The sequence below is a fragment of the Microtus oregoni genome, unplaced genomic scaffold (genome assembly GCF_018167655.1).
Source record: "Microtus oregoni isolate MIOR12 unplaced genomic scaffold, Mior012 000020F_ref0000438, whole genome shotgun sequence".
NCBI lineage: Eukaryota > Metazoa > Chordata > Mammalia > Rodentia > Cricetidae > Microtus > Microtus oregoni.
This window is the reverse complement of record NW_024543079.1, coordinates 11,520,352-11,591,297: the sequence shown is the minus strand read 5'-3', so window position 1 is coordinate 11,591,297 and position 70,946 is coordinate 11,520,352. Positions and strand designations below refer to the sequence as shown.

The window sequence follows — 70,946 nt, the reverse complement described above, 5'->3', positions numbered from 1 at the left end:
ACAGGGCAGAAGCGGACTTGAGAACCCCGCCCCCTGAGGGGAATCCAAGTCTATGAGAGATGGTGGAGGACTGTGTGAGATGAGCCTGGTTCACAGCCTGCTTCTGCCACCTGTGGGCTGTGTGAGCTCAAGCATGTTACTTAACCTCTCTGACCCTTGCTTTCCCCATTCATAAAATTACCACAGGACAGAAGTAGCCGCTATGAGATGGGATAATATAAATAAATTGACCACAGTCGCATGTACTAAGTAAATAAGAAGCCATTGCTATTTTGTGAGAATTTAAGATTATTGATTGGTGTATCCTAAGAAAATGGAACATTAAAATTTCAGCTACAGCACTGACCTTGACTTAGGCACAGAACCGTGGGAATGAAGGCCAGGTGAAGGAAGTTGGAGAGCTGGGCATAAAGGACAGAGGCTTACACACTATGGGTCCAGAGTGGACTTTCCCATGGGGCAAGGACATCAGGGTGGGATTCCAGAAGAAGGCAGCCTCTGGGCAGGGACTCAGTCAGGCCTCTTTGGAATGTTAAGCCATATGTCAGGAGGGTCACCCGTCATAATCCACAGAAGGAAAACCCGCTGCATTCTGCTTCTTGTTGAGACAAAGGCTTGCTCTGCAACCCAGGCTGGCTTTGAACTCCTGCCACAGCCTCCAGAGTGCTTGGATTACTGGCCAGCACCACCATGCTCTGCTGAAGTTCTGCTTTTTATCCCCATGTAAAACCTTAGTGCTGGGTCTGAAGAGATGGCTCAGCCGTTAAGAGTACTTGGTGCTCTTGCAGAGAGAGTACCAAGGTTAGATTCCCAGAACCTACACAAGGGCTCACAACTGCCTGTAATTCCAGGTCCAGGGGTTATAACGCCCTCTTCTGGTCTCTCTGGTCATTGCATACACACAGGCATTTAATACCAGTGGCCTTGGCCTTAGCTCCCAACCTGGCTTCATTCCTCAGGAATGAGAATGGCACCAGGCTATGCTGACAAAACACTCATAATAAAATACAAACCAATAAGTCTTAAAAGAAATGCTCTTTTTGAGATGTCACATGTCATTCTTCCCTCCCCCCCATTAGTTTTTCTTGGGGTCCTTGGGATCATATTTCATCTGCACCCTATTTAGTCCAGGTTTGAAAAGAATAGAGGGAGTTCAGAGCAGAGTGGGGATTGGTAGAGCCTGGGGTCTGGAGGGGCAGTATTCTGCCTCCAGGCCTCTCAAATCTACCTCTAAGCCTGTCAGGTTGTTTGTTTGTTTGTTTTTTCTGTTTTTTTTTTTTTAATTTTTTTCAAGACATGCTTTCCAAGTGTAGTCCTGGCCATCCTGGAACTCACTCTGTAGACCAGGCTGGCCTCACACTCACAGAGATCCGCCTGCCTCTGCCTCCCAAGTGCTGGGATTAAAGGCGTGCACCACCACCACCTGGCCCAGTCTGTCTGTCCATTTTAGTCTCTCCTCAGTGAAGCCTGCTGTGGTTTCTATGAACACATGGCCCTCTGTCTACATGCTTGGTTCAACAATCACTGAACATCTTTGACCAGTTAAAATCCCGAGAAAGGAGTCTTTCTGGCTTCTCGACCCCGCCCCCGCCTCTCTCTCTCTTCAGGTACCAGTCTCTGATGAAGAGGTAGAGGCAAAGGCTAAGCAGAGGACTATGAAAAGAATTCAGTAAGAAAGAAGTCTATGATCAATTAACGGTGTCTGGCTGGGTATAGGAAACACATGTGTTGCAAAGCTGAGAACACAGAAGTAGATAGGGCCATGATGAATGGACCCAGTGGCAGACTCTATTGTGACAAGAGACAGTGATACCTCTGGAGCGCACAGCCTCAGCACAGGGTTAGAAGTGGGTATCAACCGGCCTCAGTGTACAGCATGCTGGGTGGCTCAGCCCTTTTGTGGCTGCTTCAAGGGCAGCTCCCTCAACCACATCCCTATCCCTGTCCCTGGTGTCACAGCCCCAGCCTGAGGAAGTCACAAGTCAATCTGCAGCTGAGCCCATACTCAAACCCTGTTTCCTTCTCCAGCCCAGCCTGTGTGTTATGGCAGAGGAGGGGGTAGAGGCAGGGGAGCGGGGAGAATGAAATCAAGAAATAACAGGCTTCATAGGAGGAGTAATGACATTTTAACTTGAAAATTGCAAGAAGACGGGGCTGTGGAGGCATATGCAAATTTCACACAAACGAGATGCAAATGAACCTGTCTCTGCCTGCCTCTTGCACCTGGACGTGGCTCAATGACAAACCCTAATGGGCACAGCGTGGCTGTGTGATTGATCACCAAGGCCAGCTGGGATGACAACTGTGCTCTTTTTCTGGGAGCTGGGGGAGAGATGTAACTGCTCCTAGGAGGCCCTGAGCACTGTCTGGAAGGAGACCCCAAGTCACGGCCTTATCAAGCCCAAGGTTAGAGAATTTAGGGCCCACCTACTACCTATATTCCTGCCAGAACCCATGGCAGACATCATTAATCAATCATAGAGTTCTTACTGAGCTCTGGGCAGCCCTAACTAATAGAAGAGAGTTGTTGTTAATTCATCTGTTCATTCATGCACCTGACGGCCGTGAATTCCAAAGGTCACAGAACAGGTAGGTTCAGTTCTTGCTCTCACAAAACAGTCTAGGACAGGACATTAGCATTAATAAAATATTGCAAAATGGCAATTTGGATACATGATCTCAGGGAAAAGTTCAGGTTCATTGTAAGGGGTGTGAGCGTGTAAATGTGCACGTTATTTTAAGGATCGAATTCAGGGCCTCTCTCTGCTGCTGAGCTACACCCCCAGCCCTAAAAAAAGTTTACACCTACAAGGTGTCCAGGAAAGGCTGACCCTGTCAATCAGAAGGCTAAGGAAGTCTTACTAGCTAAAAGGAGGTGGGAAGAAGTCTCTAAGTTCTGGGGGGAAAAAGAGCCTGTGTTGGATACTGTCAGTATTTATCTAGATTCCCATGGTCACTTTTTTTTTTGCTTTCATATTTTTGTTGTTGTTGATATTTTTTTGTTCATTTGTTTGTTTCTGTCCTTCCCTCTGGTTTTTTTTTTTTTTTTTTTGCTTCTGTCTGTGTTTTGTGCGTATGTTTTAAATAACTTTATAGCGCTAAGGCTCACATGCTACAAAATCCACCCACTTAAAGCATACAACACAAAGTCTTTTTAATATATTCACAGGTATATCCTGCTATTACCACAGTTAATTATAGAACGGTTTCACCTCAAGAAGAGGAAGATGATGATGATGATGATGATGATGATGATGATGATGATATCTGGTATGCCGGAGAGATTGATCAGGGATTAAGAGCATTTGCCCTCGAGCAGAACCCAGGTTTGAATCCCAGCACCTATGGGGGTTCACAACCATCCATAATTGCAGTTCCAGGGGATCTGATGCCCCTTTCTGACCCCCCACAAGCACCAAGCACTCAAATGGTGGGTGCACAGACATCCATGCAGGCAAAATACTCACCCATAAAATAAATTTAACAAACGATTCACTGGTTGTAGTGGGGGCAAACGCTGGGTTCTGTAGGCATCACCGCTAGGCCTGATGCTTCCTCTGCGGTCTTAGGCACTACCAACTCTTCATTGTATTCGGCATGAATGCAGTCACTGTAACCGCAGCCTCCTGTGACTAATTTCTTTCACATAGCATGAAGTCTGTAAGACCATCCATGTTGCTACATGAATCACTATTTCTCTCCAAAACTTTCACTGTGGGAAAATGCACAGCATAACACGGGCCGTTTTAACTATTTTCAGATGCACACTTCGCTGATCCTCTCTGAAATGTGTGGGCACCAGCACTATTTCCAAACATTTTTCATGTGTCCAAACGAAAATTCTCCCACCCACTAACAATTCCCATCCCCTCTGCCTCCCAGCCCCCCGACTCTTCACCCACTGTCGTCCCTGTGAACCTTTGGCCGTTTCCCCTGATGGAACCGCAGACAGTGTCTGCCGTGTCCATTCCGTTTCGCCTAGCGTAAGGTTTGCCCCAGGTACAGCCTGCACCAGAACTTTGCTCCTCTTTCAGCTCGGTAGGTAGAATGCTGGTCTAGCCCGCACTTAGGAAGTTCTGGGAATGGTGACACACTCCTGTAATTCCGGGGAGGCAAGGAGATCAGAAATGCAAAGTCATCCTCGGCCACACAGTAAGTTCAAGGCTAGCTTGGGATCCAGTTTCAAAACAAACAAGGACATAATTCCTTTCACTAAAAATGGATGTGTGTGTGATTTATCCACTCATATTTTTTGGACATTTGTGTTGTTTTTGCTTTTAGCTATTGTGAATAATGCTGCCGAGTTTGTATACAATGTTTCTTTCATTCCCATTTGTTTTCAGTTCCTGGGGTTTTTATCCAGGAATGTATCCCTTGGGCTAATGTAAGGCAAGGCAGCTGCTCCATCATGTGTGTGAGGGTTCTGCTTCATGACCTCCCACACCAGGCTTCTTCTGCACTGTTGCTGTCGGGGTGAGTCTCCCCACACCAGGAGTCTTCTGCACTGTTGCTGTCGGGGTGAGACTCCCCACACCAGGAGTCTTCTGCACTGTTGCTGTCGGGGTGAGACTCCCCACACCAGGAGTCCTCTGCACTGTTGCTCTCCGGTGAGAGGTAGCTCGCGGTGTTTTTCATCTGGATTCCCCCATGGCAAAGGGTGCATCTTTCCATGTGCTTCTCGGCTATTTATGTGTCCTCTCTGAAGATGCCTGTTTGGGTTCTCTCTCTCTGTGTTATGTGTTGTGACACTCGTGAGTAGAAGTCAGAATATAGCTTCATAGCGTTGGTTCTCTCCTTCTACCTTTACATGAATTCCAGAAATTGAGCCTAGGCTGCCAGACTTGTGCACTAGGCACCTATCAGAGTGGGCCCCAGCTAGATGACATATAACATATATGATCAAATATTGTTTCCTATTCTACACGCTGTCTTTTCACTCTCCTTTATTTTTTAGATTTTTTTTGTTTTTGTTTTTGTTTTTCGAGACAGGGTTTCTCTGTAGCTTTGGTGCCTGTCCCGGAACTAGCTCTTGTAGACCAGGCTGGCCTCGAACTCCCAGAGATCCGCCTGCCTCTGCCTCCCGAGTGCTGGGATTAAAGGTGTGCGCCACCACCGCCCGGCTATATTTTAGATTTTTTAACATGTATATGTTTTGTGGGCATGTGTGTGTGTGTGTGTGTGTGTGTGTGTGTGTGCATCTGGTACCCATGGAGAGCAGAAGTGAACATCAAATGGAGTTATTGATAGTAGTGAACCACCATGTGGGTGCTGGGAACCGAACCTGGGTCCTCTGCGAGAGCAATAGATGTGGGTGCTCTTAACCTCCCAGCCATCTCTCTAATCCCACTTTTTACTTTCTTAATAAGTCCTTTGATGCGCACAAGTTTTAAACTGGGGAGAAAGTGTCTCATTTCACAGCCTAAGCTGACCTTGAATGTCCATGCCTCCTGCCTTCATTTTCTGACAGCTAGGATGGAGGTGTGTGTTACTACACCAGCCTACCAATTTTTAATTTTGGTAAAGTCTAATTTACGTATTTTTGCATTTTTTTTACTTGTGATGTAAGAGTCTGAGAATCCACTGTCAAATCCAGGCTCAGACTTTCTTCTAAGGGTTTCTTAGGTTTATTTCTTTCCTTTAGGTCTGTGATCCACACCCTCCAGAACATGGAATGAAAGGGTCCGACTTCATTCTTTATGTGTGAAAACCAGATAGTATCAGAGCCATTTGCTGAAGAGACAATTCTATTTTTAAACTTTTGTATTATTTAGTATTGTTATGTGTATATTATATATGCACTTGGGTACACATGTGTCATAACAAACTCATGAAGGTCAGAGGACAACTTCACAGAGTCAATTCTCTCCTGGGATAGAACTCAGGTCATTGGGCTTGAGAGGCAAGCCCTTTTACCCGCTGAGCCATCTTGTTGGCCCTGAAAAGACAACTCTTTTTCCATTGATAGACTTGGCATTTTGGTCAAATCAGGTCATAGACATATGATTTCCCTTCTGCCTCTCCACTCTGTTCCACATGTCTATGTGTCTGGCAATACAGCACTGTTTTGGTCTTTACAGTAAGCCTTTAAGTTTATAGTAAGATTTATAGTAAGCCTTTAAACTGCAAGTTGGAGTTCTCAGCTTTTTTTCCCTAGGTTGCTTGCCTGTCTGGGGCTTTTTGAAGTTTGATGTAAATTTGAAGATTGGCTTTATTATTTGTGCAGTAGAGCCTGCAGGAGTTGTGCGAGGCTTACCCTGCATCTGCAGATTCCTTTTGCAAGGCCTATGCTCTTAGCAGTGTAGAGTGTTCCTGCTGCCAGAGATTTCAGGCTCAAACTTGGACCCTGGAAGCTCTACCAAGCTAGACTCAGCCATCCATCCTCAAGGGGCCAATTGAGGAGACAAGTGAAAAGCTGAGAAGGGAGATTTATTCAATGTGGCCTCTTTGGAGAGAAGAGCAAACAAAGGACCGATGCCACCCAAGTCTATTTGGGGGGTTCTGATGGGAGGTGTTTGGGTTTCAGTGGAGGATGAGGGCCATGCATAAGTAAGTAGTCCTGGTCCAGGTGTGGCCCTGCCTGTCAGTGACTCATCATTGTCTCTGTCCCAATCTGTCCCACAAGATGGCCTGGGGAAATTATCTGAACTGTGTGGAATCTCTTCCTGGGGGACAAGCTCCTCATCTCTGACTGCACCGGGCCTTTAATTCTTTGGGGCCAATGACTTCAGTATCTGGCACACGTGCAAGTGCCCTTTAGGATGCTGTCTCTCCTGCCAGGACCAATGAATGTAGCGCCTTTCTCCGTGTTTGTAGATTTCAGCCTTGAGGGACTTCGTGCGATATGCTGCAGTTGATATGAACATTTCTGAAACCTGCCTGTGTCGGGAACAAACATCAGAAACAGACTACGAGCAGCCACCCAGGCTAGAAGATGTCAGTTAGTGTCAGCTCACCGTGGGTGAAAACAGTTCTCTTCCTCTCTGCTCTGTAACTAGGAAGGGCAGGCCCAGGTGGTTTCTGTTTGCGGCCTGCCCACGTGGTCAGCTTGTCATCTGAACAGCACTGATTTAATAATGGCAGAAACACCAGGAGAATTTTCTTGGCCATTTTATGTGTTAAAAATCCAGATATAACACATCGTATAAAAGAGAGCACTTACTGGTCGTTTTGCACACATCATATTTACATGCTTTTAGCTCTGTAAGTTTTGTGTAATATAGAGAAAAAGGGCTGCCAACAGGCCTCAGAAATAAGGTACTTGCCGCCAAGCCTGATGACCGGACTTTGATTCCTGGAGCCCGCGTGGCAAAAGGAGAGAAGCGACCCCTGTAAGCTGTCATCTGACGTCCATACATGAGCCGTGACATGTCACATGCACAAGACCACACGCCTGCACAAGCACACGTAATAAACCAATGTCATTAAGTTTAGACACAGCATTCCAAACGCATTTATAATCACAAGTTATACAGGAATAAATGCACTAAAATCACTTTGAAATAGTTGCATTTCAACTATTTCATTTTATGTGTTATTCAAAAGCAGTGATTCAAAGGATTTTTAACACAACAGGTACTTAAATGAACCTTGACTTTGTTGAGACTCCGTTTCCCGAGTGATGAAAAACCTGGCAAAATCAGGAGAAAACATGAGCAACCCTAACAAAATGTAAGATCTTGGTGGTTTTATAGTGTACGCACACCCTGAGTTAGATATTAAAATATCCAGTTTCATAACATTATTTATAACAAAATATATCATCTACTCACAACCAATTAATGCTGAGCAGCGACCTTATTATTCCAACTGCAAAATTAGCCCATATTTCAATACTAACAAAATATATGTCCGATCCACATGGAACAAAACCCAGAAACCTTGCAGAAGCTGTCTCTAAATATGGGTCAATACAAAAATTTGTCTTTTAAATTTACAGCTTTAACTTTGCCTGGCAAAAACTGGCTTAGAGAACTTTGAGCACTTAGCCGAAGCACACTTTAACACTTGAATCACCCTCAAATACAAGACTTTAGCCTGGTAGGACTTAATAATAAGCCCCTTTCCCATCACCTTCAGGGTAAGCTTACCAAGTCTTGAAAGCTACTGTTTGTAGGGACTGAATTCTCCTGGAAATTCCATTATGGAAAGATTTAACATAAAAATATACATATATATTTCCATATATGTGTAATAGCCTTAATAAAAACTTACACTGGATTTCTAGAGAATTTACATATCAATCACATATTAAGAATATCTAAGCCGGACGGTGATGGTGCACACCTTTAATCCCAGCACTCAGGAGGCAGAGGCAGGCAGATCTCTGTGAGTTTGAGGCCAGCCTGGTCTACATGAGCTAGTTCCAGGACAGGCTCCAAAGAAACCCTGTCTCGAAAAGCCAAAACCACAAAAAAAAAAAAAAAAAAAAAAAAAGATTATCTGGCCGATGCCCCTCTTGTCTGCCATGTGGTAGTGAGGGCAAGGGAAAGATGCCCTCTCCCCCTCATCCCTGCCATCTGTGGTGGCATGGGAGGGAGCTGGCCCTTCCCCTTACCAGCTGCAGCACTCAGGAAAGTGGGCACTTCACCCTGGCCCGGGCCACAGAGTAGAGCTGATCCCGTTGACAGGGGAGCTGGTGGAGGAACCACTGCCGGGAATGTGAGCTTGGGAGATCTGGCCCCGCCCCCATCTGCTATAGGATGGTATGGGTGAGGGAGAAATACCTTTCCCGCCCAAGCCTTCAGTCCGTGGCAGTTGGGAGAGTTGTCCCTGAGGTCATAAGATCGGGAGAGCTGTCCCTGCCCCTCACCAGCTGCAGAACTCGGGGAGAGTGGCCCTTGTATCTTGCCTGGGCAACACAGTCCATCTGGCCTTGACGAGGGTGGGAAAGCAGGAGAACTGGTCCCACCCCTTGCTCCTTGCTACGTGGGGCGAACTGGCTGGGGCAGTGCTGGAGAGCGCACCCTGGTGGTGAGGATGGGGAAGAGCTGGCGGGCTGACCAACCCTGCGACTACTCGGCTCAGAACCAGAGCTGGCCCACCCCAACATCCATCCCATCTATCAGCTGCTGAGCATGCAGGTCCAAAGCTGCAGGATCTCCACGACACAGGGCAACAACAGGATGTCCAAGAGTCCCAGTGAGGGCCCAGGACCAACGGTGTAGTAGAAAACAGAGGCCTGGAACAAGACCATCGACTCTCTGCAATGGACACTTAAGTCACTGTGTAACCCGCAGTGTTATATTGCGGCCTCCATGAAGAGATTTTTCTTTTCTTTTTTACTTTCTCTTAAATTTTATTTTATTGTATATTGCGGGGAAGGGTGCAAGGATGGAGGGCGGATATGAAGGGACAGAGATGAATGGGCTTGAGCTACATGCTGTGAAAGACACAAAGAATAAGTAAAAGGAAGTTAAAAGAAATATCTGGCCAGCAAGATGGCTCGGCGGGTAAAAGCACTTGCCCCACAAGTCTGGCAACTGAGTTTGACCCCAGGAACCCTCAGTGGAAGGAGACGACCAGCCCCCAAAAGTTGTCCTCTAACCACCACCTGGGCACATCATACGCACACATATACAACAATAGTAAATTAAATTAATTTAAAAAAGAATATTCCTGGAAACCCAGACGATAATGAAAGAAAAGGAGGGTTTTTCCAGCTTCGGTTTCAATTAATTAATTCGGAATTAACATTTGAAAAGTATATAGGTCTAAACCATTCTACAGGTTAACAAGGGCAGTGGTTCTCAGCCTTCCCAATGCTGCGGCCCTTTAATACAGTTCCTCATTTTGTGGTGACTCCCGAGCACAAAATTATTTTTGTTGCTACTTTATAACTGTAATTTTGCTACTGTTAGGAATCATAATCTGATATGTGGGATATCTGACTCGTAAACCCCAGAGAGGGTTGCGACCCACAGGTTGAGAGCCCCTGCCTTAAGACACAGACACATACTATTTTACAGGTTAAATTCAAAATTAGGCTTTCATTTAACAACATTTTGGTTAGGCCCGAGATCAAGTCTTATGCAACCAGATTTTGCTTCAGTCTCGAACTATCCAGTGAACTGAAGAACCCATGTGTTTTAATTCTTTGGGACGTGTCTGGATGGCCCTGGGTTGGGGTTTCAGAGAAAGCGCTGTGTGACTTATTACAAAGCTGTGGGAAAGCTTCTGTTGGTGCTGAGAACAGGTTCAGGGTCTTGTGACTGGGAGCAGACTAAGTGTGCAGGGCACCGTGACATCCAGCACAGGGCTGGGAACTTCTTGTGGCAGCAGGGGACAGTCACTCTGGAGTCCCCTGAGTAGGGCCTCTCAACGAGGGCTGTGCCATTGGCTCTGGGGGTGTTTAGAGGGCGGGGTTGTCCTAAGTGTGTTAATTGAGGTGGAAGAATCACCCTGACTGAGGAACGCACAAGGTCCTAGAATGGGTCTTGGACTGAGTGGAGAGAGGAGGGAGCCGAGCACTGAAAAATGTACATATATATATATATATATATATATTCATTCTCTCTCTGCCCTCGACTGCTGATGTGACCAACCGCTGTCATCCCTGACAATGGGCTGCCACCTGAAATCCTGAACTAAAACACACCTGCCTTCCCAAGCTGCTTTGTCAAGTGGCTTCCCTCAGGGTATTGTCTGGGCGGGGCAACAACAAGGGACGCCGTGTAAACGGTCCCATAGGCTGGTCGTTTGATGGTTGCTTCCCCAGGTGACAGCACTGTTTTAGAAGGTTCTGGAAAATGTGGATGTAGCCGTAGCTGGAGAAAGAAAGTCACTGGGGTTGTATGCTTGGGGGTCTATCATCCCCAGCCACTTTCACTCTTGTGGTTCTGTTTCCAGGCCCCTGAGATGTCAACGGCTTTGCTCCAACAAACCCTCCCTGCCATGATAGATGGAACCCTCAGACATCCTGAGGCAAGACAACTCCAACTCCCCTGTAATTTTTTCCACAGGTGTTTTACGCACCAAAACCTAGATGGCTGATGCCAGGCTGAGGACGAGGCTCAGCAGGTAGAGTGCTTGCCTAGCGTGTACAAAACCCTGGATGTGATCCCCAGTCCTACATGACACCGGGCGTGGTGGTACACGCCTGTAATCATAGCACTCGGGATGCGGAAGCAGTTAGCTTGGAAGTGTCAGAGGCTGGGCTACATGAGGCCATGTCTGAACAACAGCAGCAAACAAAAATCAAAATAATTAGTATGTGCGCCTCCTGATTCGCACCGGAGTCTCTGGGCGCGGTGCGATGACCTGTCCCTGCAGCCTGCCGCCAGAAGCAGCCAGAAGAAAGCCACACTGCAACAGCTGGCTTGTGCCCAAGTCTCACTTCTGGATGGGTCGGTGCCATTTTTAAAAGGCTCTTTTGAGGTACCTTGTAAGTGTTACTTTTATTTTTACAGTGTGTTTAGAGCTCTGGAGAGGTTCGAAGACATGTTGCTTCTCTCCTTGGTGCCAGGATGGGCTGTTGGTGTGTGGAGAGGGAGGCAGGATGGGGAGGGTAGACAGGAACTTCAGATGACAAACACCCTGCTACCATCCTGTCATCCTGCCTCTCTACGCCCTAACATCAGTCCCTCACCGCAGGCCACTAATAAGATCTCTCTTGAAAACTAACGCCGTGGGATTCTGCCACCAACCACCAGTTCTCTGACGGACCCTGGGTGGGTACCCTTCAACTCAGGTCAGGGTGGCACTACCTCCCTGAGGACAAGCCAGATGGCACAGGTCACCGTCTTGGGCCCACAAGACTGCTCCCTGCTTTGGGTGCCCATCGCATCCCGTGAGCTGTGTTCTGTGTTTCTGAACAAAGAGCTCTAAGTCGGGAGCCCCCCCACCTATCCTCAGGCTCCATCACTTTGTTGAGACAGATCACAGAACTCGGGAACACACTTGCACGATAGGCTCACTGCAAAGATAGAGAGAAATGGCCTGACAGGAGTTATGAGCAAAGCAGACAAATGGAAGGGGCAAAGTTTGTGCCCTGGCTGGGCTCTCCACGCTCCTCTATTTCCCAGTGTCCAGCCTGCGGCAGCTCCCCTAACCCAGGCCTTGGCTTTATATAGAGATCTTATAAGGCAGCCATCACTGGCAAGTCATGGCCGTTGGTAGTCAGTGTGGCTTTTGGCCCCTCAGTCCTCTTTGGGTCCATAGATGAGATGTTGAGGCTTGGTGATGAGTCCTGTCCATCATTCACACTCTAAAGACCCTCCCACCCTTTCTGGAGACTTGTTGGGGTTCAGAAGCTGTGGTCCAGAGGCCAGGTTCTGGGTCTATCACAGCACCACACCCCCATTTCATGGATGGGGACAGTGAGGCCAGAGGATTTCAGTGTTCACCCTCCAGAACCCCAGGGGTGCTGCTGCCCTCAGAGTCCCTCCTCAGGGTCCTGCAGGCTCACATCTACTGTGCTATTTTTCAGCTGGGTAAGGGTGGAGTTCTGGGCTGGACAGTTTGTCCTGGGCAGAGAGCCAGCTTACAGCCCCTGGGAACAGCGCAGCCCTGTTTCTTCAGGGCAGACTGTGCCTTGACCCTGGCCAGCTGTCCCGTCTACATCTGGAGTGAGTAGCTAGCGGGCACAGAGGGTGCGCTGCCTACCTCGGAGCGAAATGGTACTGTCTGATAGAGGCTCCGTGCTGTCCCAGCTCCGCGCTGATGGGACAGATCTGGATCTGACACTCCCCCCCCCCCCCCCCGCCGTCTCCATCCCTTTCCTTGCTGTGTGTCCTTGGCCAGGTTCCCATCTCCAGGCCTTCATCTGCTTGTGCTGGGAATGGAAGTGTCTCGGAGGGTGGCTGTGGCACTGTCTCAGGAGATGGCCGGATGGAGAACCCCACGGAGGGCTTCGACTTTGGCCTCAGCCCTGCCTCTGCCCCCCACCTCCCGCCTCTGATTGACTCACTCTAAAAGCTTTGCCCCTTCACAAGACTTACATCCTCAGAAAGGAAAGGCCTGGTGCAGTGCTTGGGGATCGAGACATCAATTTTCTGACCCATCAAATAGGTTGACAAGCCTGCTGGGCATCAGAGCCAGGAACCACTTGCTGTGTGGGGGGGGTCACCCCAACATCTCAGGCTGAGTTCCTTCAACTGTTCCCAGCCTCCTATTTCCTCGGGTTGGTGGGCAGGGGTTCCTGAGATAACAGGATAATTTAATGGGATAATTGGTCCCTCCCACACAGCAGGTCGCAAGATTTCACCTTATGTCCCATGGAGGGACACCATAGCGCCCATCTCTCAGCAGTCTCTGGGGGTGTGGCTTTGCTTTTCAAAGCTGTGGTCGCTGAGCAATCTCCCGTGCATGGCAGCTCCTTGCCTTGTTCCCACCTTGCCAATAAATTAGGTCCCTGTGGCCTTCAAGACACAACTGAGGATTCAGGAAATGTGGGAAGCCATATGATTTGGAGTGAAGAGTTTGGGAGTCAGCAGGAAACTTTTCTGGGGCTCTGAAGAGATTTCTTCCTGGATAGTCTAAATAACAAAAGCAGGCACTGGCCGGTCTGGTGCCAAAGTCTGAGTCTTGATACTTCAGTCATTTAGAGAGCAGTTACTATGTTCCAGATACTTAGTGAGCAGTTTCTATATGTTCCAGCACCTATCCGAGGAATTCCCACAGGCCAACTTAGGTAACACAACCTCTGAGGCCTTGTGGTTTTCATCATGTAGGTAAGGAAACCAAGAGGCAGAGAGGTACTTTATTTGGCCAAGGACACACAGCTTGTGACTGTCAACTCCAGGTCCTCATCATGAACTAGTCTTTAGCTTTGCTCATGTTCTACCAAAGATCCTGGTTTAAGTGTCACCCACAGGACCAAGCCCAGACCATGCATGGCCCCCAGACACATGCCAATGGCCAGGGACAGCAGAAATACGAAGGACGCAAATCCACAATCACTGAGACCCAGTAGTTAGCCCCAACTCACCCACAGGTGTCCAAGGCAGCGGTGTCACATGCAAGGTCCACCTCAGTCACTTGCTGCATTGGACAAGACAGCCAAGCCACTAGAAGTCTTGGCTTCCTCCTCAGGAAAAGGATGGGAAGTTAATATCAACTCCACGGGGCTGCTGGGATGCGGTCAGCAAGCCTTACAGAGTTGTTGCTATTGTTGCTGTCTTTTAAGGATCTCAGCACAAATTTGGGTGCAATGAAAACACCAGCTGACTCCTCATTATTTACGTTTTGTGTGAATGTGTATGTGCATTTGGGAGCCATCACCTGCACATGTGGAGGCCAGATGTGACAGCCGTGGTCTTCCTCTCCACCTTGCTTTCTGATGCAGAATCTCACTGAACCTGGAGCTCGCCGATTCAGCCAGACTGGCTGAGTGAGCGTGTCTCAACCCCCTTGCTCCAGGGTACAGGCATGTGCTGCCACACCAAGCTTTTTACCCAGGGGCTGGGGATCTGAGCTCATGTCCCCACACTGGCACAGCAAGCACTTTACCCCGAGCCATCTACCGAGCCCCTCCTCATTTTTGAATATGGTCATTCACCAGTATTCCATGTCTGCATCTTTCCTCTGTAGGAGCTGCCTTGAGCAGGTCAGTAGTTGGGGTACAGTTCTTTTTGGAAACAGGAGGGTGTACAAGATCTTGCGGTCCCCTCCTCCTCAAAGTTTCTTGGTTCACTCATCCCTTCTCCCCCTCCTCCTTCCCAGCAGCGGTTGTGGGTCTCGCTAAAGTCAGCTTTCATTCTTGTTCCCCAGGTTTCCTGCTCCTTGCCTATGGTCTCCACTGGATGGATGCTGTTTCTATAGCAACAACAGCTTAAGAGCCTTAGGCCCCCCTCTGAGGTGACAGGCTTGGATGGAGATGGCTGATCAAATTCCTCAAGCATCCTCAGCCTTCTGGATGCAAAGCCTAGGAGAGGAATACAAAGTCTGAGCTGCCTGCGACTTGGAGCCCCAAGAACACCTCAAGGGAACCACCCTAGGTTTCAAGTGTCCCCTGAAATTCACATGTTGGAAACTTGAGAGATGGAAGTAGCAAGGTCATAATGGTGCTCGCCGTCCTCCTGTGAAATTAATGTGGGAACAGCCCTCTCTTAAGAAAGTGTTGACCCCTTCCCCCTCTTCCACACGAGGATGCTTGCAAAAAGGAAGTCCTTACCAGCGGTAGCCCCTGGACCCTGGACTCCCCAGACTCTGGAACTGTAAGTCTAGTAAACTCTCGTTGTTTGTAAGTCACATAGTCTGTGGCAATCTGTGATGGCAGCAGAATGAACCGCAACAGCCTGGGAAACACCTGAGCAGGTGGCCCCAGGGACAGAGCCTGGTTTTCCCTGGGCAGCCTTCCTCACACTCACCTTGACTGGTGGCTCTGCAACAGACAGGCCTCAGGCTGTGCTTGGAGAAATCCCAAGTCTCAGAGAACATTCTTGAAGCTGTTTGGGGCTGAGACATCTCCTGTGGCACCTCATCCTCCTCTGACATGGCCTCACTGGTGGGGGTGGGGCAGGTATGTCACCCTCCTCCTCAGGCAAGGCTGCCAGGAGGCAGTCTTGGTAGGGAGGTTTGATTCGGAGTGTGAATAATGGCAACATGTCAGTGCTCAGAGATGACACTAGGGGGCGCTATACTAACCCTGTAAAAAGCTAGGGGCTGTAGCTCTAATAGTCCTCTTCCCATGGCACCCACCCCACCTGCCTTCAAAGACTACACTACCCCCCTCCACTGCTGCCCCTGGTGACACTGGGCAGTGGACACTGAATGTGGGACATGGGGATGAAGTAACACTCCAAGAGAACTGGGGGTGTCTATGGAGTGTGAGGACAGTATTCTGTGTGCTTCCCTCAGTCTGAGCTGGGAAGCCCAGTCCCCTGGAAGAACTCTGTGCCAAGCAGTTTCTTCCTCTGCCATGCTCCTGCCCTTATCCTCCAGAGCCTGCTCCTGGCAGCAGGAGATGAGCATCTCAGAGGCCTACTGCTGTCCCCTGCCAGGAGACCCTGGCAGACCTAGGCAGGACAGAGCTTGCTTGACAAATACCTTTTATTTCCTCTCCCTGCTTCCCATCCCCCTCCCAGTGGTTCCTGGGGTCACCGCCAAATGCAAAATTGCTGTCTCAGGGTCTGCTACCCTGGGGCTCAAGACAAGAGGCTCCTCCCACTACTTTGTTACCCATGTGAACCTCAAGTCACAGCTTGGGTAAGATTTTAAAAGGTGGCCCCAGACAGCCTTGCCATATGAGACTCTGTATTCCCAGCCCAACGTCCTTTGATTGAGTCTGGATTCTAACTCCCATGGGCGCTGTTCTGCGTGGGTAACAACCTGTCATCTTGGAGTTTTCTGGAGCCAGAAGGTGGTCCTGCTAACACTGCTCCCTGGCTGCGTCTGATAGGGTGGCATGGGCTCAAGAACGCCCTCTAGTGGTCCTATCTCGGTCCCCAGACCCGGTGTGATCATTCAGATCTTATTAGAGGGACGCAGGAGGGCTTGTGTGGGGTGAGTCCTCCAGGGATGTCTGTGAGCCTGTCCCCTCAGAGGAAAAGCTGCCCCCAGTGGGGTGGGAGGCCTTGCTCTGTCTGGGAAGGTGATGCCAGGAAAAGAGAGAGGTGAGGAGCCGCTCCAGCGTGGGCTCAGGGAGCTTGGGGGCACATCTGCCTTCCTCAGGGCCCACAGTCTGGTCGGCTTCCTGGGGTGGCAGACCTGTCCACATGTTTCTGCTCTGCTTTCCTTGGAAGACACGGGGAGACCAGTTTGATCTTGATACATCCACAGCCAGACAGTCCTGTGGGGACCTGCCCCATTTGGAAGCCACTTCTCTAGGCAGACCCTGGCCCTTGGTTGCTGGCCCACTTCGATCTCCGTGCACCGAGTGGGCAGCGGTGACCTCCGGGCACGGGCAGTAGGCCAGTGCCTTCCTCAGCAAGCCCTGGATCTCCCGGTGTCGCTCCTGGGCCTCTTCCCACAACTCCTGGCCCAGGCCAGCCCAGCTCAGGGAGGCCACCTGGAGCTGCATGGCCAGGAGCTTTTCCGTCTGGAACTCAGATGCCAGGCGCTTCAGATAACAGTGGAGGCGGAAGTGGAGCTGGTCCCCGGGGCTGGCCCTCGGAGTCTTGGCCAGCCTGAGCTGGGTCAGCAGGTCCTGACAGTCCACATGGAACCGGGACATCTAAGGACAGAAAGAGGGAGGGAGGTGGGGGTTCCATGAAGACAAGATGAGTCGGTAAGCGGGAGTCAGCGTGGCTGATGGAACTACAGGGTGCACAGCCTGGTGTGCACAGCCAGGTGACAATGATCTCTGGTGAATGTGATGACCGTTATCCCCTTTCTTTTCAGATGTATACCCCTGCCACCTGCAGATAGCCTCTAGCACCCTTGGGCTCTTCAGGCCCCTTCTAACAGTCCCACAGGCAGCAGGGCATGCATAAAACAAGAGCTATGGGAGTGACCTGGAAACCCTCTTCAGAACTGAGAGCGGGGAGGGGGAGAGGGCTCTGGGGATAAAGGGCTTGCAGCACAAGCATGAGGTACCTGAGTTCGGGTCCCCAGCACCCACAAAAAGCTGCGTGGGGGAGCTTACAACTGTGGTCCCAGTGCTCCTGGTGTGGAATGGGAAGCCGAAACAAGGCCATCTCCACAAGCTCTCCAGCCAGCTATCCTGCCATGCTCTCAGTGACAAATGACAGGAGGCTGTCTCAAAGAAGGTAGAAGTGAGAACTGATGCCTGAGGTTGTCCTCTGACCTCCACAGGCATGTGTGTGGCACACGTACACACAGACTGAGTGTATGCAGCTAGGCCTGTTGGTATAAAGCTGTCATTCAGGCTGCTCCACAGGTCAATGCCTTCAAAACCTTCCTGGGCTTACAGAGTGAGTTCCAATCTAGCCTGGGCAATTTCAAGGAGACCCTGTCTCAAAATAAAGTCAAAAGGCTAGGGATATGGCTTGGTGGTAGAGCATTTACCTACCAGGCTTGAGGCCTTAGGTTTAATTTCCAGCCTGGGGTGTTGGGGACTGTGGACCCCCAGACCCTGAATTTCCTGTGATCCCCTGCCTGCTGAGTAAACAACTTATTTTGCAGCTGCTCTGGGCATGAGACCCTCAGGAGTTCCTGATTGGCAGCAGAGTGGTTTCTGCTGGGTTTGCAGCCGAGAGTTCGGACGTGGCCATTAGTCAAGGAGACCCTATAGAAGCTGCCCTGGATCCCAATAAAGGGGGCATTCTTGGCCTTACCGCCCCCCCTCCTCTCCAGGCCTTTGCCTGACTCACAAACAGTGGCGTAGAGCAGCTGTTGTGCTACACTGGGGTGGGGCGATGGGGTTGGGGAGCTGAGACACAGAGAGGAGTGTTGCTAATGCATCCCAGAGTGTTCTTTGTTTGCCTGGTTCCATGAGTGTCCCAGGTCACTACTCTGAGCTGGATTAGTAGCCCATTTCGCAAAGGGAGAAACTGAGGACAAAGCAATGGAATGACTTATCCCAAGTCACACAGTGAGGTAAGTGGGGACTGACTGGACTCCCACCCCAGAGCCAACCTGTCTTCTTGTGCCCAAAGAAAAGCTGGCTCAGGCAGGGGTGGGCAGTCAGTCCAGCAGGCCCCACAGTCCATACACCAGCTGGACCTCTGCCCATCATGTGACTCCGCCTGTCCCCGGCACACACCCCCTCCCCACCCCGTCGCTACAGCCTCTGATGCAAAGGATAATCTCTCTCTCCATTAATTTAGAGCTGAGAGCAAGCCACTGGCTGGGGACAGCAGAGCCATTGGCTGTGAGGAGGCATCTTCCTGTGGATGAGGGGAGCTTGTCTTTAGATAAATGGCTTCATATTCACGGTAGCACTTAGAACTCCCAGCACCGTAAATCTCCCTTAGCAGCCAATGAGTTTAGGGTTATTTAGAGCAGAAGGTACAGCACTCGGGCGCCCCACCTCGGTAGAGTCCTGTCTGAGTCCCTGTCTTCCCAGCCAAGTCTGACACCATCTCCAACTCCTCCTCGCATAGAGTGATGGTCAGGGCAGCACTGGCCAGCCCTGATCAAACTCTCAGAGGTGGCCAAGGGGACGATGGTCAGGCCTGCCCCCTTCCATGGTGATCTTCTTCTTAGGAGAAATGCCACCTTCTCCCAGGCCCAGCCTGCCTGCTTCTCTGTCTCCCTTCTTTCCCAATCTCAGGCTAGGACACCAAGTCTGCTATGCCACCTCGGGAAGTTCATAACCCAGAGAGCACATCAGATACAAGCTGGTGACAAGCAGCGGATCATTTCGGATCCCGAGGGGCACTGGGACACTATGGCACAGTAGGTGTAGTGATTCGAACAAGCCTCCGCTTTTCTGGCCAAAGAACAGCTTTCCAGGTAGTGGGAAAAGCAGGGGCAAGGGCTGCAGTGTTAGGAGTTGGGTTGATTCCAGGAAGACGGCAGGGAGGATGTGGGCAGCAATCACTGGGCAAACAGAAACTTCCAGACGGCCTTGACACCAGGTGCACTGCTCTGGGGGGGTCCTCAAATTTAATCTGCTTTCCTATTTTATTTTCCACACGTGAGGGTTTCGCCTGCATGTATGGCTGTGCACTGCATGTATGCCTGGTGCCTGGGGAAGCCAGAAGTGTGTGCCGGGTTCCCTGGAACGGGAGTTAGGGCCTGTTGGGAGCCACCGTGTGGGTGTTAGGAATCAAACCCGGGTCCTCTGGCAGAGCAGCCAGTGCTCATAACCACTGGGCCATCTCTGCAGCAGGAATCTGCCTCTCCTACCACCTGATTGGGAGGACATTCAAGCCAAAGGACTGGGTTTGGATTGCACACGGCCATCTGGCAGCTCTGTGACTTTGTCCTCGGCACGGGGCTGGCGTGACGGCGAAAGGGTTAGAACAGAGCCCTGGCACTGGAGACCCTACACTAGCACGAGCCATATTTATTATCAACAGAGGCTGAGGTTGAGAGAAGAGGGGACAGCTGTTGAGGTCACACAGGCCACATGAGCACATGCGGCCATGTCTCTGAATCCCGGACTCTGCCCGCCTGTGCTCTCCATGGTGAGGAAGGGGCAGGCTGTCCCTTCACTGCCACTATTGACCTCTGCCTGCCTTGTCCCTGACCCAAGGAGACAGAGAAGCCCTGTCCTCCATGTCCCCAGGCATTTGTGAGTTGTCTGGGTCCCTCCCACTGCCCTCTGGAGCATCCCATGTCCCCTGCTGTCCCTTCCATACTGGGCCGCCCAACAGCTGGGGGGTGGGGTCAAGCTCCGCCCATGCTCTGTCCCTCATGGCAAGTCCAAGGGGCAGCTGAGGGCACAGGGCAGTCATGTGACTTCCTGTCCAGCTGGGACCCAGCTCTTCTAGCTTTCTTTCTTGTCCATAGGCCTCAGTTTTCCCATTAGAAAAATGGGGGGCTGGGTTATGTGAATTTAGGAGGTGAAGCCTTGATGTCAAATCCTACTCAATGACTACCTAATCCTACCTGAGTAGCTTTCTGGCCCTCGGCTTTCTCCTCTGTAAAATGGACATGATGCCGGTGGCCCCGACTCACCCAGAAGCAGGTAAATACGAAGTGCTCACTGGCGGGGTCTGCACTCAGGCCAGCTTCTCTCCTAGCTAGCTTGACCACTTCTGCCTCATCTTCACCCTGCCTACTTGGCCACAGTTGCCTCCCAGCCAGTTCCTCTCCCACGTGAGGCACCTCCCGGACCCTGCATCACCCCAGCGGGAGGATGCTGGTTTGTTCCAGTGAGCCCTGAGTTCCTCTCACCTTCTTTCTGAAGCGGTGGAGGTGGAGCAGGGTCTCCAGGTCAGTGCGCTGCCTCTCAGCTGCCATGTAGAAGTGTGACAGCTTGGCTTGGAAGGCCTGCTGGGTGGAGGTGAAGGCTGCCAGGTCCGGGAGCTCTGTCGCACCTGCCCCTTCCTCTGCAGCCCCCAGCTGCGCAGCCTGCTTGGACAGTTCCAGGCCCTGACGGTACTGGGCCTGCGGGGGAGAAAGAGACCCACTCAAGTTCCTGCCTAAGGATCCGCCCGCAGTCAGGGGCCACCATGGTCTTCTGAGCCCCCTATCTACAAAGCTCAGCCCACGGACAAAGGTTAAGGCATCCAGTAGTCCAGGCCTTTGCCTTGGAAGTTCACTTCTTCTGGAAGGTTCTGTGACTTTGAAGCTTGGGTCGGAGACTTTGGTCCTCCATAGTCCTGTATGCTGTGTTCAGGCCAGTTCCATCCTCTACTGTCTGGGAGTCCCTGTGGGCTGTGACAGCCAAAGCCTCCTGTCTATCACAAATATGGCATCTCTGACTGACCCAGCAGGCCAAGGTCGAGGCCCTGGGACACACATTTTAAGAAACCCACGAGGGTTCTGACTTCTCTGTAGCGGTCTTGGAGGACTTCCTGGAGGAAGCAGAACCTCACTGCCTCCTGGGAAGTTCCCTTGTACTTTGCCACCCCTGCATCCGGGACCTAGTAGACCCCACCTCAGCCCTCTTGGCCACTTGGGCCCTGGAACATACCGCAACCTGCAGGAAGAAGTCCTCAAACTCCGCATGGACTTTCTCGACGGTCTCTGCACATAGATGGACAGGGGCAAGGGCCTGCAGACACTGCCTTCCTTCCTGCTCCATCCAGTCACTGACCTGGGCAGAGGAAGAGGGTTCAGTCGTGATGGGTGACTAAGGAGCCATTCTGGGCCGACTGTCTACTTCCTTGTGCGTGTCCACATGCATAGGGCATGTGCAAGCTTGCATATGTGTGCATGTGTGCAGGGGTGTGTGTATGAGTGTACTTGTGTATGGGGACCGGAGGTCAGCTTGGGTAGGTATTGCTCCTAAGGATCCGCCCACCTTGGTTTGTTGTTGTTGTTGGTTGTTTGTTTGATACAGCGTCTCTCACTGGGGTTCTTGGGCTCACCAATAAGGCAAGGCCTGCTTGGCCTCCTGACTTTGTCTCTTCAGGGTTGAGATTACAGTGTACACCACCACACACAGTGTTTTATGTACATTTTGTGGATCAAACTCAGGTCCATGTACTTGTGTGGTATAAACACTTCACCGACTGAGCAGCCTCCATAGCCCCTCAGCTTCTCGAGGGGCCAAAGCCTTCTCAACCTCAGTTAGCCAGTTGCGGGCCTGGATGGATGAAAACCCTGGACTGGAGATGCTGGGCAGGAGAATCAGGGGAGGGGGAACACGTGGTTGCATTTGCAAAGGTCAGAGGACATTGCCTCCCTCAGCTCAACCCAGAGGGGATCTAGCACTGTGAGTGCGTGCACCAGGGAGACCCTCTGTGTGTATGGTCGCGGGGTGAAGCCAAGGTAGCTTGAGGTCCTGGGAAGGCAAGACTTACGTCAGTCTGGCCACTGAGAGTCATCTGGTCATAAAAGGTTGGTCTCGGAGATGAGCTCCCTGTTTTAGGGGAATGTAACTGGGACTGGAGGGACCCCTGCCGGTGATGAAGGATCTACCAAGAACTCACTGCGGATATGTCTGACCCCTGCTTCAGTTTGTGGGTGATACAGATGGTAAGAAGTGCGTCTGATCCTGTGGTGGTTTGAATGTAATTGGCCTCCTGATCTCATAGAGAGTGGCACTATTAGGGGTGTGGCTTTGTTGGAGTGGGCATGGCCTTGTAGGAGGAAGTGTGTCACTGTGGGGCGAGCTTTGAGGTTTCCTAAGCTCAGGATACCATACCATCTAGTGTGTCAATTGACTTCCTGTTGCCTGCAAGATGTAGCAGTCTCAGCCAGGTGGTGGTGGTGCACACCTTTAATCCTGGCACTCGGGAGGCAGGGACAGGCAGATCTCTGTGAGTCTGAGGCCAGTCTGGTCTACAGAGCGAGTTCTAGGGCAGGCGCCAAAGCAACACAGAGAAACCCTGTCTTGAAAAACCAAAACTAAACAAAAGACGTAGCACTCTCAACTCCAGCACCACGTCTGCCTGCACGCTGCATGCTCCCTGTCATGATAATGGACTGAACCTCTGAAACTGTAAGCGAGCCACTCCAGTTAAATGTTTTCTTTATAAGAGTTGCCGTGGTTGTGGTATCTCTTCACAGCAATAAAAAACCTAACTAAGACAGACCCTGAGAAGGTTAGTGCTAATTCTGAACTTGACAGAATGCAGGATCGCCTAGGAGACTAGCCTCTGGGGCTGATCTTGGTTTTATTATCTGCAGTGGGAGACCTGTCTACTGTGGGTGGCACCATTCCCTGGCTGGGATGCTGGGCTGTATATTCCTGATTGTGGGTGCCCCATGACCCTTCCACTTTGACTCCCCCACTCTGATGGATTGTCCTGACTTTGCACTTTTGAACAAGGTATTCCTACTCTGGGGACACCAACAAAGATACTTTGTCTTTAGAAAACTCAAGGCTAGACATGCAGGCGCAGAGACATGAGCAGCCAGTGGCCCTGAGCAGTCGGTGGCCCCGAGGGTCAAGGCTAAGTCCCCAGCAGGGATGACCCAGCCCAGGGCAGACATGGCTATGTTGGCTTTAAGTACTGAAGCCAGGTGAAGGGGCACCAATAGCTCCAGGCTCAGACTCCAGATGTGCAACCACAGTGGATGACATCTATCTGGCCTCAATTTCCCCATGTTCGGTGGGGAATCCCAAAAGCTCCCATGTCACTGGTAAGAGACCACACTGGAAGACAAGCATATTCACAGACACTCTAGTGCAGGGGATGCTCACAGTCGGTGCTAATAAGTGCAGCCCTTATATTCGACATTTAATCTGTGAAGCACTGATTGGATGGCATGTTTTCTGCCTTCGCCCCAACGCCAAGGGCTGATATTTTAACTCCAGAACAAAGTGACCCCTATAAAGCACCATGTCCCCCAGTAGCAGCCCCCTCACCTGGTGGATGGCAGCTTCCAGGTGGCCCAGGCGGACACGGAGCTCCAGCCTTCGGAGGAGGTGGTTGGACGCAGTGACCAGGACGTGAAGCTGGTCATCCACCAGGTTGTACAGGGCTGCAGCTTCAGCCAGATGGCTCCTGGGAGGGAGAGGAGAATGAGAAGACGCAGAAGCGGTCCCTCCCCTCACCTGCCTCCTTGTGCTCTTGATGGTCGTGGACCTGCCCTCCTAATCTGTGGCCCTAGCTGGACTGCCAGTCACTGACCTGATGTGTGACCTGAAACAGAGCCCTAGCCCCCCTCTGGGCCTCAGCCACAAGCCTGAGGACGCAGTAGGAATGGAAATGATCCTGCGCTTCTTGGCAGAGTATGAAGCCAGCTGGGTAGATCTGAGTCTGAATCCCAGTCCTGCTACCTGCTAGTGAGGGTCCTTGTGCAGCATCACCTCTTTGGAGGGGCTCTGGTTCCCCGGCTTTAAAATGGGAATAGTAATAGAACCCACTGCCCAGAGTGACTGTAAGCAGAAAGTGATCGAAGCAGGGGCTTCCAGAAGTGCAGCACCCATGTTCCACCCCGGGCTTCTGCATGAGGCCCCAGTTGTGGAACTTTCTAGTGCTGCCTAGGGGGTTCTGGGAAGCCAGGGACTTTCCTTCCTTCATGAGAAACTCTCACTGGAGTGCCGGGCACTAGGGATCGTCTGTCATCCACACGTTCGCAACACTCAGCCACTTTCGACAGGACACGGGTACAGAGAGGCAGCTGTAACCCATGACGGTCTTTTGTCTCTGGTAGAGAGTCTCAGTGTCCCAAACTGGCTTCAAACTCCTGTGTGACCAAGGATGACCTTGAATCAGGGGCCCACCTACCCTGCAAAGCATTTTTAAAGTGGCTAACGCCAAAGGATCTAAAGCAGGTTTGTAATGGAACTTCTCGCGTGGCGATGCTCGGTGAAAGGAGAAACCTGGAGTCTCCCCACAACTGCCCTAGGGAGCCTGTTTTCAGACAAAGATGATGGAAGGAAAGGCTGCCTTTTCGAGGGACGCCCGTCCTGGTTCTTACATCAGAAGAAAGCCCCAAAACGCCTGGAGGAGAAGCGAGCACAGAGGGCTGCAGGGACCGGCGCTGTACCGGGAAAGAGCTGCGGCGAGCGTGTGCCCACAGCGCCCCCTGGTGGACTCCAGCTCAAAGGTCTGGAGGGACCTCAGGAAGACAGGAGGGGTAGGGTGTAGCAGGTGAGGCAGGAGCATGGAGACAATGATGCGGCATTCTGAGGGGCAGGAGGTGGCCCACATTAGGCACCAGGGCCCCCCGCTGTTTCGGGTCCACCTGCATGAACCTGCCCCTGGCGTCTAGGGGTGCATCTCAGGGTGATGTGTTCTGTCAGCTCCTATCTGTTTCCTGGCCCCACCACATTCCAGATGTGTGACCCTAGGATACTCAGTTAACCTCTCTGAGTCTCGGGTTCCTCTACTGTAACAAGAGGAGACAACTGGGCTCCACCTCAAAAGTGGGAATTAAATGAATTAACATTTTCATTCTTTAGAACAAAGCGCACACACACATCAAATGTTGGTTCGGTGCACAAGCTGTTCCTAAGTGCGTCCATAAATTTTGCATTTGGCTCTTGAATATACATACCTATGTTTTACTGGAGCAAATATTTCTAATTACTGACCAATTCGGTTACATGCTCAATATCCCTTGGCCCAGAAGCATATCAGATTTTGGAATCTTTCCAATTTTAGGGTATTTGGATACATATAATGAGGCATGTGGGCAATGGGACTTCAGCCTAGACAAGAAGTCCACTTGCATTTCAGAAACACCTTTACATACGGTCTGAAGTAATTTTGCACAATCATTTCAATAACTCTGTGTCTGAAGCAAAGCTCTGGGTGTAATTGCTGCCCTGTGTCCAGACCGTCTGAGTTTAGAACAGTCAGGACGTCTGATCTGAGATTGAGCAGGTTCCACTTCACAGCAGTCAGGGAAGCTGGTGCTGTCCAGTCAGGTCTGCCGCCCACCTGTGGTCCTGAGGTCCCTCCCCTAGGCTGAGCATGGGAAAGGCAGGCCTGTTGGTTAGCCACCCAGCTGTCCCAGCCTTGGGTTCCTATGGGCCATACTGTTTGTTCCCTGGCTCAGTCTCAACGTCTTCCTGCTAATAAGAGTGGCGTGGGCAGCACCAGGCCCTTGCCAGGAACACATGAGACAGGTCTGGAAGGGCTTGGCCCAGAGCCTGGGATGGAAAGGGGCACCGTGTGTGTGTGGGGAGAGGAAACAAGAGGACTGGTCCTCCACCGCCTGTCCATGGCTGAAGATGGCCAAAGATGAAGGAGGATGTGGTGAGTGATCCCCAAGGCTCAGAGGGTGGGGAACCTGTGACCCAGCTGCTCCCCTAGGCCCACCCTATGCATTCTCAGGGTGACCCCACCGCTGAGCTCTGATGGGGCATGAAGGTGGGGATATTAAATGTGCATACCTGACATCAGGGTTGGCATTCAGCCTGCTGGCCTCCTGCTGCAACCTGGCCAGAGTAGCTCCACCTTCCCTCTGGAGAGCCAGCAGGCCCGGGTCCCTCAGCACAGCCTCCATCAGATCCTTGGACTTGCTCAGGCACCTGGTGGCTTCCTGAAACATGGGGGGGGGGGGTGGATCCTTAGGCCCAATCTCCACTCTCCTCTGTAGCTTTCCAGGGCTACCCACGCTGATAGAGCCTGAATCTCCCAACTGGGTGCCTCAAGAAAGTCTGCCCTTTAATCTCTAGCATTGCTCCTAAAGCTATGACCCTATTATCACCATGGTAACCTCACTGGTCCTGGCTCCATCCTCTCTTGGAAATAGCCATCCCAGACTCTTGGTTGACCTCTCTGAAGCCCCCTGGCTTCCCCTGCAGCAAGAAAAAGGGACATCAAAGGGCATTACCCCTGCTTCAAACTCTTCAGGGCCCCTCTGCCCAGCTCCTGGGCCCAGCTCCTTCCTCTGTACTCTACTCCACAGATTCCCAGCTACACCCTGCCTCAAGGCCTTTGTGCATGCTTGCCCTCTGCCTGGAGTTCATTTCCCCTCAAAGACATGTTCTTTCAGCCCTCAGTTAAACACCATCTCTTCAAAGACCACCCACCTTCCTCACTCTTACTACTTTTACGGCATTTGACACAATTTGTAACTCCCCCCCCCCTTTTGTTTCATCTTGGGGTCTCTTGCATCCCTGGCCAGTGTTCTACCACTGATCTGCATCCCCAGTCACCATAGCTACCTTTTAAATAGCCACTCTGCTGCTGACCATGACCCTCACCCAAGCAGAGGCAAGCTGGTTCCTCAGGCTGGGTCCCCACTGCAGGGCACAAGGTGGATGCCCTAGAACTATTTATTATCTGAGTGACAAAGTGAAAGGCAGAGTGACCGCCCTTAGTGTCCCCTTCCCAGTGCTCTCGGTACTTAAGAGTCTGGGTACGCTGGAGGCTTCCCTACCCCGTGATCCAAGCTTACCTGCACCCCACTGGGGGGGTCACCCTTCTCAAACTCTTGGATGGAAGCCTGCAGCAGGGATGAAGCCTGGCGAAGGTCAGCGAGGAACGGGTCCAGCTTCTGCAAGGACAGGCGCCAGGGCACAGGACTCAGCCTGGGAGACCAAGAGGAGAGATATCTTTCCCCAGGAGGATGCGGGGAGGCACCGTACAGGGCTTCTAGAACTCATACTACAGCAGAACCATCAGGAGGGTGACTGAAAGTGGAGCTTGATGAGCCCCACCTCCACCCAAACCCCAGTCTTTCTCCCACCTGTAGCTCACCCCACCGCACAGCTGAGCCCGACCCTGCTCTGGGGCAGACTCTGAGAACGGCTACCAAGTCTCCAAGCCACAGTGCTGCTGCTGCTGCAAGTCTAGTGTGGGGACAAAAGCCAGAGGAGCGAGGAGATGGGGCTTCCTCATAGAGGAGGCAGGATGGGGGCGAGAGGCTGGGCTGGAGAAGCACTCTCGGCCCACCTCAGCTATCAGCTTACTGTGAGACCACAGGTAAGTTACTTAACATCTCTGGGCTTCACATCTGAGAGGTGGACCCCATGGTGTTAGAACGTGCTTTACAGCGGGGCAAGGGTTTGATAGATTAATTTATGCATGGGATTTAGAATAGAGCCAGACTCATGATCACTGTAAGTTTTACACTCTGGATCACCCAGTAAAACGTCACTTAAAGGGACAGCCTGGAAGACGAAGTTCAAAGGTCACTGGGCTAACGTGAGGCTTCTGGAGAGGGAACCAGGAGTCTGGGAGCAGGGCATGCCTGAAATGTGAGTACACACTATCCCTCCACATCTTCCGGTGAGTGAGTCTAGGGACCCCACCACCCAAGACACCAAGACCAGGAGGCCAAGCCCCTTTTGCTAAGTGTCCTGTAGAACCATGTACATCTCCTGGGGACTAGAAACTGCCTGAAAATAACTCAGATAATTGATGCCAGGTAGACACTGCCTCGAAAGTTGTCCTGGTTTGTGTCCAAACAAGCAAGTCTGTAGGTGGTCCGTAGGTGGTCCAATGGCATGCAATGCCTCCCTCCTCTCCCTTCATTTATTATTTATTATTATTATTATTATTATTTTAATTTTGAGACAGGTTTCTCTGTGTAGCCCTGGCTGTCCTGGACTCATTCTGTAGACCCAACTGGCCTCGAACTCGTAGAGATCCACCTGCCTCTGCCTCCCAAGTGCTGGGATTAAAGGCGTGCACCCAGCTCTTTTGTCTGGTTTTTTTTTTTTTTAACTTTTTTATTGGGAGAAAGATGAGCACGCCGTGGCATGTGTAGGAGAGAGGTGTGCACACCACTGTGTGTGTGGAAGTCAGAGGGTGTTCATGGAGTTGATTCTCTCCTCCCACCTTCACGTGGGTCCCACAGATGGAACTCAGGTCACCAGGCTTGCATGACAGGTGCTTTTACCCACTGAGCCATCTCGCTGGCATTTTCTCTGGGTCTATTTGTTTGTTTTAGTTTCTTACAACAGGATCTACTTGTAGCCCAGGATGGCCTTGAGCTGGCTATGTAGCCAAGGATGACCTTAAACTCCTGTCTCAGGTGCTGGGATGGCAAGCCTGAATACTTTCAGCCCAACATAGGTTGATTCCACAGTTACATCTGCACTCAACACCAGACATTAGCAGAACATGGTGGCGCAGGCCTGTTATCCTAGTACTTGGGATGCAAGAGGCAGTAGGCTCATAAGTTTAAGGCCACCTGGACTACAAAGAAAGTCGAGAATATATAGCTATGTGACTTGAGCCATGCGTGCAAATCCTGTCTTGGATACCCCACTTGCCCTTCTCACACAGGGCCCTGGGTTCTGTGTCTCAGAGTCACCAAGAGGACAAAAGAAAAACAAGCAAAACAATTCACACAGGTCTCCCACACGGAGCAGCAGATAATAACTTAGCACGCTATTGGTGGAGACAGGATTTCTCCATGGAGGGGTGACCTTCACCCCCACCCTGGCTGGAAGCAGTCATACTGTGTGGGGAGTGGTCCTCAGGCCCTGGCTGAGGCTGGGCAGCTGGGTGGGTGTTAGGCACCTTCAAAATAGATGATTCCATGTGCGGTACTACTCTTGCGGCCTTCCAGTTAACCTGGGCACAGAATGCCCACTTGTGGGGCAGTGGGACATGGGATGGAGCCAGGGGCAGTTCCCTTCCCTGCCCTATAGGAAGCAATGCATGCTAACTCACCCTGTGTCCATGGCTCCATGGAGCGGATGTTGACAACAGCTAAAGCTGTCTAAGTGTGCCAGACAGGCCTTACTAACTTTAACTCAATCCTCATAAAAATCCCACAAAAAAAGCAATTTCATTGCCCTCTCCATCTTCCCCTTTGCTGGTGAGGAAAGCAAGGCTCAGAGAAGGTGGATCACTTACCCAAAGTCACAGAGCAGAGCTAGACTAGAACCCAGAAAGCTGGCCCCAGAGCCTGAAGTCTTACTGGGGGCTACTCTGAACCTTTATTGTGTTGTTGAATGACTGGTTTTGGACAGGGTTGAGAGACCCAAGGGGCAGGGCAATGAAGGGAAGAGGAGAAGTCGGAGACTGAAGGCCATAAGGATAGACACCTGGAAAAGCTGCACCCACTTGCTGTGGTGGTAGCGGAAGGGGCCCTCCAGAGCCTCGGGCAGCTGGCTAGGGTCCACGTGGCTCCTGAGGGCCTTCAGCGAGGTCAGTACCTCCACCTGTGGATGAATGAAGCCGTCAGAAGGCGCAGAGAATCCTCCCCAGAGACCAACGGAGAAGGTCCTGCTCAGATCCCTGTCCAGCACCACATCTCCCCCTGGGAAGGTCTGGAGCGGTGTTCTGAGCAGGGAGTCTTCTCAGGAAGCTTTGATCAATCATTTTGAAATGGACCCTGGTTATGGAATGGCACACACAGGGGCACATATACTCCTACTGCCAAGTCTGCATTCATGGCAGGCATCACCACTCAACTGCAGAACTCAGCTCTCTCTCCATGTCGCTGCCCAGGCCTCTGCTCACCTGAACAGGTAGTGCAGGTAGCTGGAGAATGGATGTCTTCTCTCCCAGGAGGAGCACTTTGCTGATGGAGGCCGAAGCCGGATCCTGTGAGGAGAGAAGCTCTTCAGGGCTGCTCTGTCCCCCTTTCCCTTGCCACCTCCTCCTTCTCCCTGAGGAACATGCATAGGCATGGTGTGGTCGCCTGGGTGGGGGCTTTGTGTGACATGTTTAGAGTGAACCAAAGCAAACACAAGCTGTACTGCAAGCCTTCCTTGGGGCCTCAGTTTCCCCATCTATAAGACAAGGGGTCAGACTGTACACAATGGCTAGCCAAGAGTCTTCTCTATCAGGGGTTTACGTGGCCCATGGCTAAACCAATCAGAGCCTTGTATTCCCCAGAACATGGGGCTTAGTCAATACCGGTCAATCGGCACTGATGATAAATCAAGAAACTTTGGCTGGGACCTCTCTCACCGTGTCCACGGAATCAAATGACTTCTCAGCTGCTAGATTCAGCTCCTGGCTGTTAGAACAGGGGCTTGCCCCTTTAAGACAGTGGTCACTCTTAAAAAGCTGCATCCACAGCCTGAAGAGGCCAGCCACACCTTCCTGCAGCTCTCTGGGACAGAGTTAAGGAGCAGTCTGTGACTTGATTTTCCTTCGTGTGCCTGGCTCTTCCTTGCTCTCTGACACAAACAGTATTTTGGGCTAAATCACATGATGAAAAACTTCCTGCTAGACTCGCAAACTTACAAAAGACTGATGGTTCTCTCGCTCCTGGAATTGCTTGCTGGATTTGCTCTGGGGGCTTTTTTAAGGAGACACCTCTGTCTACCCCATCCCTCTCCTGGTGGTTGGTTCTCTCTCTCTCTCTCTCTCTCTCTCTCTCTCTCTCTCTCTCTCACACACACACACACACACACACACAAACACACACGTTCTTTCTTTCTCTCATCCTCACTTAATGAACCTCTTCTCTGGGATTTAAAGGAGGCCCCCCCCCTTCTCTTTAAGGTTCTGCCATGCCTGTCTCTCCCATCATGCACCAGTTCTCTCTTAAAGTTTAACCTCTCACCTCAAGGCCCCATCATGCTCTGTGCCCCTCTAGCCTAACTCGATGCATTTTCTGAAGAGAACCATTCATCAGCTTTCCTTCCAGCACCCGCAGCTACTGCTTCTCAACTTCTTTGTCACACTGAACGAGCCGATACCCTTAGTCTGGAAGCCTGGCTGCAGGGTTCCCTTGGTTGCCACTAAAAGTCTCTGCCCGGGTTTTGCAATGCCAACCTTAAACCCACCAGACTCTGGGCATGCCACATTCCCCTGGAGAGTCCTAAGACCAGCTAGACTAAGGCCCCCTGCCTGGCACTCACCTGTGTACGTTGCAGGGCACTGACCAGAGCAGGACTCGGGGTTCCTTTCCTGGCATCAATCACCATCAGCAGCCCCTTGGCTGCACTGTCTGGCCTGTGGGTGGAAGACAGAAATCAGGTTCTGCAAGGCAGCCTAAGCTCAGGAGGACCTGATGGGAAGGTGAGGGAAACAGGCTGGCAGGAGTCGCCACTCTGCAAGACCACTGCCTCCTCCAGGAAGCACCGTGATTCCTCCTGCAGAATCCACAGCCTCCCCTTCACCTTCCAGCCCCCAGGTTCATCACTGTGGTCACTGTGTGCCTGCATCACCACCCCTTTGAGGTCGGGGATGTGACTCAGAGGTTGTGCATGAGCCTAACCTCCTGCCTATTTCTTTGCGTAGGCAGGACCCCCAGTTTGTTCAGGGTTCACCAGCCCCCACCTGTTGCTTCTGATCTGGAAAGACCACACTAGTGACCCAACTTCCCCAGCCAATCACTGGGCTAGGTGGTGTCACATGACCTATCTTTTCCCAATGAGGTGAGAAAGGCTAACTGAATGGCTTCAGAAAAATCTGTTTTCTCCTTTGAGAAATTCTTCGAAGGAGGGAGGAAGGTGTTGGGAAGGGACTGAGGGAGGTAACCAGTCGAGTGAGACAGAGCTATAAGCAAATTCCCTATTTTGTATAATTGCTATAACTCATACAGTGTTGCAGAGAAATGAAGAATTCTGGCCTCAAGGCAGACACCCAGAGGCTGCTCTGAACTTCAATGTACGCCTCGTGCACCCAGAATGCCCCCTGCTCTTATCACCAGAGTGGGCAGGAGAGATGGTAACTGCTTCCCAGGTCCCAGGTTGGCCTAATTACAGGTGTAGGTCAAACAGGAGTCTTCCCCCAGAGCTAGCCAGGGTCCTCAGACTTTGAGCAGCGGGGGTGGGGGATGGACTTGGTAAACGAGGTCCTGGAGGCTGGTGGGCTGTAAGTGCCCTCAGCCAGTCTGCTGGCCAAGGGGTCTGAAAGATGCCCCCGGTGTCTTCGAACCTTACACCACCAGCTCACGAACACAGCCCTCGTGGCCCCACGTTGTTTTGTGTCCCTCGCACTTGGCAAGACTGTATGAGAACTGATGGGTTCGTTTGTATAACATAGCCACTGCCTGCCCCGAGCAAGGGGGGCACAAAGACTTGCTCTGGCCACCCGAGCTGGGAAACTGACTCAGAGCAGTCATGCAGTAGACTATGAGAGGAGCTGACACCACCTACTTCCCTCATCCCAGTTGCTTGTGGCCCTACCCAAGCTCCTCGGTCATTTGAGGGCGCAGGGTGCATCACAGAGGGGGAAGGTCATTCCCACAAGGTCACAGAGCAAAGTGGGTGGGGAGATGTTTCAGGGTTCTGTCTACCACAGGGCTGTTTCTCAGAGTCAGTGGTCATTTTCCACCTGCCGAAAATCTGGTGTCCAGTGGCCTGTAGGGGGACAGGTGACCTGCAGGGGACAGGGAGCTCTGGGGAGGGGGTGGCAAAGAAGGTTCCAAGGAATTTCATGGCTCCCTAACCTCTGCCCAGATGCTGAACCTCCAGCTGGCTGGGGTTCTACACTACAGGGTAGGGTAATGTCACCTTTGCATGTCCTGGTGGGAGCCTGTGGCTCAGAAGCCATGAAGTCTGAACCATGGACTGAGAGGGTCGGAGTGGGAGAGAAGGGGACTGGAGATCAGCCCAGGCCATGCGTCACTTGTGCTTAGTCTGTGTGTGTGTGTGTTTGTGTGTGTGTATGTATGTGTGTGTATGTGTGTGTATGTATGTGTGTATGTATGTATGTATATGTATGTGTGTGTTTGTGTGTGTATGTGTGTGTATGTATGTGTGTGTATGTATGTATGTGTGTATGTATGTGTGTATGTATGTTTGTGTATGTATGTGTATGTATGTGTGTGTTTGTGTGTGTATGTGTGTGTGTTTGTGTGTGTATGTGTGTGTGTTTGTGTGTGTATGTGTATGTGTGTGTATGTATGTGTATGTGTGTGTATGTATGTATGTATGTGTGTGTGTATGTGTGTGTGTTTGTGTGTGTGTATGTGTGTGTGTGTGCGCGTGTGCACGCGCGTGCAGGTGCTTGCATGTAGGGGTGCCAAGGCCAGAGGACAACGTCAGGTGTCCTCAGAGGCTCTCTACCTTTTTCACTGAAACAGGCTCTCTCATTGGCTGGAACATGCCAGTTAGGCTAGGCTAGGCTGGCCTATCTCTGTATCTACAAATGTGCCCCATCGCGCTTGCCCTTTTGTATGTGGGTTCTGAAGTTACAGCTCAGGTGACCTTGCTTACAAGGCAATGGCTCCAACCCTGGCTCTTTATTCCCTCATTCAGCCACTCACGCATTCATTTTCCCTGTCTTTTATTTACCCGACAGCATTTATATCTCCGATGCTGCCTCCCCGGAGAAGCCTTCCCTGGCTTCCCCGCTGAAGTCTCCCATCCAGCCACAGCCGTGTCTCTGGTAGCCTTACAGGAATGCAGACTCTCAGGCCTGCCACATGTGCAGTGCTGGGGACAAGCCGAGTGATCGGCGCCAACAGCTCACCTAGCCAATCTACGACTCCGGTACACTCCCAGGTCAGAGCTGTGGGTTCCTGCTGTGTGTCTGTGGAGGGTTCCACGCACCTCTCCTCTCTCCCACCGGCCTGAGATGGCCCTGGCTGAAGGGACAGAGCCCATCTGCCACCCAGCACCTAGCCTGTGAACATGCGGTGGATGGAAGGACCTGGGGCCTCTCCACTACACACCTGGCAGAGGTGACGGTATGGTAGTGTCCCCTTACCTAGGAACACTGCACAAGTAGGACAGCAACGCTGTGACCTCCAAGGCGGTACACCATGGCGCCTCCCAGGCCTCCTCCATGGTCGACACCAGAAGTAGAGGGCGCCCCAGCCGGTCCCTACCACCTGAAGGAGAGAAGACACGTGAGCAATGACAATTCTGGGGGACCCTCCTTGGGAGCTGCCTCTGTGACTCTCCAGGTCTTTGCCTACACTGATCTTTCTGCCTGGACTGTTCTTTCTTCTCTTCCTTCTGTGACCCCCAAACTCCTATTCATCCTCCAAAGGCCCAGCTTCAAAGCCACTTCCTGAGAATAATCTCCGCAAACTCTTCTTCAGCACAGAGTCGGCTCACTATCCTTGGGGCTGTCTCTGTATAATGCATGTACCCCATTATAGTGCATGTGCCCCAGAAAACAAGCTGATGCAGTGAGCTCTGAGGCCATGCAGACTGGTTCACATCCTGACTTGCTGTGTGCCCCTGGGTAAGTCTGTGCATCTCTGAGCTTTAACTTTAATCTATCTGATGAGACAAATTCAGTCCAAGTCGATGAGGTTTCTTTGGGGATTAGGGGAGCCAGTCCCTGAGCGTGTCCAGCACTCAGCCAGGAGTAGAGAGTGCATCTGTGGTACGTGGGCACCATCTCTGTCACCATCTCACTCAGACCACAACAGGCTGAGCTTGTGAGCTCTTCTCACAGGCTGATTCCTCTTCTAGAAACGGCACCACTTCCATATCCCCAGCCCGGGTCATGCAGGAAGCTGCCCTGAGAACTCCACTGCCTCCTGGGATTGACTCAGGAGAGCATCAGAACATGGATGCCTGAGGAGTTGGCCAGCGCATGGAGGTTAGAACGGCGCAACCCAAACTCTGTAAGTCTGGGAACGTGCAGAGCAGACGGGTCCAGCAGCCCAGCTTGCCTCCTCTCCCTGGCTCCCAAGTGGTACAGATGGAGTCAGTCCCCGGGAACAACTTGGAGTAGCAAGAGGGTCAGACGCTGGGTGTCCTGGGACACGGTAACCATGTGCCCAGAGCCTGGTTCTGCCTGCCTGACCACCAAATGCTGCCTGGGTCAGGAACAGGGCAACAGACAGCACCCCACACAGGAGGCATCCTTGTCTGCATGATTTGCTTTTCACTGGACCAAGGAGCTCTCTGTGCTCCAAACACTGCCCTTGCCTGATGGGCGGAACCAAAATACCATCTCTAGCCCCAGAAAACCTTTCTGCTATGGGCATGCTGGGTGACCAATGTCACATGGTAATAGGAACGGCAGGTAGGAGTCAGGAGGTTCCGATAGCCACTGAAAAATTCAATAAAGCTTCAACAGATGACCAGGACACCAGCAGGTGGCTCCTCTGGGATCTGCAGGGAGATGGGGCCAGGGAAACAGGAGTCTCAAGGTGGCAGGAGAGTTGGTTCCCAAAGGCACAGGGTCCTTCATGCTCCTGGCCTTAACATGTACTGTTCCCTGTTTCTGAAATGCTGTTCCCAACGTTTACATAGCTAACTACTAAGCTTTCCTGGCCTCTCCTGCTGGAAGCCTGGGCCAGGAGCATTCATTATCCACTTTCCCAGTTCCTAGACATTTTCTTTATGTTGGATTGAAGTTTCTCTAATACTAGAACGAAAGTCGTCTGGGTGCAGGGGCCACAGAGGCTCATCTCACACCACAGTGCTGAGTCCAGGGCTCGGGAAACAGTGATCGAATAGCTACGAAGCGGAAATAAAACTCCTGAGGCATGGAAGCTGTGAATACCTGGTCCAAAGCCCGTTGGTGGCAGAGCCCTTGTTCATTCACCAGAGGCCAGAAGAACTATTAAGAGAGGTTCATAAATGCTTCCTTCCTTGAAGAACTGCCCTTAGCCGGGCTAGCATATTGGCTTGTCCTGCACCCAATTTCAGGATCAGTCTGCAGCTAATTATTGATAGACTCAGGATCAATCTGCAGTTAATGACTGACAGACTCAGGATCAGTCTGTAGTTAATGATTGACACACCCAGAGTCAGCCTGCAGTTAATGTCTAGTGTACCCTGATGTTAATTCTGACCCCTTGCCTTAGGCGGACAACTGGTATAACCCACACTTCAGCGCCTCCCCAGGGTCTGGCATCACCTTGCTTTTCCCTTCTTCTGCCTGCATTACTTTGTTCCGTCCCATTCTCATGGGGGCCTTCCGAAGAATCTTTGTCTCAAACTCAGCTTCTAGGGAGTCTGACCCACACCTTGGCTTCTTCGCTGAAGTCTGGAGAAATGGGTGGATGGATGTTTGGGTGGATGGACAAGTGGAGAGATAGGTGGATGGACCTAGAAACGGCTTTCCTCTAATCCATGCCTTTTGTTGGAAACTTTCAGCCTCCTGGGCCTTCCCCCTCTTCACCCACCAGCATCTGAGAAGGCTCTGCCCCTTCCACTCCCCCCTGAACCCCAGAACCTGGCAGGCAGACTATCCCGGAGTGGAGAAGCTTGTCTCCCAGAGTTCCAATCCTGGGCTCAGGCCTGCGACACTCCTCCAGGCTAAGTCCTCCTCCTAAGGGACCTGAAGAATCTTTCTGGAAGCCAGGCAGCTCCCCAGACAGTGGGGTTGAGCCAGATGTTCTGGGGAGAGCTGTTCCATCTGGGGAAGAAGAACAACAAAGCAGGGGCTGTCATACAGGAAACGTGCTTTCCGAGGGACAGTATTTGTCTTCCACCCGAACAATAATTCAGCTTATAGCATGACCTGTTCTCTGACAGATAATGCTAAATTCCTTCCTTCTGGTATGTCTTTGAACCCTCAGAGCAAACAACTCTGTGATGTAAAAGATGCCCCACCCCTTAGCAGAGGAGACTGGAACTCAGAGAGGTTAAATGTCTGGCCAGCGTCACACAGCATGAGGTAAAGCTGGAACATGAACCCAAACAGACCAATGAATGGACTTGCTCAGCTCTATTTAACCCCTTGAGACTGGGACAGTTTTGTGGCCCCTGCCCCTCACAGCCAGAGCCTCCTGCACCAGTTAAGCCTGGCTCTTGCCCTGCTGAGTTTGAGCTCTTACCTTTCCCCGGGGCCTGGGTGCTGCAAGTCTGTAGAGAGTCAAGGGGGCTCAGGGCTTTCTCAGGGGACAATGGGGGTGCCCTCTGCGCTTTCAAGAAAGAGAACTGGAGCCCAGGAACTGGGGACCCATGGGCGGAGGTGTTCCTACTGAGAAAGGCCTCAGGCTTGGATGCTCTGCCGTGTCCTGGTGTGGTCTCCTCTGTCTTTGTTTCGGAAGCTGAGGACAGGAGGGGAGAGAATATTTGCCTTGACCGAGGCCTGAGCTGGACCATGGCTGCTGTCATCCCCAAAGGCCCTCGCATCTTAGAGGATGCTGGCTCTTCTTCAGTGTCTTCTAACAGATCAGAGGTACAGTCCAGTGGCTTCTCCGGGACACCAATGTGGGGCTGCTGGGGCTGTCTCTCTGCAGTATGGGCAGATGGTTTGTGCCTGGCCTTTCTTCTTGAGCCCCCACTGCAGGGCTTCTCTCCCGAGCCTGCTGGCTTCGCACATGTCAGTCTTCCCAAGGGAGGTCCCTCATCATGTCCTGGGAGAGGTAGGACCCTCCCAAGCACAGGCACCCCCTTAGTTTTGGATGTCTCCTCCTGTAGTCCTTGAGTGTCCACACTGAGTGTCACTACCTCCCTGTCTAAAGACCCCCTTCTACACTGTTGGGGAAAGCCCAGGAGAGCCACATATTCCCCCTCCAGGCCCTGGTTGACCTCACTGTCCATCTGGAAGGACATCTGCCCTGGCCTTGCTGGGTCCACCTTGATGAGCCCAGGATACTTGTCCCTAGACAACTTCCCTTTATCATTAGCCCAGCTCTGTACCACAGACGCCTCACTGCCCAAGGTGCTGGCCTGGTCTGGCTCCTGGGGGCTGCTCAAATGGAGTGGACAGGAATCCCCATCTGAGGAAGGGACATTCATTACTGGGGGTCTGTCATCTATAAACTCTGGGCTGGTAATCCTGGTCCAAGGCACAGGTGTGATCCCATTTTCTGAAGCCACGAGACAGTTGTGTAAGGGACGTCCCTCAAAGTCACTGTTGATGGCTTCCAGCCATTCTCGGGTGAAAATTAGAGAGTAGGAGGTCTCAGGAATAGGCTTCTTGTCCACCTGTCGGAGGTCTGAGGAGAGGCACTTGAGCGTCATGTGGACAGACTGCTCCTCCCAGGACTCCACTTGGAGGTAGAAGTCGCCCCGGCGCAGCAGGAGCGGGTTGAGTGGCGCCAGGTGGACCACGACCTCATCCCGCAGACACAGCGGCCAGCCCTCATGCAGGAAGAGACAATGGGTGTAGAGGGCCTGCGAGAGAAGGGGGGCATCAGAAAGACAGGCTCCAGGGCACCTCGGTTTTGGTCAGTTTCCTTCCCTCTCCCACATGGACCTCAAAGAGCCAGGGAATAGACAAAGACAAGATAGATGCCCAGAACCAGGCACCGGAGAGACCGTTGCTGTCAGGGTACAATGGGGTCACCTGCTCCTACCCTTGGCATTGGCCTTGAAGATGCTTGCTAGTTTTTTGGCCTGAAGGGAAGGCCCGTGCTCCAGGTACATTAATCAGCAAGTATTTTCCATGGCAACCCTGCCTGCCTCATGACCCTCTTCTCCCCGTTTACCCACAACTTCTCCCAACCCAGCTGGAGCCTTAGCCCCCTCCCCCCCACACACACCTTTAAAGTCAGGAAGGCATAGATCGGAGGTCTAAATGGGTTGTTTGTACACATAACTGAACTGCTCTGAGATTTGATTTCTTTATCTGCAAATTGGAGTTAAGTAAAATGCCGCAATATTCCTGGACTGGCATGAGATAGATTGAGTATGGATGCAAAAAAGCCAACACAACACTTAGAGAGTGTTCAGAGAACATGAATTCACTCCCTTCTGAAAAAGTGTGTGGGGATGTGTATGCATAACAGGGCAGTGCCCATGTGGAGGTCAGAGAAAAATTCATCGTCCTGGATTCTCTCCTTCCATCTTTACGTGGGTTCCAGACATCGAATCCGAGACACCAGGCTGGTGTGGCAACTGAGTTTTCTCCCCAGCCCCAAGTTAAAATGGCACAGAAACAGTTTTGAATGAGAAGTCAGGAGACTTGACCCCGCCACTGCCCTGCTGGCTGACCTTACAAAAGCCACCACCATTTCTACATTCTGCCATTGTAGTCTACACCCATGGGAGTTGGGGTGGTGACGCTGAGCCTCAATGAGATAACATGGACCCCCCATGTTCCCAGTGACTGAGTCTTGATGTGAAACAGAGAGCCTGACCTCAAAGGACTTACGTGAGTCCCTCTTTGCTCCTGTCTATTCTGAGGTGACATGAATTTATCCATGACAGCCAAATCAAATGTGCCTATATTTAAAAATAAAAGTTGTGAATTTGCCGCGGAGAAAGGAGGGGACAGAGCAAGTGGTTTTGACTTTTTTCTTTCTTTTCTTTTAAGACAGGGTCTCGTGTAGCCCATGTTGGCTTAGGTCTCACCACGTAGCTGAACATGACCTTGAATGTACGATCCTCCTGCTTCTACCTGCAGAGTGCTGGCAACACAGGGAAGCATCATCGTGCCATTTACATAAACGAATTCAAACCCAGGGCTTGCACATGCTAGGCCAGCACTCTACCAACGGCGCGGTGTCCAGCCCTGCAAATGTGTTTTGAACAGACGAACAAAGTGACAGTTTGTGGATTGTCAGGGAGAGGAAAAGGAAGGTGGGGAGGAGGATCGTCATAAAATGTGGTCAGGAGGTCATGGTGAGGCCACCAGCAAAGGCTTCTGGGAGACACTGCGTTCCACTATTCCCTTCAGGAGCAGTTGCCATGGAGGTTTTCCCTCCAGGTGCTGTGGGTCCTAAGATTGGCTGTGTGGTTCTTGATGCTGGGTGGCAGCGGACTCAAGGAAACTAATAGCTTAAGGGCATTGGTAAAGCTCTGAGGGAGGGAGGAGAGCAGAGGGAATCGGAACTTTGATTCCTTGGTGATCTCCTCACTATTTTCCTAGAACAGTCTCCTTCGGGAGCCAGGGTGAGGGTGTGTGTGTGTGTGTGTGTGTGTGTGTGTGGGTGGTGGTGGTGGTGGTGGTGGTGGTGGTGGTGGTGGTGGTGCGTGAATCTTAAAACCCAATTCCTCTGGTCAACATTGATTGGTCCAGCCATTGACACGTGACCACAGTCTGGCCAATCAAGATCCTTCCTAGAGCTTGTTGTGGCTGCTGGCACACAGGGACAAGTAGGAATCAGAGTGTGTCTTCCCATGAATTGATGGGGTAAACTCCTTGCCTGAGTAGGGACTAAGTTGTTTTCTTCTATCGCCTAAAACACTTGTCTCGGAGGCTGGAGAGATGGCTCAGAGGAGAGGAGCACTTCCTGCTCTTCCAGAGGTCCTGAATTCAGTTCCCACCATGATAGCTCTCAAAAACATCTATAATGAGATCTGATGCCCTTTCCTGGCATGGAGGCATACATGCAGACAGACCAGTGTATACATAATGAATAAATAAATCTTCAAAATAAAAACAAAACAAACAAAACAAAACCACTTGTCTTTCCACCTCGACCCAGGAGCTGCCATTCCCCTCTGGATGAGCAGTAGCTCTTAGGAACCCTCCCCTTAGCCACCATATTCCTTGCTGGGGAGACACATCTTGCTCACCTCCCACCCTCCTCAATTCCAGCCCTCTGGGCTTCTGGGAGAGCTTGCTATGGCAGCCACATGATGTCCCCAACTTACGCAGGCTGCCTCCCTCACTTGCTCACACAGGCGCTTGGCAGGGATGAGGAAATCCAGGAGGAAGCTCAGCCCGTCTCCCCCGAAATCAGAGTCCAGTAGCCGGAACACCTGACCCAGAACAGTAGGGGCGGTGGCTTCAAACGGCGGGTAGAGCCCAGCCAGGGCCTGCTGGATGGCCATGTCGAGGGCCGAAGCATCCTGCTGGGGACAACAGGGAGGAAGAGCGGTTACAGAAGCAGTGAGAGAAGGAGCAGTGACCACTCCTGTGCCCTTCAGGACCCCTGTGAGTGCAACCTTGCTGACTCCACTGAGCAGGGACAGTCCCTCGCTTCACTTAGCCTAACTCAGGAACTCAAGCCTGTACCTTCCTGCCTCTGCCCAGTGACAGCCCCACAGCCCAACCAGCAGTATGCCCCCTGAAGCTGCCTTCTTGATTCCCCCACCCCCAGGAGCCCTCAGCCATGTCACACTCAATGGCCTCTCTCTTTCTAGCTCACCCACCTGTGACTCCTCCCCTGCCTAGTTCTATCACCAATTCCACACAACCACCTTCTCTGCCTCCTCAATCTCTGGTCTTCTATACTCTAGTCTTCCTCAACATCCCTCAAGGGCTCCCCCTGGCTTCAGGATGTATCTAGTGCTGTGCTTGATGCCAGCCTGCCTCAACCCTGCTGCCTCTGTCTGTGCCTCCAACATGGCACGGGAGTCTCACCGCCAGCCTTTGCCAGTCTTGTCCCTTCTTCCAGAACACCTATCTGCCTCGTTCTCTCTCACCTCACCTGGCAACTCCTTCTTTTTTTTCAACCTCAAGACTCAGGCCAGCTCTTGCCTGTTCTGGAAGGTACTCTATGACTTCACACCTGCCTCCATCCAGTCAAGTGTGCCTTATCAGAGAAGTTCCCACACTGACTTCTGGCCCCCAAAGGGTGAGTGGGGCAGAAAGGACCGGCCCCAAAGGTGCCTGCATTCAAATCTCCACAGTCTGTGAACACAGGCAGAGGGTACTGAAGGCAATAAAACAAACTCTGAGGCAGGGGAGAAGCTATGTCTCACACTCAGCCAGATTCCAAAGCCAGGGGTGCGAGACAGAGGCCCCATCCTTCCTGTCTGTAGTTCATTCAGAGCAGGCCACCTCCATGTTGGCAGAATAAGTGAAGGCATGAAAGAATTCTTGCCTACAGCTGAACTCTGAAGGACAGTGGGTTGGGTCAGATGCTGCTGAGCTGTGGGGTGGGAATGGGAGGTCACTCCCAAGAGCTGGAGGAGGGATCCTTTGTGTGGCAGAACAGGGAGGGGTATACTGCTGGTCTCCCTAGTACCCCCAGCCTCACCCACCCGCCAACCCGTTTCCATTGACATAGTCTGAATGAGAATGGTCCCACAGGCTCATATGTTTGAATACTTAGTCCCCACTTGGTGGAACTCTTTGAGAAGGATTAGGAGGTGTGGCCTTGTTGGAGGAGGTGTATCACTGGGGATGGTATTTGAAGTTTCAACAGTTAAAGCCACTCCCAGTTAGCACTCTCTGCCTTGTGCCTGTAGATAAGACACAAACTCTCAGCTACTATTCCAGCATTACTGCCTGTAGCCTCGCTCCCCGCCATGATGGTGTATACTCTAATCCTCCCGAACTGTAAGTCTCAAAGAAACCCTTTCTCCTATACGTTGCCTTCATCGTGATGTCTTTATAGCACTATAAATGTGGCTAAGACACCCACCAACCTGGAGACAGGGAGAGAAAGAGATCACAAATGCCATCCCAGGACATAAACACAGTAAGTCTGCTGGGCCTGCATCCCTTTATGCATGTGCCCCACTGCACCCTGCCCAGGCTGGGACACCAGCACACCTGGCTTCTGCCTCCTTGTGTGGCCTTGACTAGGGACCTGCTCTCTCTCTGGGCCCCATCCCTAGCTGTGCTGTTTGCTTTGTTTCTGGAAATGTCATTACTCGTGATATTCAGCAGCTGTACTATGAAAACTGTTGGTTTTGTTTTATCATATACACCCACTCAGCAGAAAGGTACTGTCTTGGGGTTATTATTGCTGTGAAGAGACACCATGATCATGGCAACTCTTTTTTTTTAATGATTTTTTAAAATTTTTTAAAATTTCATTTTACATTCCAACCACAGCTCTCCCTCCCACCCCTCCTCCTGCTCCCCTCACTTCCCCCGCAACCCACTCCCATCCATTCCTTCCAAAGGGTAAGTGCTCCCATGGGGAGTCAACAAATCCTGGCTCATTAAGTTGAGGGAGAACCAAGCCCCTCCTCCCTGCATTAAGGCTGAGCATGGCATCCCACAATAGGAAATGGGCTCCTACAAGCTAACTCAGCACCAGGGAAAGATCCTGGTCCCACTACCAGGGTCCCCTCAGACAGACCAAGCTGCACAACTGTCTCCCACATGCAGAGGGTCTAGCTCAGTCCCTTGGAGGCTCCACAATTGTCAGTCTAGAGTTCATGAGTTTCCATGAGCTTGGTTCAGTTGTCTCTATAGATTTCCCTTCCATGATCTTGACCTCCCTTGCTCATATATTCCCTCCTCCCACTCCTTGAATGGATTGCCAGAGCTCAGCCTGGTGCTTGGTTGTGGATCTCTGCATCTGGTTCCATCAGTTACTGGCTGAAGGTTCTATGATGACAACTAGGGTATTCACCAATCTGATTACAGGGGAAGGCCAGTTCAGGCACCCTCTTCACTATTGCTAGAACTCTTAGTTGGGGTCATCTTTGTGGATTCCTGGAATTTCCCTGGCACCAGGCTTCTCCCTAACCCCATAAAGTCTCTCTCTGTCAAGATATCTTTTCATTGCTTTCCCAGCCTGTCCCTCCCCCAACTTGACCATCCTGTGTCCCCAAGGCAACTCTTATAAAGGAAAATATTTATTTATTTATTATTATTATTATTATTTTGGTTTTTTGAGACAGGGTTTCTCTGTAGCTTTGGAGCCTGTCCTGGAAAATATTTAATTGGGGCTGACTTACAGTTTAGAGGTTTAGTCTATTATCATCATGGCAGGACATAGTAGTTATATAGGCAGACATGGTGTTGGAGAAGGAGCAGAGGGGTCTACGTCTTGATCCAGAAACAGCAGGAAGAGACTGCCATGCTGGGTGTGGCTTGAGTATATATGAGACCTCAAAGTCCTCCTCCACAGTGACACACTTCCTCCAACCAGGCCATGTGTGCTTCAGACAAGGCCACACCTCCTAATAGTGCCACTCCCTATGGGCCAAGCATTCAAACACATGAGTCTCTGGGGACCATACCTATTCAAACCACCAAAGGTACATAATTGTGTTCCTATCTTAAAAGTAAGTGGGGAGAGAGAGAGAGACAGAGAGTCAGAAAGAGAGAGAGCAGGAGAGATCCTAAACTCATGGTCTCCTGCTCAATGTGACATACAATGATACTACTGCTAAGCCTGGGCACTCCATCTTCCTGGTAAAGAGTCAGAGCCAACCTTGCCCAGGGTCTTAGGGAGAAAGAGACAGAGTGTGAATCCAGTTCAGACCCAAGGCAACAAAGACAGCTCACTCTCCCCTCCCCCTCCTCATGCTGTCCCCCGCCTCTGACTTCCCGCTTAGTCTGGGATCCACTCCTTTCAGAGTGGTCTGTCCTGGATTCTGGTTGTGCCTAAAGAAACCACAAGAAGGAAGGCAAGGCTTGCCCGCTGAGCCAGCCCTGGCTTGCACAGGCTGCCGGCGTTTGCCACACACTTTAGCCATCTTCAGAGGTGGCTGGACGGTGGGAAATTGCGACAAGTGGACAGGCTACACTCTTGACTCACTTCCTACCAGAGACTCAGAACTGTCCAAGAATTCAGGAAGAACATGGTAGAAAGGCCCCAGAGGCTTCGAGAAGGAATGTTGGCCCCTTGCCATCACAAACGAGCTGAGCAGCCCAGCCCTGGACCACAGGAGTCCAAGGGCTGCTGCCAGACTCGAAGTGATTGCTGTGAAACTTGATAGACACGCTTCCATTCCTTCCCAGTAAGGCAGCCATGACTCCTCGCAGGAGCCAGTCTCAGATGGGTGCCGAAATGGAAGGAGGCAGGACCAGCTCCCTTTGCAACAGGCGCCAGGGAAAGAGCCCAGTACACCAGTCAAGGGAAAACATATGAAACGGAGCCCAGTTTCCTTTTTGAAGAGCTGGGTTGGAACCCAGGGTCTGTGCATGCGAGGTGAGGTGTAGCCCCTGACCTTCCCCGCTGAGCCATGCTTCCAGCCTTTGGTCTTTTGAGACAGGTTCTCACCAGAAGCTAAGGCTAACCTCAAACTTATTATGCAGCCCAGGCTGGCCTCCAATTCCTACCTCTGCCTCAGAAGCACAGGGACTACAGGTATGCATGCTGCTATGGGCTGTACGCTTCTACCTGAGGCTCTTTGCAGTGAACTTTCATCATCCTATAGGTGAATTTTGTCAAGAAAAATTGGCAAGCACACCGCACAGATGAATGCATTTTTACCTATGCACCAATCCTTGCAGCCATTACCCAGCTCAGTATACAAGAGTTCTGTCACCCCACAAAGTTGTCTCTCTCCTAGCCAACTGCCCCCCTTCTAAAACTGGGCTTCTATTACAATGTACAATGTTTTTAAAGAAAATTTTCCATACAGTATGGCCCACAGAATGTGAGCAGGTCCAGACAAAGCCCAAGCAGGCATTAAGCAAAGTTGCCCTGAGGGCAGCAAGGGGCAGGGGCCTCACATGGCAGCCTTTTAATTTTCTTCTGAGCTTGCTACATTTTCCAAACATTCTGGAAACAGTGAGTGTAGCTTTTATAACCAGGGGGAAAACATCAAAGTGTGATCGTGTGCTTTTAAGGCTGGCTCCTTTTTCAAATGGTCTCTCCAGATGTTAGCTGGGCCTTCTGAGATGTGGGCTGGGCTGCCTCGAAGGTCCAGATCTTTCCACTGACTCCGCAGGGCCAAGATTCTAGTCTCATTTGGCTGGGCTGCTTCCCCCTCCTCCTGGGCAGGCAGAGGAGTAGGAAGGGCTGGTGTGGGCAGGGTCCTAGAGCCACCTGCAGCTTCCCTTCCTCTTGTCTGTGGGAAGGCAGAGCTGAGGCTTGGGGGTGGGGAGCACTCACCTACTGTCTCCAGGCCTGGGTTCACCACAGATGAAGAAGGAAAAGGCTAAGAAAGGTGAGACACTGACTATACCAGGTGACTTTGACCAGTTTCCCCACCCGTCAAAGGGAGGCACAGGAGCGCTGGTACCTCCTCAGAGACCTTTCTTGGTGCAATTGACTATGCGGTTAAGGCAGAAACTCGGAACTTCTAGAAGGGCAGAGAACCAGTGTCTGCTGTGTGCTCAGGCACACACCGGCATCTACATCACACCTGCTCCCCAAGGCTCAGACCATCATGAAAGATGAGGCAGAAAGATTTTAAGAGTCATGGGTCTGAGATGACCAGCTGGCTTTAGAGTCTCAGCCTAGACAAGTTCCAGAGCATCCTCAGAACTGCTGGGGAGGACGGAATCTCCTGGACAGGACAGGGTATCGGCACTCATGAACTCCCAGCAGCCGTGGTCACCCGCACAAGACACGCACAAGATCAAGCCTGCCACATTGCAGCATGGAGCAGGAGAGGCCCATGAGCCTTCCCTCCCCTTGCTGAAGGGGAGCTATTGATAGGTGGTGGCTTCGGCAAGGGGCAGAGTCCATTCCCTTGAGGAGGTAGCCCCTGGGAGAGTGACCAATCTCCAGTGGACGGCCCCACACCCGTGAGTATACAGGCAGCACAAATTGGACTCCATGGGTTATTAGAAGAAAATCAACATAGGATACAGAGTTGGGAGGGAGTGGGACATGGAGGATGGGCCTGGAAAGAGTTGGGGAGAAAGTGAAGGTGATCAAAATACATTATATACGTTCATGAAATTCTCAAAGAATTAATAAAAGTGTTTTGGATTTTGGTTTGGTTTTTTCTTTTTATTTTATTTTATTTATTTATTTATTTTAATGCACTGGGCATATCTATTCTATGGCTGTTCTATATTTCTCCATGTAACTTTGTTCCAGAAGGTGTGGAGTAAGGGTGTGGTTTCTAAGTAGTCTAATGGTCAGGTGCTGGGAAGTTTCAAAGGCCAGGCCCCGTCCCATGTCCTGCTACTGCCCAGGAGAGTCTAATGAGAGGGTTTGCTGGTGATACAGACACAGAAGCAGGTGAATGAGAGGAGGAACACCCACAGACCCTCACTGAAGACCCCCGACCACCACCTCGGAGGAACAATGGACCTGGGACACCAAGTGAAGTGTCCCTGAGGCCCCGCCTTGCCTGATCTACTGAGAATTCAGCCAGTCCCAGCGTTTTGAAGGTTGGCCAAGGCAAACACAGCTGTGGGCCAGCTGCTGCCCAGCAGGTGTCAGGCTGCGACCTCCAGTTCCTGGGACTCTCCTCTTGAACTTGTCTAGGCTGAGGTCCCAAAGTCAGCTTCGTGCTGCCCGGAAAGTTCCTGCTTACATCCAACTCAAATTGCTTGCGCTTTTTGTCTGTGTGTGGGTGGATGGAGGCTGGAGTGAGACTCCGGCTCTTTCTTTATAAACAAACTTTCAAAACTGGAAGAACAGCCCAGATACAGTGAACCAGGACAGGAGTGGGTGTCAAAAGAGCTACATTCAGTTCCAGCTCAGTCATGTGGCTTCCAGGAAATTGTTTCTGCTTCTCTGAGCTCTCCCTAGTCTTATGTGTGTCCCTGTCTCTCTCTTGTGCCTCTGTCCTGGGGCACAACTTCTCACTAAGTCATAAGATAACACCGTTGGTCCCTAGGACTGTCTCTGAGTTGCCCAGAGCAAGCCTTTGGGGTGTAGCCTGTGCTAAATCCATTCCATGCGTGATTTGTGTGGTCGTTCTGACAATTCCGTGGGTGGGGCATCATATCCCCATTTTACAAGTTAATGCTTCCTAGTCAGTGAACAGGAGCATCTCCTGAGGCTGCCTGTAGACTGTACACAGAGCTCCAGCTGTGGCCCCCAACAGCATCAGGTGACTCCTTATTGCTTCAGCAGCTGGTCAGCCTAGCGCATAGGGCTTCTCTTCTACCTTCCCTGCTTCCTAAACAAACCTTCTCCCATCAGGGCTTCCCTTCATTCAAATGCCCCATGTGCAAGGTTTTCTTGTCATGTTCATGCACCTTGATTTGTTATTCACTTAATATTTATTCTTCATTATTTAATGTTTGATTTTTCTTCCCATCCATTTTCAGAGTAAACCTTATTTATTGTCCTGTGTTTGTGGCATTGAAATCATTCCATAAAAACTTCCTCTAAGTGCCGCCTCATTTAGCCTATGGCATCCCCTCCTGAGCACCCGCTGTCTCTGCTTGCCCTGTATCCTCTCTGATCACACTGGACCCTCTCTGCTCACACTGCACCCTCTCTGCTCACACTGTACCCTCTCTGCTCACACTGTACCCTCTCTGCTCACACTGCACCCTCTCTGCTCACACTGTACTCTCTCTGCTCACACTGTACCCTCTCTGATCACACTGCATTCTCTCTGCTCACACTGCACCCTCTCTGCTCACACTGCATCCTCTCTGCTCACACTGCATCCTCTCTGCTCACACTGCACCCTCTCTGCTCGCACTGCACCCTCTCTGCTCACACTGCACCCTCTCTGCTCACACTGTACCCTCTCTGCTCACACTGCACCCTCTCTGCTCACACTGCACCCTCTCTGCTCACACTGCACCCTCTCTGCTCACACTGCTCCCTCTCTGCTCACACTGCATCCTCTCTGCTCACATTGCATCCTCTCTGCTCACACTGCACCCTCTCTGCTCACACTGCATCCTCTCTGCTCACACTGCATCCTCTCTGCTCACACTGCACCCTCTCTGCTCGCACTGCACCCTCTCTGCTCACACTGCACCCTCTCTGCTCACACTGTACCCTCTCTGCTCACACTGTACCCTCTCTGCTCACACTGCACCCTCTCTGCTCACACTGCACCCTCTCTGCTCACACTGCTCCCTCTCTGCTCACACTGCACCCTCTCTGCTCACACTGCACCCTCTCTGCTCACACTGTACCCTCTCTGCTCACATTGCATCCTTTCTGCTCGCACTGTATTCTCTCTGCTCACACTGCACCCTCTCTGATCACACTGTACCCTCTCTGCTCACACTGTACCCTCTCTGTTCACACTGAATCCTCTCTGCTTACACTGCATCCTCTCTGCTCACACTGCATCCTCTCTGCTCACACTGCATCCTCTCTGCTCACACTGCATCCTCTCTGCTCACACTGCACCCTCTCTGCTCACACTGCATCCTCTCTGCTCACACTGCATTCTCTGCTCACACTGCACCCTCTCTGCTCACATTTTACTCTCTCTGCTCACACTGTACTGCTCCTACCCCAACTCTTGCTGGAGGGGCAAGAGTTTCCATGGTATCTGTGCTTCCAGGCAAAAAATACAGACTCAACTTGGGCTCACCTACTTCCTCTCTAAGTATGAGAAGGAGCTGCAGGTCGAAGGCCAGCCCAGGCAACTTAGTGAGATCCTGTCTCAAAACAAAATAACTAAAATGAGAGTTGGAGATGTGGCTCAGTGGTAGAGCAATTACTTAGCATACATGAAGCCCCAGGTTCAATCACTTTCAAAAAATCATAGCATAAATCTCCTCAAGGGCCAGCAAAAATGGCTCAGCAAGTAAAGGCACTTGCTACCACGCCTGGTAATGAGTTTGATCCCCAGAACCCACACTGTAGGAGAGAACCCACTCCTGCCAGTTGTCTTCTTTCCTCCACACGCCTGCTACGGCACAGTACTTCTACATGCATACAGATACACACACAAAATAAATAAATAAAGATGTAATACTTTAAAAAGCCATTTCCTACAGGGACTTGAACACAGCTCAGACAGTAAAGTGCTTGCTGAATACGCACTCAGTAACGACCTGAGTCATGTGAGGTGGTGTGGGCCTGTCATCTAGAGACAGTATCTCTCTGGAGATCCATGGAGTTAGCCTTGCCAAAGCAGATTCAGTGAGAGACACCATCTCAAAGGGGGAGGGGCAGAGAGTGGCAGACAAAGACATCCAGCATTGACTTTTGCCTTCATATGTACGTGTACACTTTTGCACTCACCTGAACACACACACGTATATACACATGAACATGTACATGCACATTGCACACACACACACGCATTTCCTTCCATTCTCTCCCCCTCCTGGTGACACTGAGGAAAAATTCCTAGGCTGGGCTCAGTCATCCTTACTCCTAGCAAGACAGCAGCCCTGGATGGGGGCGCTCCTCAGCCAGCCCCCTACAGCCAGAACCCACTAACCTGCCTTACGGAGAACTCTAGTGACTTTCTTTATGTGGTAACAGATACTGACTGATCACAGTCAGGATATAAAACCTCACACCCAAATATATTTATTTAAATAGGAAGTTCATTTCTTTTTTGTTGTTGCTGTTGTTGTTGGGTTTTTTTTTTGTGTTTCAAGACAGGGTTTCTCTGTAGCTTTGGAGCCTCTCCTGAAACTAGCTCTTGTAGACCATGCTGGCCTTGAACAGAGATCCACCTGTCTCTGCCTCCCAAGTGCTGGGATTAAACGCATGTGTCAAGAAGTTCATTTCTTAAATCACTGCACAAATAAGTCCATCTTGTTCTCTTATAGTATGTTCTCTAGTAAATTGTATTGGGGGGGTGGGGTAGATAGCCCTGAACCCCTTTGCTATAAGATTCCCTGGAAAGCCATTCTTCAAACTGTCCCTCCAAAACAGACACCTGAGATGGGTGTCACGGTGAAGGCTTGCTAGAGTAGCGTGGCACACTTTGATGAGAGGGGGCAGCTTGTGAGAGACTGTACCCTGGTAGTGATGTTTGCGTGGAGGTTTATAGGGCAAAGAGGAATTTCCCAGGAGAGACAGCTCATGGAAAGGCCCTGGGGCTGGAGGGAACAGGAATCCTAAGGGGTTCTGAAAAAAAGGCCTGAGTGCTCAGGGCACGATGTTAAGATCAGAGAAGTGGGTGATGGCATTGACTATTTAAAGAGAGATCCCAGCACCCACATAACAACCTGACTGTGGTCTCACACATCCTTTAACTCCAGCACTGACAGACAAGGGAGGATCCCTGGGCCTTGATGCCTTCCAGCTTAACCAATAAAATGGAAGATCCAGGTTCAGGGAGTGACCCCGACTCTATGAAACAGGTGGAGAGGGATAGAGGAGGACCCTTCGAGGTGCTCCGTAGGCACCATACACATACAGGTGATGCATCATGCACACCTCCCATGTATACACATACATCACACCACATCTCAAGATACACACAAAGACAGAGAGGAAAGCGTGCCCTTTCAGAAAACGCTTCTCAATCATCCTGAGGACCCTTGACCTGAGAGTCCGAGGTTCATTGAGGGGGTTAAAATTAAAAATGAATAAACGATTCCATCAAAACCAGACTTCCGACAAATAGATAGTTGTAGTGCTAAGGTGGCTGTGTGGAGTTAGAAGTCTGGCTGACCTACTCTGTACTTCCTGGAAGGATGACCTTGTCAGCCACCTAGGCTCCTGGGGCTTTGGACTTCCGTCTGTGCAGTGAGAGGCCACAGTCAACAGTTAGAGCTGGTGAGAGTGGTATGTCGGTGTCCGTCCCCCCAGTCATAGAGTGCCCAGCACAGGGTCTTCTGAGAGGCTGACAACCATCAGTCCAGGGTGGAGTTTAAACTGCTCCAAGAGCAGACCGTGCACAGGCTCCTGGTGTCTGAACTCCGGAGCCCGGCTTTGCACTGTTTGTGTGCACGGTGGTGGTTCCTATTTTAGCATGAATAGGCAGTTACGCAGGCATCTGTATCCAGTGTGGGGAAAGGGATCTGTGCACGCATTCACGCTGCGAACACACCTCTCTATAGAATTCTGGGTGTAGACCTGCACAGGAAGGGAAACCCACCCAAGCCAGGACCGTGAATCCAGGGTTGAGCATCCTGGCTTGTCTCCCAGCTCCGTTCTAAATCCCTTGAGATTTGCCAAATTGTTCCTATGAATCCTGCCCAACCCCGAGTCTGTCTGGAACTGAACTAGGAGTCTCTGGAACAAACTTCATTTTGATTCCTTCTTCCCAGACACAGGCACAAAAGGCACACACAACTCTCCCTGAGGTCCCCTTCCTAGGGTGCAGGTCCAGGAAACCCAGGCACAGAGGTTCTGTGCCCCGTCCCCTCTCCTCCCCCCACCCCCGGCCTTCTCCCCAGCTGCCTCTACACTTCATGAACACGGGAGCACCCCATGGTCTAACACGTACATGTTTAACTTGCCAAACGCAGGCGTCTGAACTCTAGCAAGCGCACCCAAGATTTGGTGAGCAATTCCCTCCCATCCGCTCTGCTGCCCTCAAGGTCCGCCCTTTCCCAGAACTTCTGTGCGGTGCTGGGAAGGGACCACGGTTCCCACCTCATTCCAACCCCCCGACAGGACACAGCGCTGTCAATCAGTATAAAGTTTGAAGTGCTAAAAACACCCCAAGTTTTCCGTATGGCCCAAGGTCCAGAATTCCAGTTAAGATTTGCATTCTGGTTTGGAGCAAGATAAAAGAGTGCATCACTGCAGAGAGGCCCAGACAGGACATGGCCCAGGGGTGTCTCTGAGTCCCTCTCTTGTCCTAACCCTGCTGGGGCTGCGCAGTTAAGCACCGAACCAGACCAGGAACTTGAGGGTCTCTGAGTGCACCCACACCCACCCAGGGCTGTGCCGGGAGAAAACCCAGCTGAGTGCGGTGGTCCAGGCCCAGGAGGGCGTTACCATGGTGATGCTCCTCGGGTCCCCGCGTCGGTCGGCAGTTTCTGTCCCGCAGCGCAGCTCTGGCTCTCCTAGCCCCGGAGCTAGTGCGGCGGGTGGACGGGGGACTCCCAACCCGGCCTCATCCCGAGGGGCAGCCTACCCGGGACAGGGAAGAGGGAGAGGAGACCCAGACTGAGGAGGCGAGAGACAGAATGGGGGGGGGGGGGGGGAGGCGGGCTACCCGCGGGGGGCGGGGCGGTGGCGGGACAGCGGCCCTTTGTGCGACGCCTTGCCCTGCGCCCGCCCTGCAGCCGGCACGGGTGATGGGAGCCCAGCGTTCCGCCCACCTCGCAACCCCTGCTGGGGCCACCGGAGCTTTCTGGAGGGTGTTTGCCTCAGCCGGGTTCTCCCGTCAGAGTCTCTATCCAAGACTGCGGAGTCAGAGCTGGTTTCTTGTCCCTATCTGCAAGTCATTTTGTTACCTGAGCCTCAGTTTTCTCACCTGTAAAATGGGGAGGTGGTGGAGGCGACGCTGGTGAGGATAGCATCCCCTCCTGGAATTGGGGAGCAGTGGTCAACATCGGTCCTGATGGCACAATCCCAGGCTTAGAGTATGGCTAACACACCCAGCCTTCAAGAACTTGAAGCCCCCATGACAGAGACCGGATTGCTGTGAGTTCTGCTCAGAACAACCCAGACACCCAGCCTCCTGGTGCCTTGACCTAATATTCCCAGTCTCTGGAACCGAATATAAAGGGAAAAGGTGTGTTGTTTTAAGCTGCTCTGTACTCGGTTTCCGGTGGGATGACTCTGGAGTTGTCCGTTTACTATCAAATACTGTGCAAAGTGCCAAGCCAGAAGAAGGCAGAGACACCCTGTTCCGGTGGGGGAGGGGGGTGTGTCTTCTACCAGGAACTGGGACAAGAAAGAAAGGAACAACAACGACGAAAATAACCGAGAGTTAACTGCGAAGAAGGAATGGCGTTGATCAGGAACTCCAGCGCAGGACCCTGGGAGATTTGAATGCTCTTCTAGAGGACCCGGGTTTGATTCTCAGCACCCATATGGCAGTTCACAACCATCTGTGACTGCCACTACCAGTCCTGGGTGGGGGGCAAACCCCTCTTTTGACCTCAGGGGGCCCCAGGAACACAGGTGGTACACACATACACAATGCAGGCAAAACACCCACACGTTTTAAAACAAGAGTGGCCGGAACTGAGTGAACGGAGTGGGCGCAGCAGGAAGACGGAGTTATAGACAGTGAGAACAGGCACGTAAAGCGCACGTAGAATTGCCGGTAAACCAATGGGGACAGGCGGGAGGAGAGCAGAAAGAAAGAGCCGTGGGTGGCGAGGATTCCACTCGGAACCTTGTCCACAGCCATGTCCCACCCCACACTGATTATCTAGTCTCTTTGAAAGAACCTGGGTGAGGAGCCATCGCGTCTTGCTTCGTGGGTAACTTTTGACACATCCCTTCTAGCCCCTTGGGCCTCTATTGCTGTTGAATTTGTAATCCTCCAGTAGTTCTGCTATGCGGTGGAGCTCCAAGTGTCCCCCTAGGAGATGTCACATAACCTCAGATAACCCCTCCCTAATAGGCAAGAGCCAGACTGGACGTGGGTGGTTTTGTTTTTTGAGACAGGGTCTCGCGTCTCCCAGCCTGGTCTAGAATTAATTCTATTAGTAGCTGAGGATGACCTTGAACTTTTGGTCCTTCTGCCAATAACCTCCCAAGCTCTAGGGTTACAGGTAGGCAGTACCGCACTGTGTTCCCTGTGTTGCTGGGGCTTTATACAGGCTAAGCAAGCGCTCTACCAATAGCCCCAATTTAGGAATGCATTTGTTTAGGAGAAAATGGCCTTTGGTTTACGAGGCGGAATTCAGCTAGGCAGTGGGGGTTGTGATTTCTGGACGGCCACTAGACAGAATGAACACAACGGTCAGTTTTCCGGGGTCACAGGAGACAGAAAGGGTTCTGAACTATTTAAGCAGAGGAAAATGGGTTGAAAAGGCCTCAGGCACTCACGGAGTCTGTGAGAAATCTGGGGTCCCTCCTAAGAGAGGCGTGAAAGCAAATACACTCCAGGAGTCTCACTGCTGGTAATGATCTAGAAGCCCCCGAAAACCAGTGGGATTACCTCAAGCCGCCAGCACACTAAAATGAAACTTTCTGTGCATCAGATACTTTTTTGCAAGCAAGCTACAGGCTGGGTCCAGCCACTGGCGTCATTTTACAGATGAAGAGCCCGAGGTAGGGCAGGCGGGGTAGAAGGCTGCATTCCTGGGCTGAACCAGGCCGACCATTCTGGAACTCACGCCTTTAACTACCTTGATGTGCTGCCTGAACGAACACCAGACATTCCTTACAAGGGCAATCTAATCAGGCCGTGCCTATGTGTGCCCAGAACCAGTAGAGCTATCCATTTGAGGAAGAGCTAGTCACCCGAGAGGGGGAGTGGACATGAAATGGCCCCTAAAGGGCAAGCACCAGTGCAACCCACCGCTGCGCCTCTTGGCATTCTTCATATCCTATGCCCATGCATGTTCTCCCAAAAATGTGCTGTACTGATATACTGGTTGGGTGTGATGATACACTTCTGCTTGTGCACATGTGCATGCGTGAACACACACACACACACACACACACACACACACACACACCTATGTGGTCTGAGCCCATAGAATGCCCTACTGAGCCTCAAATTCCTCTCTTGTGTGCAGAATTCCACTTCTCACAGGACTGCCGTGGGGCTTCATCAAGCAGGCAAATGTTAAAGGCTCTGTTCAGTGCCAGGGACATAGAAGAATTCAGTTATACGACATGAAAAAGTGTGGCTTGTGCAGGGACCAATGGTTGTAAAAATCAACCCCCAAATATCCAAGCTCAACTTTTGGGCTGGACTTGGTCCCTCTGGACTTTCCAGGGGATTCCCAAGGGCTGGCTAAGTATTCACATCCTCTCCCTTCAGCCAATGAGTAACTGAACCATGTCCAATTGCTAGGCTAGACTTGGAGAAATCAAACCCACCCACCAATGTCTGACATCTGTTGGGGAGAGGATGGGAGGTGCCATGGGAAGAGTTTCTGCTGGCGATTCCTTGGGTGGTCCTGAGAAGATCACATCCCATCCAGAGCCAGAGTTTCCTCAGTGGGCCTTGGAGGTTCCAGATGCTCCTGGGGGAGGAGGACTGTGGGAATCCCCTGAAATAATTCACTGAAAGGGTGAAAACCAAACCTGGTTATGAGAAGTCTTAAGCAACTGATAGCTTTGCCTGTGACCTTGAGACTTCAGGGGCCAGGGGCCAGGACACTTCACCAAGTGGGGACAGGCTCATCTTGAGAAAAGGGAATTGCCAAATTTAGGGAGAATGTCTTGGGATTCAGAATTTATTAACTCCTTTACTAAATATTTATTTCTATTCTAAGGGTGACAGACACTTGGCACTCATGCATATGCTTACTTTTCCTTGTCCAGGCAGACATTACTAATCGATCACAGAACTTCCAGTAGAACCTAGAGGCAGCCACAGAATCCTTCTCGATGTGGCAACTGCCACCAGCCAGCACAAGTGATCATGGATCTGACACTCACTTGTCATTTGTGGTCTGAAATGTTAGTATGAGCTGAGCTGATATGGTAGAAGACACAGGTCCCCAAGGCTGAGGATTTAGATTTGGGCATTGCCTTAAAACCTCCCAATAGGGTGGGAGTGTGACTCAGTGGTAGAGCACTTGCCTGGCATGTATGAGGAAACCCCGCTTTGTATCCCCAACACAGCAAAGGCAGACGCAAGTCACACATCTAAGGTCCTAGGGAGAATGAGTAGACACTACATCAGTGGCAGATACAATCTGTGGAGACCCCCTCAAAGAAGAGCCAGAGTCCTGGGGACCTTGAGGATCAGCCTTGTGGGCAGCCCAATACGAATATGTTCCCTGGTACATTTTCTATGGCTCTAATATAGTACCCTGAGGCAGAATGATTCATGAAGAAACGAGGTTTATTCAGCTCTCCCAGAGCTGAAGTTGAGATTTCAAGATAATGGGAGTGTTGACTAGTAAGGGACACAAGTGGAGAGTGTGACAGGCAGATGGAGCAACACGTGCCACGAAACAGGAAGTGTGAGTTTCCTCCTATGAAGCATGAAAAATCAGGAGGGACCTAATGAGGGGTTGCCCTGCAATCCCTCTAACTGCTGGGTTTGGGGTGCTATCAGAAGGCAGCAGAGGTTGCTCTGGGGCCAGAGACTGTTAGTCCCCAGATGGTAGATCCCACAGGCCCAGCACCTCCTCAGCCTCTAGCCTTTGGGCCCAAGACCCTGCAACTTCTCTTTCCCTTCCGGCCCAGCCCTGTCTTGTTGTTGCAGGACAGACTCCATGGTGGACTCCTAGGGCCTGCAGGATGTGTCCCTCTTCTGGAGAGGCAGCTCTGAGCTGCCATTTGAGGGAGAAGGGATAGCAGCTGTGCCAGTACTAAGCACCAACTCAGGCCTCCCTGCCTCCCTCGTTGTTCCCCTGTCCCAGAAGATTACTTTTTTCACAATACCTACCCCTCCTTCGAGGACCAAGACCTCTGAGAAGCCTTGCCTAGTGGCCTGAGGCCATCCTTGGCCTCACTGCTCAGGGCTCTTCTCTCACCCCCTCAGGAGTTCATCGTCTATTGTAGGAGGCTGCATTGCATTGCCGAGCTGTGGACACAAACATGGTTGGAGTCTAGCGAAGGGAACCCAATCACATCCCCTAGAGGTCAAGTCAGAGAAGGCTTCTCAGAGAAAAGGGCACTTGCACTAGGGTTTTGAAGGAGGAATACAAGTTCGCTATGACAAGATGGCATGTGAAGCCAGGGAAACAGTGTACGCAGCTGGTCATTGCTAGCCGTTTCTAGAAGGCTGGAAAGGGGCTCTGTGCCTGGAAATATTTGTTGAGTGAGTGTTTGAGGGTTTATTGTTGTTTCACATTGATCTTTGAGAGAGTTCATTAGGTACCAACAGATAAGCAATGGAGATGGATGGGTGGGTGAGTGGATGGGTAGATGGATAGTTGATTGTAGTAATAAGGGCGGCGGGGCTGCGTCCCCAGCACCCCGGCTGCCTGGCTAGCTTATGCCCGAAATAACAACACACAAACTGTATTCATTTAATCACTGCTTGGCCCATTTCTATCTAGCCTCTTCTAGGCTAATTCTCACATATTAATTTAGCCCATTTCTAATCATCTGTGTAGTGCCCCTAGGTGCGCTTACCGGGAAGATTCTAGCCTATGTTCATCCTGGGTCGGAGCTTCATCGCGTGCGTCTGCCTGGGAGCTGGGAGCATGGCGTCTCTCTGAGGCGTCTGCTCCCGAGAGGAGAGCTGTGGAGTCTGAGCTCACTTCCTCTTCCTCCCAGCATTCTGTTCTGTTTACTCCTCCCACCTATCTTCTAACCAATGAGGGCCAAGCAGTTTCTTTTTATTTAACCAATGACCTTCCTCCATCAGTTGATGGACTTATATATAGGTGGATGTAGATGGGTGGTGGATGGATGGATGGATGGGTAGGCTGCTGGATAGATGTGTGGATAAATGGATGGATGGATGGACAGATAAATGGACAGGTGGGTTGGTGGATGGATGAATGGATAGTAGGTGGATGGATACGTTGACAGGTGTGTAGATATCAGATGAGTGGCTGGGTGGAAAGAGGAGTGGATGAATGAATGAATTGGTTGGTGGATGGATGGATGAATAGATAGTGGATTGATGAATGGGTAGGTGGGTGGATAGATGGACGAATGGATGGACAGACAGGTTGATGAATGAATGGGTGGGTAGGTTAGTGGATAGATGAGTAGTAAATAGTTAGATGGATGGACGGAAGGATGGTTAATGGATGGATGGATGGATGGATGGATGGGTGGGTGGGTGGATGGATGGATAGATGGGTGGGTGGATGGGTGGGTGAGTGGGTGGATGGATGGATGGATGGGTGGATAGATGGGTGGGTAGATGGGTGGATGGGTGGGTAGATGGGTGGATGGGTGGGTAGATGGGTGGATGGGTATATGGATATATGGGTGGATGAGTGGATAGGTTGGTGGATAGATGAATGGTAGGTGGATAGGTAGATGGGTGGATGAGTAAGAGTGTATTAGGCAGCGTTAGAAGTTCTACTGAGAAAGTGCAGGGGTTCCAATCCCAACGAGTTTACTACCCTGGAAATCTGGAAGTTTGTCATCCTGGAGTGCCATGGTCACCTCTGAGTTTGAGGCAGGTCACCCTGGCAGTCAAACAGGGAAGGGCAGAGCTGATGACCTTGAGCCCAAAGGTCCACAAAATCCCTGTGTCTCCTATCCCAGCTCTCTCCAGCAGCCCTGCCTCCCTCTTCTCTCCATAGTCCTGGCTCCGCCTTTCCTCAGTCAAGCTGGCCTCTGACTCCTGTAGGAAGTCAGTTCTCTAGCGTTTCTTAGAGACTGCGTCATGCTCCTCACTCAGAGCCGTCTTTGTGTGTGTGCGCCCCGCGCGCAGCGGGAGAGCAGTTTGGCTCTCTGTGGGGAGAGGAGTCAGGAGGACTCAGGGCAGAACTGAAGAAGGGAAGTGAGAAGCTGCTACCCTGGGTAGAGACTCCGCTGACTCCAAAGATGTGGTGAGCAGCCACAGCTACCGGGCTCCAAAGGGCTCAGAAGCAAGCCCAAGCCCCAGGGTGCGGGAGCTGTTTGGGATGACCCAGTATGTGTCCTGGGACACACACAGAAGGCTTATTGCAAACCCAGACCACACTGACACCATACCTCTCCCGTCATGGTGGCAGAGGTTCCAAATCCTGGCACTTGGCACGGCCACGCTGTTGGTGGCTGTGGTAGGCCTGCAGCTTGGTGCTGCTCTATGTGGTGATCCTTTGGAAACTGTGATGGTTTGAATAAGAATGACCCCAGAGGCTCATACATTTTAATGGTTGGTCCCTACACTGTTTTGGGAGGATTAGGAGGCATGGCCTTGTTGGAGGAGGCGTGTCACTGGGGTGAATGGGCTTTAAGGCTTCAAAGGTTCATGCCAGGGGCTGGAGGGATGGCTCAGTGGTTAAGAGCTTTGCCTGTTCTTTCAAAGGTCCTGAGTTCAGTTCCCAGCAACCACATGGTAGCTCACAACCATCTGTAATGAGATTTGGTGCCCTCTTCTGGCCTGCAGGCCTACATGCTGGTAGAGCACCATATACATAATAAATAAATTAATTTTTTTTTTAAAAAAAGTTCATGTCAGCCCCCACCTTCTGCCTCCAACTTTTGAATTAGGTTGTAAGCTGTCAGCTATTGCTCAGGTGCCATACCTGCCTGCCTGCCTGCCTGCCACCGTGCTCCCCTGCCTTGATGCTCATGAACTCACCTGCTGAAACAGTAAGCAAGCCTACTAAATGTTTCTCTGATAGGTCACCTTGGTCATGGTGACTCTTCACAGCCATAGAACAGGTGACTATGATGGCAGGCAAGGATCTAGGAGGCCTGAGGTCACAGAAGGAGTATCCTGGAAGGGAATCCAACTCCTCCCTCTCCCGCGTCCTGCCCCGCCCCCCTGCTTTCATGAGATGAGCAGCTGTCTTTACCATTGAAGCCCTCTGCCACGGGGTTCTTCCTCACCACAAGCTCAAAGACAACCAGGTCAGACTACTGCAGACTGGAATTCTGAAACCATGAGCCAAAATAAACCTTCTCTCTGCATTTTCTCCTTCTCTCTGATTTTGTTACAGAGGCGGAAGTCTGACTGAAGTCCTGGGAATGCCTCATAAAGGGGACTGACTAACAAAACAGAGCACACATTTACCTCTACTGTGGGTCTTTTACTTCAAATATAAAAAAGGCTGACATATAGTTACTCCCTGAGTTTGTAATAGCAACATGCTGGAAATACTCAAATGTCCATTTGTTAGTACTTCCCTTGTGGCTGTGACCAAACACAGTTAAGACAACATTTATGTTAGGTAGGACTTATTTTGACTCAGGATTTCTTGGGATGTGTCCAATCATGGGGAGAAAGCCTGGTGGTCAAGGGCAGGAGCATGAAGCCAATGCTTCTTACCTGGATCCAGGCAGAGAATGTGTCCAATTCTGCAAGCTTTCTCTTTTTAACTCTTCTATACCGCCCAGGCCCTCAGCCCATGGGCCAGGGTAACCTAGATGCAGGGAAAGTCTCTCCCCCTCAGCTAATCCTCCCCCAAAATACCCTCATGTCTCCTAAGTGAGTCTCGCTCCAGTCAAGTTGACAGTGAAAACTGACCATGCACTAACTGACAGGTTCCACACAGGAGATCTTATGTAGCCGCAGAGTGATTTCTAGTGCCTATTAATAAGCAAAGAGTAAAATATAAGCTTATGCTGCCATTCATTTAAGAAAGCAGAAAGGGTTCTGAAGATGGAGCTCAGCAGCTGAGAGCACTTGCTGCTCTTCTGGGGGATCCAAGTTTGTTCCCAGCACCCACATTAGGCAACTCACAAGCACTGCTAACTCCAGCTCCCGGAGATTTGACGCCCTCTTCTGGGCTCCACGGGCACTGCGCTCACGTCACACACACATGCACATACACACACACACATACACACACACACACACACACAAAATTCAATCTGTAAAGAATAAAAATTAAAAAAAAAACATGCCAGGTGGTGATGGCACATACCTTTAATCCCAGCACTCGGGAGGCAAAGGCCAAGGTTGTTAAACAGAGAAACCCTGTCTCAAAAAAAAAGAAAAAAGAAAGAAAGAAAAAGGAATAAAAGAAAGAAATGAAGGAAGGAAGGAGAAAGAAAGAAAGAAAGAAAGAAAGAAAGAAGTTAACCCAGGCAGTGGTGGCACATGCCTCAAGAGGCAGATGCAGGAGGATCTTGGAGTTCAAAGCCAGCCTGGTTTACAGAAGAGTTTCCAGGATGGCCAGGGCTACACAGAGAAACCCTGTCTTGAAAAGACAAACAAATAAACAAAAAAAATGCACATATTAATTTAATTATATAAAAGAAAGAAAGGATAAACCAGGAACTTATTGAGAAGGGCCCTCCTGCAGAGCCTGAATGGGGAAGAAAGCTGGGAATGAGTTTTCTCTGGGAATGTTTAGATGGCCCTGAGTTTTAACCATGTAAGCATTTCACACAGTGCAGAAAACCAGATGAGGGAACAAAAGCATAAACCTCGAACTTATAAACAAGGAGACAAACATAAGCTCATCTGCATATCAAATTGATAATATCAAGGAGTTGGGCATGAGGCAGATGCACCTGACTTATCAGTACCCAGAGGGGAAAGCAGAAGGATTGAGACTTCAAGATCACCCCAAGCTACGAGACAAGATTCTGTCTCTAAAACAAGACCAATAACAACAAAACTATTGATTATCCTTGCCTTCCTATGACCCAGAGCCTGACAGAACTACCTCAAGAGAGGAAAGTTTACATGGGCACAGGGTGGCATGGAATTGCAGGCCATTATGATGGGGAACCATCCCCAAATACCCAGGCATCTTCCTTGTAGTGTTGATACTATTCATGTTGTGGATTTCAGGATGGTCCTCAGAGTCCTGGGTGCCGCTTCCTCCCTTGGGTCTTGCTAAGGACCTTCTCAGGACTGCAGTTTAGGAAGGGGCCTGAGAAGCCACCTGCTGCTCACAGGAGTGGCCAGCCTGCAAGGTGCTTTGCATGCACACGCTGCAGATTAGACCAGAGGGCCTAGGACCTGGAAATCAGGGAGGCTGTTTTGGTTTTGGAGACAGGGTCTCACCCTGTGCTCTGGGCTGGCCTCAAACTCACTGTATAGTCCTGGCTAGTCTCTTTGTGATCCCCTGCCTGAACTCCTTTAGTTTTGGGGTTATAGATGCACATGGCAACCTCAGTTGGGCACTAGATTTGTACTAAACACAGCTGGTTAGTTAGACACTGACTACACGGTCAGAGAAACACTGGGACCTGCTCAGGGTCATGGACAAAGAGCTGCAGCTGGGCTCGGGCTAATTCACTCATTGATTGATTCATTCATTCACTCATTGGTGAAACCATCTCAGTGTTGGCGTCACCAGGTACTTCACTAAGGGTGTCTGGAGAGAGGGACGTAGATACAAAGGTCCTGGGGCAAGAGTGAGATGAGAACAGGGAGGGCCTGTGAGAGCGGGTTGCAGAGGCCTTTGGGTGCCATGCTAAGAATGCTGTCTTTTCTACTTTCTGTGAAGTATAAGAAGTTACCGAAATCTGGGCTTGGAAGAAATACAATCAAGTTCAGAATCCAAAATTCTCTGACTACGGTGCGGGAAATGGAGTAGGCAGAAGCCAGAAGGCCAATGAGAAGGCTGCAAAGAACCAAACAGAAGGTGATGGTGGCCTGGACTGTGGATGGGGCCAGCGGTAGGAGATGGAGCTTGCCACCAGGAGCCTTATTCCCAGGGCCAGGTCACCTGCTCTTGCTGAGCAGAAGGAAGAGTAAAGAGTGTTGAGTAGAAGCAGGTCCACTCAGATGGAGGAGCAGGCTGGAGGGAGGGGAATGCTGGGCTTTTGTGGGCTGTCTCTATCATGGGCATGATAATGCAAAATGCTAGAGAGATCTGAGCTACAGAGAGGTGCCACCATGCTGGGTCTTGGGAGAAGACCTGGCCCCTATCTATTCTTGGTGACTGACTATTGAGAGGGAAGAAAGGGTGCCCAGGCCAGAGCCCCAGACTGCAGGAAGGGATTTAAGCAGTGGAACAGAAGCCCACAGGAAAACTGAGTTGTTGGTAGCTTGAGCGTCTAGATCCCTTTGGGTAAGGTCACAGGGTGCTTTGGTGAGAGAGAGCTGTGGCCCTGGGGAATCAGAGGCTGGGATATGTCCAGAGTACATTGTTGGCAGTGCGAGGACTTGGGTAGAGCTAATCTCCAGGTGCTATTAGGGAGGATTCTGGGTGCCCAGCCCCTCTCCAGCTCAGCAGCCTCCCGCAGCAAGGAACTTAGTTTCACACGGTTTCTAAGGATGGGAACATGGAAACAGCTTGCCTGGGTGCTTCTGGCCACAAGCCTCTCTCATGAGGTTGCAGTTAAGATGTTGGCGGACTGCGCTGCCTGCAGGCTTGACAGCTGACAGATGCAATGCCAGCATGGTTTCCCTCTCCGGCTGAGGGGGGGCTGCTGGCTGGGCGGGAAGGGTCAATTTCTCACATAGACCTGGGACTCCTAGACGGCTTTACAGCATGACTCTGACCTCCTCCCAGAGAAGGTGGCTGGAAGCTGCAAGGATGAGGACCCAACCTCTGAAGTCCCAGTCTAGGTCTGGAACATTCCAACTGACTGGCTTTAGTCAGCGAGAGAGGGGACTGCCAGGTCCTCTCCCTAGACCAAGCACACCAACACCTCTTTGTAGCTCAGATCTTGTCGCAGCCCCAGATTGTCATCCTATGAGGACAGGGAGGAAAGGAGGCCATCTTGCATACTGGATTCCATAAAGAAAATACAGATTAGGCACAGAACAGTCCCTGGCAGAGTGACAAGGCCACCCAGCTCCTTTGCCTCTGACAACGGCGGGTTGACGCTTTCCTGGAGTAGATCTAGGAGGCCTGGCTTCCGCAATTTTCCTCTCTGTGTTTTCAGCATCCACCCCTGCCCCTATACACACACACACACACACACACACGCATGCACACATGCACACACACACGCACATCGACTTTTTATGTATCAGATGACCCAAAGCAGTAGCCACCGAGTTTGGAAAGATGTCCTCTTGTGTACTTCAACTACCACTGTTTACCAAATTCTGCCTGTGAGGCCGGGCAGGCTTTCTGGCACAGGAAATGGGGAGAAGAGAGCAACACTTGGCCACCCTTGCATGCTGGGTCAATTTGCCAGGGCTGCCAAACAAAACATCATGGATAAATATTTCTTCCAATATGTCTCCTTTCTGTGGCTTCAGTACAAAATTTGAGAAAGCAGTACATTCTACCCTTAGGACTGACCTTCCGGAAGCCAGGGCTTTCAAGCAGTCGTCTCCAGAGTGAGGAGGCTGTTGAAGAGGTGCCCACAGTGCTGGACCACCGAGGGAGACTGTGGGCCGGAAGTGGGCTCTGCAGAGGGGATGTTAGATAAGAAGACAAGTGAAATTCTGACTAGGGTTGGCTGAAGAATGTCAGCCGAAGGGAGATGTGGGACCCAGGGAAGGTCTTCCCTGATTGTAAGACAAAGGATCCTATAATCTGAGAAGACTCAGATGCCAGGAAGGGCTAGCCCCAGCTGCAAGCCAGGGCTCTCCTGAGAGTGAAGGACAGGAGGGCAGGTGTGTGCTCCTGGTGGGGTGAGGTGTTGTCTGACAGCAGGGAGAGAAGGTTGACTTAAAGCACAGGAAAACTTGAAGAAAGAGCTCACAGCCCACTCTCGCCTCTTGGGCCTCCCTTCTTGCAGCTTCTGGCCTTCCTTCTCTTTCCTCCCTTCCCACTTCCTATCCCAGAGCCTCTCCTAGAACAAGTCCATGGGACTCTCCTCCCTACGCCAGCTGCCCAGCTGGTCAATGGATGCTCTGTTCTCCCCAGCTCCCCCTCCGTGTCCTCAGTGCCACATGTCGGGGTCATTGCCTTCTCCTTCATGCCTCAGGGAAGTACTACTCCTCCCCCTCCTCCCTCCGCCCCCATCTAGGACAATATTTGAGATTCTTGAGATATCCCATTGCATCTTTCTATATCCTTGGGCTCTGCCCTACCCTGTCCTTTGAGAAGTCTCCAGGGATGCCCAAGGCTCAGAGAACAGGATCCAAGCATCTCAGATTGGCCTCCAGCGCCCTGTGAATCCAGCCTACTGAGAACTTACCACATTTTATTAGTGGACATTAACTGCACCAAACAAGGGACCTCATGGTGACATTTGCATAAGGTGCTTCCTGTACTCTTTCCATACTCTGCCTGGTGATGCGTACCTGTGCTGCCAGATACTCAGAGGGATGAAAAGTCAAGGCTAATCTTGGACAACCTGTGAGACCCCATCCCTAAATAAAAAGGTAGAAGACAAGGGATGTATTTTATTGGCACAGCTTGCCTGCTATGCCTGAGTTCCACCCCAGTACCTCATAATGTATATGTCATAGTAAGTAAGATTATTACGGGTTCTGGGGGTGTAACTCAGCTGGTGGAGTGCTGGGTAGCATGCACAGAGCCCTGAGTTTGGTCCCCAGCACTGCATGAATCAGGCCTGGTGGCCCCCATCTGTAATATCAGCCCTTGGTGAAGTCAGGAGAAACAAGAATTTACACAGCAAATCTGAGGCCAACCTGGCCTACATGAGACCCTATTAAAAATGGTTCTAGGGCTTGGAGAAATGGGCCTGTCCCTTACTGGACAGAGTAGTCAGCGACTTCATTATGACCCAAACCTGGTGCTTCAGAGACTTTTGGACAAACATAGATGTCAGGAAAGGGTGACCAGGTCAGGGAGGCCTCCTGCAGGGACTCTGGTACTGTCCTCACAGGCTATGATGCTGGCTCCCCAAGCTCAGTCTCTATCCCCTGGGGTCTTATTCATTCCTCTCTGTCTCCCAAGCCAGCTGCTCTGGCTTGGTGACCTCCTTGTCCTAGGAGGTCACTCTGAGAGCCAGGTCCTGGTTTCAGGAGGGGGATAGGATGGGAGCATTTCCGTCAACCAGATCAGCATCAATTCTGAGGTATCTGTGAACCTGGGGTGCCAGGTAGTCCTTGGGTGACATCGGAATATATGCCAGGGCTGAGTATGCCTTGGTGCCTACCTGGTGCCCAGACACTTCCCAAAGCCCCCACCCTGCTTTCTTGACTCCCTAGTCACCTGAGACTATAAATCCATTGCATTCCACAAGAGGGCCACCTAATGCCTGTGGGCAGGTGCCCCACCTGCCAGCATTCTTCACGTCTTGTCAACCCACCCGAATCACAGTCTACAGCAAGATCCCTGGCAAGGGACAGTTGACTGCCACAGACAAGGTCCCCTGCGGGAATGTCTGCCCTAACTCTGACCCGCAGAGAACATCAGACGTTCTTCAGATAGTAGCCGGCTTGTTCTTCAGAAATGTCAAGGTCATGAAACACAACGGAACACAGAGGAGCTGTGTCAGCTCACAGGAGGTTTGAGGGACCCAAGTGACGTCAGTGGCAGACCCTGGGTCCTGGCAGGACCCTATGGACACTACACATGAGACCTGAATGGGGTCTGTGAGCTGGCTGCCGGTTCTGGAAGGATATTGGTGCTATGATCATGTGGGAGAATGCCCTTGTTTCTAGGAAATACATGCTGCGTTTGTGCTCAGACAACTCTGAAAGAACATTTAACATGCACATCTATACACATAGATTCCTATGTGCACATGACAGTGTTTTGAAATATTAATAACTCCGTGAGCCTGAAATTTTTGTGCGTAGGTGTGTGCATTTGCAAGTCTTCAAGTGTCTTCCTCAGTCTCTCTCTGCATTTTTAAAACTTTAAAAATATTTTACATGGATGGGTTTTTTTCATTCATGGTCACCACATTCTGCCTGGGGCCCGTGGAGGCCAGATAAGGGAGTCAGGTCCCCTGGGACTGTAATTACACAGTTGTGAACCCTCTTGTGGGTGCAAACAACTGAACCCAAGGCCTTCGAAACCTGAAGGGACAGGTCTCTGGGGTGTTTCTGGGCCATACCAGCTTGGAGATGGAAACACTGGCTTTTTGTCCGCTATCTACAAACGCCTTCCATGTGACACCAGGAGTCCCGGCCTCCCACAGTCTCTCTTGAATTTCCCAATCTGACTGTGGACACTGTAAGTATGAGAGACCCTCATAACTGCCTTCTGCCCTCTTCCTGTGTTCCTGTGGGGACTCCCGGAAGCCATGCGGCCTCTCCTTCCCTCAGGAGCTCTTTGCCGCCTCTCAGCGGATGAGACCTGAGTGAGTCGCTTCACTTCTCTGAGCCTCTATTTTCTCATCTGTGAAGCAAGACCCCCCCGCCCCCTATAGCTCTGGAAGTTAGAAGAAGGTTAAAAGTGTCAGTCAGGACCTTGGAGGGATTTTATTTGTTTTGTTTTTGGAATAGATTTAGCCCTTCCAAGATGGTGACTGTTCTTATGGTGAAGGCCTTGGAACCCGGAGGGCGGAGGGGGGTGGTGGATGACACAGAGACATCCAGGCATACTGAGCCAGGGGAGGCAAGTTCATGAGCAGGCTCTGTCCTCTCCCTCCTCCTGTCCTTCTTTGCCCTCTCTGTCCCTGGTTTTAGCTCCCTGCACCACTAAGGGCAGAGTGAGGTCTGCAGCTGAACTTGGCAGGAAAAGCTGGCTTCAGGACAAACCCTTCTCTTCCTCAGCTGAGCACATACAAATTTCCCAAGAGGCTGTGTGACAGCTCCCCTGTCAAGTGAGGGGCCCTTGGACAACTAACTGCTGGCTATTCTCTTCCTGGGGTTGCTCCCTGGCTTGGTTGAAGCAGGGCCTGCCAGGAGAGCCAGAATTCCAGCATGGGACAGCTAGGCCTTGAGAGTAGCAAGAGGGAGACCCGCTGTCTGCCCTCTCAGGGGAGTTACTTGGCGCCTTTTCATACTCACCACCTATGGCTCCTATGGCTCTTCGGGGGACAGCTTCTGCTACTGCCTCTGAAGCCACCTCCTTTCCCAGCCCTAAGGCCCACACGGCTCCTCTCACCCTCTGGAAGTCAGAAGGCGGCTGGGAGAGAGTGGCTGTCTCCAAATGCACCCTCCATGTATGCCTCACAGGCTACACAATTCCTGCCCTGGGTTTCTCCTTTGTTTCCTTCCTGAGCACTATGGACTAGATCTGCTAGGTCATGCCAGCATGGCAGCAGTCCTGATGATGGTGACGAGGAGGAGGATGGTGATGAGGATGGTGGTGGTGATGATGATGAGGGGAGTGGTGATGATGATGGTGATAATGATGGTGATGAGGAGGAGGAGGAGAAGGATGGTGATGAGGATGGTTATGGTGATGATGATGAAGATGGTGGTGATGATGATGGTGATGATGATGAAATGGTGATGATGAGGGGGGTGGTAGTTATGATGATGGTGGTGATGATGGTTATGGTGATGATGATGAAGATGGTGATGATGATGGAAATGGTGATGATGAGGGGGGTGGTGATGATGATGGTGATAATGATGGCTATGGTGATAATGATGGTGATGATGAGGAGGAGGATGGTGATGAGGATGGTTATGGTGATGATGATGAAGATGGTGATGAGGATGGTGGTGGTGATGATGATGGTGATGATGGTTATGGTGATGATGGTAATGGTGATGAGGATTGTGGTGGTGATGATGACGGTGATAATATTGGTGATGGTGATGATAATGATAATGGTGATGATGATGATGATGATGGCAATGGGAGGTATCTGTTTGTCCTGATCAATTTTTTTTTTTAACCAACCAGATACTAGAGTTATCTGGAAAGAGGAACTTCAGTTGAGAAAATGCCTCCACCAGATTGCCTATAGGCAAGTTTCAACAGTCATTGTATTGTTTAGTGATAGAAGTGAGAGGGCCCAGACCATGGGGGCAGTCCCACCACAGGCAGGTGGCCTGTGGAGAGCAAGCCAAGTGGAGAGCGAGCCAGTAAGCAGCACTCCTGCATGGCCTCTGCTTCAGTTCCTACCTTGAGCTTCTGTCCTGACTCCCCTTCACGATGGATTTCAACTGTAAGTTGAAACAAACCCTCTCCTCCTCAAGTTGCTTTTGGTCGTGGTGTTTATCACAGCAACAGAAAGCAAACTAAGACACTGACCTACCTCTGCCTCCTGGTGGCTAGTGTCTTCCAGTACCAAGTAACTCAGAGGGCCCCTGGGAATCTAGGAGAGGCTGGGCAGCATAACAAAGTAAGGGAGACACCTCTCCAATCACTGTCAGAGTAAAAAGTGTCTGATGACCCTTGGGTCCAGGTCTGCCCTGTGCCTTCACACCCTCCGTGTACACCTCCACACCTGCATCTCCAAGCCAAGAACAGGGGGTTATCACAGCATGTCCTGGAAGCCAGGAACCCAGTGGAGTAGAGTCCCAGGTGGGAAAGGTGGTGGAAAAGGCCTGAGCATGCGTGCTGAGGCAGGGGGAGAGGCCTGTAGGGTCTCGCTGGCCACAAGATGGCCTTATGGGAAAGCTGAGTGTTCAGGGCTAATGAGAGGCATGACGCCTAAGGATGGAGTAAGGAAACAAGGGAGAAAAGATGAGATTCAGCAAAATTAAGTCACTAACAAACAAGCAGTTCGTCCAGAACTTGGGACCATGAGGGTCTACCCCATTCTCAACTGCGGCTGCTGGGACCTGCTGACCGCGGGAGTGACTGACAGAAGGCCACAAGAGCCATGGAGTCCTCTGTCTGCACTCACTCACGACAAACCCAGAAGCCAGAAGTCCCACAGCTCTGCAGTAGGGCCTAGTGTGCTGTCATAGAGAGAGTCTGGGCCTCCCAGCCAGCTCAGAGCTGAACCATGGCTAAGCTGGCATCTGTGTGTGCAAATACACTCCTACCTGACGGCTCACGCTATCGTCAGTGCACCCCCAGAACAGGACAGGCACTGTCTCTCATGCATAAATGAGGAAACACAACTTCAGACAAGGCCTGACGCTTAGCCAGACTCTCGCAGGAGCGGAAATGACAGGGCGGGACCAGGAACCCAGGTCTGTATGGCTCTCATCCACCCTAGTTTACCTTTCACCAGAGTAAGGACCAGGAGCAGAAGAGTGCACAGAACGGGCCTCCGGACCAGCCCCCTCTTGACAGCCCCCATGAAGCCCTGCTGTGATCACAGGTTTCTGCTCATCACTGAAGCCATGTTGAGTCAGGATGGCAGAATAGTCTGTGGGGTGGTAATGAAGCAAGGATACATTCTGAGGAGAATAGAAGTCCAGGCCAGAGAGGGCTCCGTGGTTGAAGGAAGAGGACCTGGAGTCAGTAGCTCCCACTTCAGACATCTTACAACTGTCTGTAATTCCTGCTCGGGGGATCTGATGCCCCAAAGTCACCTGCGCTAATGTGCACGCATGCACAGACACACAAGCACACAGGCTATACATAATTTTAAAAAAACTTAAGAAAATC

General features: G+C 51.3%; 1 protein-coding gene across 1 annotated transcript; it reads right to left on the bottom strand.

The window, feature by feature from the left end:
• Positions 1–15,954: 15,954 nt before the first annotated feature.
• On the bottom strand, positions 15,955–59,706 carry Kiaa1755 (KIAA1755 ortholog). Its single transcript, XM_041670704.1, has 15 exons — positions 59,695–59,706; positions 52,945–53,079; positions 41,174–41,374; positions 37,462–38,749; positions 36,858–37,040; positions 34,425–34,548; positions 31,628–31,721; positions 30,276–30,359; positions 29,858–29,974; positions 27,256–27,354; positions 26,246–26,394; positions 23,768–23,906; positions 21,425–21,547; positions 20,683–20,895; positions 15,955–17,110 (listed from the first exon to the last, which is right to left on the bottom strand). The coding sequence occupies exons 1-15, from the start codon at positions 59,704–59,706 to the stop codon at positions 16,412–16,414; spliced, it is 3,660 nt and encodes a 1,219-aa protein (XP_041526638.1). The 3' UTR covers positions 15,955–16,411.
• Positions 59,707–70,946: the final 11,240 nt, after the last annotated feature.

What these genes read in the sequence shown, in the direction of transcription:
- Kiaa1755 (XM_041670704.1), bottom strand. An exon ending in ACCCCCCCAGTGGGGTGCAG is followed by an intron (nt 26,395 to 27,255) that starts GTAAGCTTGGAT and finishes CCCATGTTTCAG; the next exon opens with GAAGCCACCAGGTGCCTGAG. An exon ending in TCCACCGCTTCAGAAAGAAG is followed by an intron (nt 17,111 to 20,682) that starts GTGAGAGGAACT and finishes TTCTGTCCTTAG; the next exon opens with ATGTCCCGGTTCCATGTGGA.